The sequence below is a fragment of the Phyllostomus discolor genome, chromosome 11 (genome assembly GCF_004126475.2).
Source record: "Phyllostomus discolor isolate MPI-MPIP mPhyDis1 chromosome 11, mPhyDis1.pri.v3, whole genome shotgun sequence".
NCBI lineage: Eukaryota > Metazoa > Chordata > Mammalia > Chiroptera > Phyllostomidae > Phyllostomus > Phyllostomus discolor.
This window is the reverse complement of record NC_040913.2, coordinates 73,249,459-73,321,547: the sequence shown is the minus strand read 5'-3', so window position 1 is coordinate 73,321,547 and position 72,089 is coordinate 73,249,459.

The window sequence follows — 72,089 nt, the reverse complement described above, 5'->3', positions numbered from 1 at the left end:
AGTGGAATTCACTGTCCTGCAAGTGGGATCAGCCTGGGCGGAGTCCTGCAGTGGGAAGAGGCACATGCAGCAGCAGGCCCTGGCTCCCCAGAGAAGGCAGAAACTGGGGCGAGGCGGGTGTAACGAAAGTCGGACTTTCCTTCCTAATTTTTCACTACAAGCACCTCACCCATGACCCACAGGTAGCCAGGATCTGGGAATCTCATGTGTCTCCATCCCCCTTCCCCACTGATGTGCGTGGCTCCTGAATACAGTGCAAAAGTGTAAGCCATGGGGGAAGCCACACTTCCCTTGTTGTGGCGGCCACACCCCTGAGTCTGCACCCAGGCATGAATCTTTCGTCACTCAGTCCTGCTGCACCACACCACACCTGTCTGTCCCTCAGCACCATCCACCTTGGGGCACAGACAGGAGGAGGCCCTGAAGAAAGAGAAGCTCCGGTTACAAAATCAAATTCTGACCTGAGGATAAATCCCCTGGGCAGCCCTCCTTTAGTGGTGAGAGGAGGAAAATTTGTGGGGGGAAAAAAAAGAAAGAAAGAAAGAAAATGAGCTGTCATCCTTGTGAAGGTCATAAATTGGGTTTTCTAGACAAGTAACAGAATCCCCGGGAGAGCAGGCCCTGTGACATCCCCTCCACCTGTGTCTGGTGAGTCATGGTTCTTCTCTTTGGGGGGGAGGAGGCACACAGGTAGGAGTTTAGCAGGCCAACTCCAGGGCCACACAGCACAGCTCCCGCCATGCCCCAGGGCACCTGTCCTGTCCTCCAGGGCCAGCACTTACAGGGGTGTGTCCAGGCTCCAAGTCTCTTCCCTCCCACTCTGGGCCCAGCCCACCTATAGCAGCAGGATTTGGGCAAGTCTTTACCAAGGACACGGGAGACCAAGAAGGCTTATCTTCTCTGCTCTTTCATTTAGCAAGAAAACAGTGGCAAAAGAGGAATGAGAGGAGCTGGGGGTCAATGCTGAGACAGCAAAACCACTGCTATAGAAACCAGACTCCAGTGCACAATAAATTCTAGAGAAAATGCCAACCATCAGGGCCCGTGGGAACAGAGAGAAGAAAGCAGCTCTGAAAGGGACTTAAAGTGGGACTGTTCCACCACACCGTGCACACACCCCCACCACCGATTCCAGTTTTTGCTTTTTCTTTGAGCTTTATCAAGGTCTGGATCCTTTAGCAATTGGAGGTCCTTGTTTGACGGGGCCCAAAGAGCTGCTGCAGCTCCCCCCCAAAATACTTCATGACTTTAAGAAGTGGCGTCTTTCTAATCTGGGTTGGAAAAGGTAGAAGAAACCTTGAAAATGACCATGAGGTCCTTAATCAGAAAATAAAGGGTTTGATCCAAAAGGCGATACTGTGAGTCAGTCTTGACTGGCCACACGAGCCCTTATCCAGAGTCATGAGCACACCAGGCAGGATGTTTCTAGAGAGCAAAAACTTGGAGGTAAATGGTCAGCATTTCCAAACATCACCATAAATTCACCTTCAGTCTGTCTCATGTGGAAACTGTCAACTTACCTTCAACAGAGTATGATGTTTCCACGTGCTCTTGGATGCAAGGGTACTCAGACAACTCAACTGAAGGAAGCACTGTATTCAAAACAATAAATGAGTATTTAAATGGTTTACAGAGGGCATATCTTGTGTTTTGACTTACACAGATTTCCTAACAAGTATATAATGAAATTTTACAAACCCCGTGCAAACGATGATCAATGGGTCAAACCCAGCCCACGGTGACTTTTTGTACTGCTGTGAACTAAAAATAGCTTTTATGTTTTTTTTAGTGATTGAAAAAAATCAAGAGAAGAATAATATTTTGTGACACACGAAAAGTATGTGGGGTTCGCACATCAGTGCTCATAAATAAGGGGGCACTGGAGCACAGCACGCTGCTTCACGCACGTATTGTCCGTGGCTACTGTGGCACTACCATGCGGGCCTGGGCAGTTGTGACAGAGACCCTATGCCCCACAGAGACTAAGATATTTGCTATCTGGCCATTTACAGAAAAGGTTTGCTGCCCATTCCTATAAACACACTTTAGGAGTTGCCTGCTTAACAGAAGCCTGTTAATATGTACACTTTCTCCAAGGTGAACAACTCTAGTTCATTTTGGCTATTGAGTTCTTTTAAAATAAGGTACCTCTGTATTTGTGATTCACTTCCCACCCACAGTAGCTGCACAGAGTTTGCCAACACCTCATTGGGAAAGAAAGTTGGGGTGCAGAATCACCCATGTCCAGAATACGAGTGTGCCCTCTTAGCAATGAACATCGGCCTGGTGTCCCAGGCAGGCAGTGGAGAGGCTGGTCATCACGAGGGAAGCACTGACATGCATGATCAATGCCTGCCTCCTTGAAGGGAAGGAGGAGGAGCCCCTGAGATCCTCTCTTGGAAACTCAGCACGGAAGAGTGGAAAGGACATCAGCTTTGACGTCCAGCACATCTAAGTTTAAATGCTGCCTCGGTGGGTGACTGACTGTTTGACAATAAGGAACTTGATCTTTCTGAGCCTCAGCATCCTCTGCTGCACGATGAAGGCCGTGCCTGTTTCATGGAGCCGCCGCGCTGTGGCATCGCGAGATGATGTGTTGACTGGAGCACCTAGAAATGCGTCATGGTGGTCTCACTCTCTCGGGTGGATAATGGTGCTCTGCCACTTAGTAGTCATGTGACCTGGGGCAAGTCACCCCACCGGCCATGGTGAAATGGACACAGTACTAGACCTATTCTCCAGGTCTCATGTGAGGATTCAGTGAAGCACTCAGAACAGCGGTGAGCCCAGGGAGAGGGTGCAGTAAATGTCTCTTGTAACTGAGACCTGGGGATACCAGGTGATACTTCAATAAAGTGCTTTGCCCTGGTCAGCAAGAATACACTGGCCATGAGTGGGGACTTTCAGCCCCTACCCCAGTACATCAAAACAAACTCTTCTTTGTCAAAGGTACACTGCCAAGCTTGGCTTCTCAGGGTCTCCTTCTGGAGGTCAGATAATATTCTCAAGACCTCCTAGAGCTGATAGTTGTGTGATGGGCAGAACCAACAGAACTTCCCATCCTCCCTGCTCCTTGGACCCTAGGATTTGAAGAATAAGGTCTAGGCAACTGGAAACTAGAAATTTATGAGCTCTTTAACTCACCTCCTGCCTGCCTGTGACCTTAGCTAACAGTGAATCATACACTATGGTGGGCTCTAAGCCATCAAGATCGGCTGCACTTTCCTGTACACTAATCAGTCTCCTAAGCCTTTGCTTTTGCTGTGCCCTTCACCAGAAATGTCATTTCTCCCACTTCCATACCTGAAACAGATGCTACTCACCTTTCTGTCCCAGCTCAGATGGTACCCTTAGAAACCTCCCCACTACCCTTTATAAGGGGTCTTGTCCTCTCTTTGATCAGACTTCCATTATCTTATGGTTTTCACATCACATGGTAGTTCAGGGAGTTTGTGTCTGTGCCCTTTCCTCCACTCAATGCATCCTGAGGGCAAGACCAATCTACTCTTTCTTAGCATTCTCGGCACCTACCATAATGCTCATGTGCAATAAGGATGCACCAAATGTTTAATGGCTAAATGAATAGGTGAATGAACAAAATGCATATCAGCAAGCAACTGGGAAGAGTATGGAGACAAAGTTTTAAAATTCAGAGTGGCAATGGTGACAGAAGGAGACTTGACTTTGGGGTGGTGAACACATAATACAATATACAGATGATGTCTTATAGAAGTGCCCACATAAATGCTATATAATTTTATTAACCAATGTCACCCCAATAAATTCAATAAAATGACAGAGAGAGAGAGAGAAAGGGAGAGAGAGAGGAAGGAAGGGAGGGAGGAAGGAAGGAAGGAAGGAAGGAAGGAAGGAAGGAAGGAAGGAAGGAAGGAAGGAAGGGAGAAAGGGAGGAAGGAAGGAAGGAAGGAAGGGAGAGAGGGAGGGAGGGAGGGAGGAAGGAAGGAAGGGGGAAGGAAGGCAGGAAGGGGGGAAGGAAGGAAGGGAGGAAGGGAGACAGGGTCAGCATCTCTTGGGTGCCACAACCCAATGTGGTTTTCAGGTGTTTCCTCAAAACTTTAGACGGGCATGCTGGCTGTTTGGGCAACCCTCCAGGTCCGCACTCTCAGCTGACCAAGTCACCGGGTCTGATGCACTTCCAGCTTAGACCTGGGGCAGTCCCGCATAATCTGTTCGTGTAAATGATCTGTCATCTTGACCAGCAAGGTTAGAGCAAGGTACATGTTTCAAAAAAGAATATGAAGAGCCGCGGAGCAGCACGGAGAGTCCAAATGCAACCGTTTTATATGGAAGGTCAAGTTCACCTTGTGTCAGGCACTCAGGCTAACAGTCACCGATTAAAGGAGACAATGCCATAAATTCTGCTGGCTTTTTAACTCCTGGTAAGTCCCCAGCTCCCCCCCACCCCCACCCCAATCCCTAGACTTCCGAAAGCATGGACTCCTTTGCAATTTCTTCTTTTGCCACAGAGCCCACGCTGTTCAGCGCAGTTTTTGTTTCTGCCCAGAGCTTCCTTTCATTTCCAGAACACAGCCTGGGTCCACCCCTATGTGACTATTTTCCCCTGCATTTCCTATTTTGAAGATAACTTGAGAGAAAACTGACATGGGTGCAGTCTGCCGCTGAGCCAGAAGGGGGAGGCTGAATGAAGTACTAGATTCCTGCAAGTCTATTTTACAAAGTACATAATGGGGTGAAGGGGGTGGGGGAGAGGGGGTGGGTGGAAATGCCGAGAGGAAGCCAAGGAGGGGTAGCGAAATCAAAATAATAATCGTAAAATAATAATTGCAGCCATCATTTCAGTGTGCTCGATGCTTTACATATGTAGGTGCATTTCATCCTCACAACCACCCCAGGAGGTAGGTATTAATATCCCCATTTTTCAGATGAGGAAATCAAAATGCCAAAAAGAAACCCTTCAAACTTTCAATTTGTACACTAATTTTAAGGCGTTGGATTGCTGGGCTATAACCAAGTCATTTCATAAGTAAATACTGGCAGTTTGATTTTTTTCTTTTTTTTAATTTTTAATGTTCACTATTCCAGGCCCCAGGTCAGTAACCGAATATGTGGGAAGTCTTTAAAAATACCAATGAGAGCATTTGAAATAGCACAGCTGAAAACCACTACTTTCCACACTGGGCTTCATTCAGAGTTCAAGGTTGTACATTTTTCTCCCACACAAATTCAACAGAACAAGAAACCACAAGAATTGAATGTTTTCCAAGTCTGAACAGGGAAATATGAACTTCAGAAAAAAAAAAGCCATGAGGAGAAATTTATTTGAAAGCACTTCTCCGAAAAACTTTGCACCTCGGTTTCCTGGCTTCAAGGCCCTTGAGTCGGTTTAGATATTTAACATACACCAAATCACCAGTGGCAGTCAATAAATACCCAACAATACGAATATTGTGGTCAATTTCCTGATGGGTCTAATACTAGTTATAACTTTGCAGATGAATCACTTCTGTTTTATCCAACGTCCATACCACGAGCAGCTCCGTATCAGCCTGCCCTGGCCATGAACTCCATCAATATCGCCCACCAGGCTAAACTTTCTTAGAATGTACTGAAGTGCAGTCATTTTTCTGTCCAGTGCGTCTCTGCTACCAGATTGCATATGCCCCAAAGTGTGCGCTACAGAGGTTTCCACATAGTAAGGATTTATTAAGTGTTGCTGAAGGAATAAAGAAATGAACTTCAGCAGACTGTATATCTCTACGTTTAGGTTTCCTTTCAGTGTGAGCGCTTGGGGTTTTGAGCAGAGGAAGGAATCAGGTTTTGTTTTTGTTTTGTGCTTTTTTTAAATCTTTTATCCCCCATTATATTTCAATTGAATTTGTCAAGAGGCTCCGAGTTTTATTTTCCCAACATGAATCACTGATGATCTAACTAATTACGCATCCATCCTGCCCTACTGAGTGAGGTCATGGGAGAATGGACGGGTTCAGTCGACCTCCTCTGGATGGTAGCGTCACGGCCCCCACTTAAGAACTTGAGTTCAATGCCAAAATTGCCAGTTTCGGTTAGAATCAGACTTAAATGTATCTGATTATACACAGAGGCACACAAATGCAATATGTCATCTTTAATGGTTCAGAACAAAGCCTAAAAAAATAGTGTCCTAGCACAGATGAATTTTATAACCTTTGATATATGGCTTTCATTATTAACAATAATTTCTGTAACTGCATCCAAATTCGGGAAGACATCCGATGAATATTAATTTTATTTTTGATTTATTTTCTGCTCCCGGTGGCTCCCTCTAGGGCAGACCTGCATTCCCAGCGTCCCTTTTGCCCTGAAATCTTACATCCTCCAGAGTGAAATTCTCATGGTCCTGGGGACAGCCTGATTCCGGGAATACTGCACGCCGGGCTCTGCTATTTTGCTGGAAAAAGAGGATTTTTTTCCCCATTGCCTTTTCTTACTACTTTATATTTTACAAAGATTTCCCCCTCACACACCCTTTGTCATTATATTAAAATCTAATTGCGAGACAACTCTCTTCACCTAAGTCATCAACAAAGCCCAATTATTTCTAATGCATGCAGAAGGGGGAAAAAGTGCCAAACAATAAAAAGGCATGCAGTAACCTAAGCCTTTTTCACAGTCAGGCTTCAAGTTCACATGTGAATTTATGCCAGTTTTGACATTAGCCGAAAAAATTAACAGTTCTCAAAAATGAAACTCTCACAAAAGGGGTTTTGTGTTTCAAGCAGAATAAATTATAGTGTGATGTTATTAAAACACTTAGTTGTTAAGTTGCCAAGAAAATCCAGTATATTCACACAGACTCGAGGACCTGTCTCCATGCAAAGTAATTAAATTAGATTTATGGGCTGCATTACATCAGTGTTTGATAGTTCATTTTTCCTTTCTTCATATTTTGCCCTGCTTTATTAGAGCATGTGACAGATGGTAAAAATAGTGTGAAGTTTCTTGGCCCTGTGCTAAATCCCCTTTCGGTAGTATATCTCTCTTCTGTCAGTTCTCCCCAGCGATGATAAATTAACCTCTCTCTTTGTATCCCAAGTGTGGCAGTAAAGCTCTCTTTGACACAGCACTATCACTTTATCTTAATCTGTGCTGTTTCCGTGGAGAGAGGGAGATGATGCAATCGCCACCATGAGTTTAAAGAGAAGATTTATCGTGTCAGAAAAAGGGAGGATGATTAATATAATATGCATCATTATATTTTTCATTTTGTCTCATTTGTCGCCTTCTCCTGATCCAAGGCAAGGAGCTCGCTGGGGTGGGCCATCCTCTGGACAGCCTGTCACCTCAGGCTCTGCTTGGAGGGCTGAGCCTGCCGGCTAGCAGGTGGAGGGTGGACAATCCTCCTTGCTACCCAGCCTCCACCAGGCCGCCATGGAAAGGGCGGCTTTTTCTCGAAGGCGAGTGGAGCCAGCTCCCTGCCTTTCCCAAAGACAGGCAGTGCCACCTGGGTCTGCTTGGTGCAAGACTCCCCTTGGGAAAGAGAACATAACTAGGGTCTCGGGGCATTATTTGAGGTGGATCAAGTCAGAGCATCATCTGACTGCCCAGGAGTGGAGCCATCCAGCCCCCGTGACACACTGATGGCAGGACTAGAAGAAGCAGTGCCATATATGTTTCTACAGGAAGGGACTACCATTCCCTTACCTACAATAAAGTCTATTCTCCTTAAGCTATTCCTTGGCTATGAATTGCTTCGGTCTGGAAATTGGCTTTATTTATCATCTCTGTAAGAATGCATTAGCATGACTATGTGACAGGCACTGTGTCTTACACTGAATGGATGCAAATGTGAACAAAGGGCCTATCTCTGCCCTCAGGGAGCTCACAGTCTAGCCAGTGGGCAGCCTTGGCCAAGCGCAGTGCCCATCTCTCCCTCCCACGTCCTGCCAGCACTGAGGGTGCCGGAGGAGGGATCCTGGACCCCACTGAAGGCGGGCCCCCAAATCAGGGGAAGCCGATTCATCACAGGTCAGATGAGCATAATTAGAGGCATAATGGGAAAGTATTTAAAATAGAAATCCTGGTATGTCTCCACCAAAGTGAATAATCCTTTTTACAAAGTGAGTGATCACAGCTCAATTTCTCTGCTTCGGAAATCTGGATTTTTCAATATTTGCTTGGGTAGCCCTCTAGAATCCCAGCCAACTGAAATATTTTCACTGGTTTTCCACAAAGACTCAGGAAGAAGAACCAAATGGCAGGAGGTCTGTCTTCGCTAATCTATCTCACCTGGAGAGTCAACCCTTTTCCTCCTTCTATAAGTCTCCCCTCCTCCCACCAGGAGGGGCAGCAGCCCCCAGGTTCTCACTTACACTCTGTGACACCACACGCCCATCACAATTGATTATGTCAGGCCTAGGCCAGTAGGGTTCTCTCTCTCCCTGGAATTTGGAATCGAGGCAGCGTAACCATCAGTAGGCTGGAGATGAAATGAGAGAACTTGAGATGCTGGTGACAGCTACCACAGGCCCTGAGAACGGAAAACCAGAATAGCAGAGCATATCCGTACACAGAGTAGAGACAAGGACACAGTAAGAGCCTCCTGGATTCTGACGGGGCTTGCCAACACCCACTGAGTCTTTGAGTCCCATGAAATACCCTCGTAGCCTTAGAATAAATTCCCCTTTTGCCTTTTTTTTTATTGCCAAGGTGGTTGGGTACCATTTGGGGAGGTTGAGCAAAAGAGTGGCAAACTCAAAGCTCTCTTTTGATGGGAAGTACAAACAAGTGAAGGGATTTGTACAGTTAAATTACAGTGGTACCTCTGTACTCATCGGCTTCAGAACATGTCAAAACTGGTACTCGTCGCATTTTGATGACAAAAATATTTCAGCACTCAGTGCTGGCTTGCCACTCACTACTTGTCACACTTGCTAGAACTTGCGTGAGTCACAAGGCCACCCCACAAGAGAAAATGCTTCATCAATCACCGCTTGCTCGCCACACGTCAGAATGAATTAACAACAAATACCAAGGTACCACTGGATTATCATTTCAGAGTAAACTTCCTAACAAGTTAAGCTAACAATGAAATGGACACCTTACAAAGCAAGGAGTTCTCCATTATTCAAACAAAAGTTGAATTTCACTTCTTTGTGAAGGAAATCCTGACTAGAAGATAAGATGCTTGGACATATTCTAATTTATTAAAAGAGGGGGAAGTACGCCCTGGCTGGTGTGACTCAGCTGATTGGAGCATTATTCATAACCGAAGGGTTGCAGGTTCAATTCCCAGTCAGGGCACACATGTAAGTTGAGGGCTTGATCCTCAGTCTGGGTACATACGATCCCCAGTCCGAGTGCATACATCAGGCAACCAATGGATGTTTCTCTCTTGTACTGATGTTTCTCTCTCTCCCTGACTTTCTCCCTCTCTCTCTAACAGCAATGAAAAAGAAATGCTCTTATGTGAGGATACAAAATAATAACAGTAAAAGAAGAAGGGAGACTACCAAAGTTAATCAACAAAAGGACAATAAAGAAAATATAAAGGTACCAAATGTGTTATCCAAATGGGCCTCTTTCTTTCTTTTTTTTTTTATTTTTCAATTTTGTTTTGTATGGATTTCAGTTGTACAGCTTAGTGGATACAGTCATATATGAGGTCTGTCCAGAAAAAAAAACAGCCATTGTTAATGCAACAAGAATGGCTTACACTAACTACATCGATGAACCCTGGCAGCCAAGGAGAGTGGACCGGAATGTGCATGCATGAACAATGACACCTTCACTGTACTAGTCAGTGGGGGAGGTAGATGCCACTGAGTGAGTGTGTGTACTGTGTGACCGTCCCATTCAAAATGACTGAGCGAGTAGAGCAATGAATCTGCTTCAAATTTTGTGTTAAGCTTGAACATTCCTCTGAGGAAACTATTTAGATGATGCAGAAGGCTTTCGGGGATGATGGAATGAGAGCAACGCAAATAAAAGTGTGGCACAAACACTTCCAAGATGGTCAAGAATCTGTTGGAAGTGATCCATGTTCCGGGAGACCTGCAACGAGCAGAAAACCTGAGGATAGTGAACCTGTACGGACTGCAGTCAGCAAAGACCAGTGGCTGACAGTGTGAGAACTAGAATCTGACTTGGGGATTCCAAAAACTACTGTGTCTGAGATTTGGGAGCAGGATCTTGGCATGAAATGGGTCGTGGCAAAACTCATTCCACAGTTTCTGCTACCAGAGCAGAAGGAACATTGTGCTGCAGTTGCTAATGACCTGATTCAAAGCTCTACCAATGAACCAGATTTCCTCTAGAAGGTCGTAACCAGAGATGAATGGTGGGTCTACAGCTGTGATCTGGAAACAAAGGCCCAGTTGTCCCAATGGAAGTTGCCTGGTTCTCCATGACCAAAGCAGATGCGGCAAAGTAGAAGCAAAATTAAGACCGTGTTAACTGTGTTTTTTGATTGGAAAGGCATTGTCTACCACAAGTACACTCCTCCAGGCCAAAAATTAATAAGGAGTACTAGCTCAACGTTCTTCATCTGTGGAAAGGTGCTATATGATGAAAATGTCCTCAGCTATGGGCAACTGGTGATTGGCAGCTTCATCACAACAGTGTGCCCGCTCATGCATCACATCTTGTGCGGAGTTTTTGGTGAAACATCAAATCACCCAGATAACTCAGCCCTCCTACAGCCTAGATTTGGCTCCCTGAGACTTCTGGCATTCCCAAAACTCAAATCACCTTTGAAAGGCAAGAGATTTCAGACCATTGATAAGATTCAGGAAAATACAATGGGGCAGCTGATGGTGTAAGGTCCCATGGAGCCTACTTTGAAGGGGACTGAGGCATTATTGTCCCATGGACAATGTTCCCTGTATCTTGTGTCTTCAATAAATGTATCTATTTTTATAGTGCATGGCTGGATACTTTCTGGACAGGCCTCATACTATTTCCAGTACCTCACTGGTATCAGATGTAGTATCGCAATATTATTAACTATATTCCCTACACTTTACTTATATCTCTGTGACTATTTCCTAACTCCCAACCTGTAGTTCTTAATCTCTTTGGAGATTTATCTGAAGAAACTGAAAACACTAATAAGCCCCTTTCCGCAGGAGGAAAAACAATGTCAAAAAACAAGTTAGGGAATGAGAAGGAGTAAAATATATTAATATGCCCAAGTTCCAACTGTGGCAAGCTGGAATCTTCCTCTGTAAAGTCCCAGGAAACTCCATTTTATTCTTAAGATAAATTCCCCTTTCTTCTTGAAGTAGATCAGACTGTTTTCTGTTCCTTGCAACCAAAAGGGTCTTAACACACCTAGCCCTTTCGCACAAGTCCCTTTCAGACTAACTGCTCCTGTCCCCCCAGTCAGGCCCTGCTCATTTCTGCACTTTGACAGTTGCCCAGGTTGACTCCTTCCCCGGAAATGCCGTCCCTTTCCCCCTATCTAGCCCACTCTCAACTTAAGTGCCTCTTCCACCACGAAAACCTCTCCAGGCTGCATTGATGGTCTCCCTTGAGTTTCTCCTTCTGGTCTATGCCACAAAATTTAGCAATTTTATTTTGTAGCGTCTGTTATGCTGCTAATCTTGTCTCCCCAAAGAGGCGGTGAGCATCCTGAAGGTAGCAACATAGCTTCCAAGCCCTAATTGTATCTCTTTCAGTGCCAGTACTTGGAGCACCTTTCCCCAGCTGGACTCCTGACTGTCTGGCAGGTCGGGGAGAGGGGACTGGAGAATGGGAGGGCCTTGCTTTAGACAGAACTGCAGTGTCTCTGGTCTGGTCCTCCTCCCCAGCACCTGGGAGGTTCTTCTCCCCCATCTCCCACAGGACTTGTGACCTCGCTTGCAGCAGGACCAGGCAGTAAAACATGGCCCCGGGCTAGGGAAATGTGATACCAGGTCCACGAGAACCAAATTCACTGCTGCCAGAGAAAGTGGAGTCCACTAGCAGAGATAACAGGGTGATGTGTAGAAAGCCAAACTTTGGATGAACTAAGCATCATTTCAACTTAATTTTGGAAATCTAAATATATGGAATGCATTAGCTGATTTTATTTTTGGCAGCAGACTTAACTATTCTAATCGTGTTTTGCTCCAGCGAATTTTAAAATTAGTTTGCATTTCCTAAGTACACATCAGCTGGGTGAGGACTGGGAGAGGGAAAAGGAGGGGGCTAGGAGAAAGCAAGTTTGGGATTAAAACTTTCCTGGCAAAGGCTCCCTTAAGTGGATAATCCACATGCAGACACTTGAAAACTGAGTAGTGTTGAGTCCTTGGCCTAAAATAAGCTGGTTACTGTAGTGCAAAAAGGCACCACCCAAAGAAAATTATAAATAAGGAGCAAAGTTGGGGGGAGGGGAAGGTTATTTATTTACTGCCTGCATACCCTCTGAAGAAGAGAAGCTACACAAACAAAATTTCTGTGTGATAGAAAGTTTTCTCTACTTGTCTGCAGTTGACTCATCTGCCATTCTCTACTAACACGGTAGTCATAGTAAATGACAAGGAAACCCATGTTTCTTTTGAGGGTTCAGTGTGCTTTGCGGGCATAATTCCTCTACCCTTCACCAGATTGGGAGGTGAGGGTCAACCAGGGTGTCCACTGCTTAGGGTGTTCACGTTGACATGCATCCAGTCTGTTCCTAAAGTCCTCCCTCATCCTCAAGGATAGAGTGACAGCGACTACCATTTGTGAGACAGCTGCTGTGCACCAGCAAATTTACCTGTTATGTTTGACATCTCCACCCCCACCCTGCAGATTTAGTTGAATAAGTATCTTCAATCTACAGGCCAGGGAACTGAGTCCCAGAGAGATGAAGTAACTTAGATGTGGCCACACAGCCAGAAAGTAGTTGAGCTGAGGCTGGACTCTAATGTCCTATCCCCTGCACTCTTCACAGTGCTACGACTCAACAAATGCAGACGCTTCCTGGGACCTAACACAGGGCAGATGGAGGCTTGCATGGGGCAGCTCTGGCCTTGAGGCTGAGAGCAGCCACTGTCATGGCTCTATAGCCAGTGAGGAGAGTGCAAGCTAGTCCCTTCTGGCCTTGATCTCCATTAGTCTCTGCCATTACAGACAGGCTTTCGGAATCTGGGGATGGACTGTAGTTAGAAGCTGGAGGCCTAAGAGAAGACCATCAAAGAGGTGTCCAATTGAGACAATTGAGTAAGGACAGAGGAGGCTATTGAGAAACTATGTATCATTAAACCAGCATTAAATTAAGGACTTTTAAAAAAAGTTTTGTCAGTCAGGGTTCTCCAGAGAAACAGAGCCAATAGAAGATATGTGTTTGTGTGTATGTGTGTGTGAAATCTGTGTATATGTGTGTGGAGATATATATTGAGGTCTATCCAGAAAGTGTCCAGCCATGTAATATGAAAAATAGAGACATTTATTGAAGAAGATACAAGATACAAGACACATTGTACATAAGACAATGATACCTCAGTCCCCTTCAAAGTAGGCACCTTAGGACCTCACCCAGTCCTCCAGTCTTTGTGGATTGCAACCTATACATGTTCCACATTCTCAGGTGTTCTGCTTGGTGCAGGCCTTCCTGAATGCAGATCACTTTCAACAGATTCTCGACCATCTTTGAAGCATTTGTGCCACACTTTTATTTGTGCCACACCCATTGCATCATCCCTGAAAATCTTGTGAATCATCAGAATGATTTCTACTGAGGAATGTTCAAGTTTAATGCAAAATTTAATGCAGACTCATTGCTCTACTCACTCGGTCATTTTGATCGCAGCAACCACACAGTACACATGCTCAGTCAATGGCACCTAACCACCCCCACTGACTAGTACAGTGAAGTCGTCATTGTTCACACATGCACATTCCAGTCCCCTCTCCTTGGCTGTCAGGTTACATCGATGTTGCATAAACCATTCTGTTATATTAGCAATGGCTGGGCTTTTTCTGAACAAACACTATATATATATATACACACACACACACACACACACACACACACATTTTATATGAAATATATGTATTATGTATATTATATACGTAAATATATATATATGAAATAAAGAGGTACATTTTAAGGAACTGGTTTTGGGGGCTGGCAAGTCTGAAACCTGTGGCGAGGGCAGGCCAGCAGGCTGGAAAGCCAGGCAGCAGTTGAGGGTGCAGTCTTACACAGAACATCTTCCAGGGAAACCTTAGTGTTTGCTCTTCAGCTTCTCAACTGATTGGACAACGCTCACCCACATGACCAATAGTGTTCTCCTTTATTTACATAAGGTGGACTGGTTATAGCTGATAATCACATCCGAAAAGTACCTCCACAGCAATACCTAGGTCTGTGCTTGAATAAATCACAGGGCACTATAACTTGGCCTCATTGACAAAAAGTGAACCATCGTGGCAGGATTCCCTAACGCAACTGTTTCCACTCTTCTGTGTCCTCTTCCAACAATAATATATATTTTACATAGTTGTAAAATGTTATATTACAAAAACGTATTACCTTTATTTTACACGTAATACATGTTCATTATACAATAGGAAATTTGTATACATAAAAATTTGTTGCTTTAATTTCTTATGTAATTTGTGTGCTGTTTTTCATGTTTATGAGACTGTGTCCTCCATCGAATTATGGGCACCATAATAACAGGGGGCCATGTCCCATTCGTCTTTTTATGCCTGTCGTTAATTATGATGCCTGGCACATACTAGGTGCTCAATATAGATTGGCTGAAAGGCTGGGTTTTGTTACACAGTAATAGTATTTATTGTTTGTGCTAACTACATAATAGTCAAAATAAAACACTGAAGTTCTCCTAGCTCATCACCTATTATGAAACATTGATTATCTTAAGTTTTTTTTAATTTTCCTGTGACAACTTTTACTGCCAAGAACTTCTTTATACACATACATTTTTCTTTCATTTCAATAACTCAAGAAAACCCATTTTCACAAGTTCTCCTTTAGAGTATCTTAGCCTTAACTAATCACACTTATTAATGTGATTTAGAGGAAAGCATGGGTCAAGGTGATCATTTGAAAGATCCATTGAATTTAAAACAATAGCCTCATAATAACAATGAGTAATTATGAAGCTCATAACAAAACTTCCCTGAAAAAAATAGGCTTTGTTGCCCTTACTGGTGTGGCTCAGTTGGTTGGGTGTCATCCCGCAAAGCAGAAGGTCATCAGTTCGAGTCCTGGTCAGGGCACATGCCTGCGTTGCAAGGCACATCCAAGAGGCAACCAATTGATGTTTCTCTCTCATAACAATGTTTCCCTCTTTTTCTCCCTCTCTCTAAAAATAAATAAATGAAGTCTTTTTTTTAAAAAAGCTTTGTTCATTATGCATAGCAGTTTTTTGCCTTAGCTCTCTGCAAACTACATTTCCCAGGTTCCTTTGGCAGTGGGCTTTCTGTTAGGTTTTGCCAGACTGGCAAGAAAATCAGGATGTGAGAGGAGAGGAAAAGTCTTTCGTTCTCCCTCTCTGATAGTGTTTCTTCCATTATTCCAGTTTCTGAAGTGGTGACCCACCCTCTGTGGTCTTAGGATCCGAACACCCCGCCACCACCCTGGTGTCCTCCAGCCTTACACAACCTCTGAATTAATGTCATCTAATCTCTGCTCACCTTAAACTCTCTGTTTTGGCTCTTTGACTTTCCAAAATCTTTGTAGTCTATGCCCTGTGTCAAATACCCTCCATTTGAAACACTTGGGCTGGTTCCTGTTTTCCTGACTAGACCCTGCCTGAAACAATAAAGACGGAGTTCTCTGTGGCTGGTTCTCCAGCTGGTTTTGCTCACTTTTGTCTCCAAACTCTTGACTTTAAAAGTCAATCTGGGTTCACTCTTCCAAAATATCTCAACTTAACTAGGTTAATCATGTTTTTTATTTAACTTTCTACATTGTGTAATGTATTGACATCTTAAAAAACTTGCTGGCCAGGGACAGATGGCCCTTGCAGGACTCGTCCTGTCCTGGAGATAGCAAAGGACTCCCCAGGAGCACAAGTCTCAGACACAAACCAATCAAGCCTGCAATTGCAGCCAGTCCTTCCTATGGCTTCCTTCCTTCCGAGCCTCACTCTCATGTTCTCTATATACAGATACACAGAAATGCTTGTCTATAGCAAACCTTTAAAAAGTTCCATTGAGGTCTTCATGAAGAAGATGTGAAAAGGTTGTTACAATAATGGAACTCCCACTTTGTAGTAAAAACCAAACATTGCACAGAGTACCAAATATATTGATATACCACTGACTACAAAGATTATAGGAGTATCAGATTTCAGTTCTTCTTTTCCTGAAGATCACCCTTCCCCACCTAAGGAAGTGGTTATGATCCAGGCAAAATTTTCTTCTGCTCCTACTCCCTGTTTTCAGGCTAGAACATCAGCCCTTTCTTTGAAGACCAAGGTTATAAATCTCAGGCTTGACCCACTGTGAGCAAGACAGTCTTTAAGAATAGAAACAGAACTTAAAGGGAAGTTCATAGAAACCCAAGAGGCTGAGCATTAGCTCAGCGAGGCCCCACAGGAACCGGAACAGAGAACTAAGAGGCACTGTGAACTGAGCGTTCTCTTCCCCCCACCCCCAGCCCCTCACCCTCTTCCTCCTTCCTTATGCTGCATGTGCTGCTTTCCGAGGTGGCTTCCTCTCCCCTCCCACCGCCTGGGCTCTCTTTAACTTAATTGGGCACATGACCCAGCTTCCATTTGGCACAACTTTCATTTGCCATCACCAGTCTCTCAGTGTCATTGTCCCTTGATTTCTGTGGGTGGTTGACTTTCTCCTTCGCTCAACAAAATGCTGACTGTGAGCTGCGTGATGATAAAACTATCCTTCTTAAACCTGAAGCCTGCATTTTCTCTATGAGTAAAAGTATTCTCAATACTGGGTAATGGGAGGAAGGCTTTAAAGCCCTTTTAAACCAGAAGAGAATTTCGTTCCTACCTTCCTAATGACAGTTTGCTTCAAGTCCAAACTTAAATGGGTCCCGATTGGCATAATCTGCTCCACCCCCACCCTTCCCCACCCTCAGCTTCTCTAAGGCTCCGGCTCTCTCTCCTGGGCCTACCCACCGTGGGCTCACCCACCCTTGCCTTCCTTCATCCTCTTCTGTTTGCACATCTACATGGGCCGTGCCCTCTACCTGGAACCCTCACCCTCCCTTTTTGCCTGGCTCCACTCCCACTCATCCTTGAGATCTCAACTCAGTTGTTCCCTCCTCCAGGAAGCTTTCTGTGATCTACCCAATAAAGTGAAACTGCACCCCCACCCCCATAGGCTCTGGCAGCCTTGCACTCCATTTTAAATTTGGAGTGACTATTATGCAAATGCCTTCCTCCCTCGTTAGTGAGTGCCTGAGTCCGCAGAACATGTCTGCCTCTGTCATCATTGTACCCCGGCATCCAGCACCGGATGGCTACTCCGCAGTATCCACTCTGCTCTTCGGCAATCAGTGTTCATTTCTACGCTCTCTAATTGGTCTTTCGTAAAACAATTTGTCCTTGTTTCATGATTTTCTATTCTTGTTTCATAGATATAATGTCCTCTTTTATCTCTTTAAGGGTATTAAGCATAATTGTTTTCAGAACCTGTATTGATGGGGCTGTATTATTTATGTTTCCTTTTATGTAAGAACTTGTTTTATCATCTCTCTTTCATTTTGATGGCTTTCCTCAAATATTTGGTAATTTTTCATTTCGATGTTGGTGTTCTATGGCAGAAGATCCTCACGGGAAGCCAGAGTGGCGTCCCTCCTCTGCCGTTGTGAAGAAGGGTCACCATTTAATCATCTCATGCTTTAAAGTCCGTTACCATTTTCCTCTCACATGTTTTTACCTCAATTTATCTTCAAAAGAACTCTAGGTGGTAAATAAAACAGGTATCATCATTATCCACATTTTACAAGTAAACAAATGAAAATGCGGAGAATCAAGGAGTTAATGAAACATGAGAGCCCAGCTCATTTACTGAGTATCTGTGTGTGTCAGGCTCTGCGTTGGGCATTAATCATGGGTTATATCTGTGTCCCCACTTGTGCAGTGAGGGGGGAGAACCAGGTGATCCCCAAGATCCTTACAGCCTGGACACCTGGTTTTCAGATGATGAACTTCAGACTGAAAAGTAAAGTATCTTGTCTGACGTCATCAGGCAAATAAATGGCAGAGCAGGAACTGGAGACCAGGCCTGTCGGATTCCAAAGCCCAGATGCTTTCTGCTGTGACCCTGCTGCCTCTCCAAATGCAATGGAAAGGCCTCACCGTGCTACGCCGGGCGGAGGGCCCCAGAGGGGAAGACAACGAAGGCAGAGCAAAGAGAGGCAACAGAAGCTGAGCTGGCCCTGCAGGGAGGGGTGTGTTTTCTCCCACTTTTAAACTACAGTTTACATTCTATATTATTTTGCATCAGAGCCGGGTGTACAGCACAGTGGTTAGATAATCACACACTTCACAAAGTGCTCCCCCCACGATTTCCAGTACCCACTATGTCACTGACTATATTCCCTATGTTGTGTTTTCATCCCATGACTATTTTGTAACTACCTGTCTATACTTCTCAACCCCTTTATCTTTTTCACCGGGGGAGGGTTTTTGCAAAGCCTTTCACGGGAAGGTGCCTCAAGCCCGGAACTGCTTCCTGAACTGAGAAACGAGAGTGAGATTTACCTTTCCCTCCTAGCAAAATATTTCCTCCGTTGTGAAAAAATGTTATCAACTCGGCCCAACTCTAGTTAGCCTACATTCCGTCTTTGTCTTTTCTGTTTAAAACAAGGCCCTGCTGGGGGTCCTGGGAGCCTTCTCACCAGGAGGAATCGCCTCCCTCCCTCCCTCTTGGTCCCCTTCCCTTCCTTCCCACAGGAGGTCTCCTGGCTTCATTTCCACAGGAGACCTGGGGGAGGCAAGAGGGAAATTTCTTCGCTGGCTCTGCTCTCCCTAACCCCGGGAAAGCAATTTTCTCCTCAGCCCCGGGGCTTCCGTCCTGCTCTTCCCTTCCCCATCCTTCACGAAAGAGGCTGTGGGTGAGGGTTTTTCCATTTAATTTCATTTTTCATCATTTTTACCCCTTTTGGATGGTTCACATCTGAGGGTCTCGGTGGATTAACTGGCCAATCAGATTTCATTATGAGCCCAAGTAGTTCTTATCATTAAGCCTGTAATTTATTTCTTCTGTGTTTCATAAAATGTGAAATATTACCCTTCTCCAGGAGCTGGAGGAGAGCAGAGATGCTCCATTAAGCCCAACACTGCTCCTCCGTAAGAGGCCGTAATTATATGCGGATTTTTTTTTTCCTAACAGCTAAGTTTCTACTTGCAGATGCTAACAAAAGAAATAAGCTTTTAATCCAAACATAATTAATATGAATTACCTCCCCAGTACAACCTGGCTTTGCACCATTAAACTTAATTTTTGTTTTGCATGATAATTGTGTTATCATTACCGTTTATAGGAGAACCCAGGGACCCTCACTTTGTTTTCGGTCAAGGCCAAAGGGACTGGAAACGACTTCCCTCCCCTCTGCAACCAGAAGCCCATCACCCAGCCTCCCTGACCTGTGCATCCCAGACCCCGTGGCTTATGACGAGCCCGGGGGCCACGGGCAGCGAGATTGCCAACCCAAGACCCCCTCTGTCCAAAAGGAAAAGGAAACAACTTCCTACCTACTCAGTGGAGGATTTGCCACCCAGGAGACAGACTCTGGCCAGGGCTGTTGCCTAATTATTAGCATTGTTATCATCGTCATCATCATCATTATTATCATAATTGGAGTTATGGCTCCTAACTATAATGGGTAGCTCACAATTCCTGTGCAGTGTGCTCATGCTACCTTGCTGTTGGTTATTTCTCCCAGTGAACCGGGGATCTTGAACTCTGAATTATTTCAACAAAGTTCCAGAAAATCTTAAATTGAGCACCAAAGCCCTGGGTCTTATTTGTGTCTGTTCAAGGCCATTATCCTCCCTCACCTCAGTGTGCTCCAGTCTCCCTGTTTATTTCCCATTCCACTTTAAAAGGAAGATTCATATTTTTATAAATCTGAGAAAGAGACTAACACCATTGGAGCTAAGCACTACATTTATATATTTGCATCCTTCCATTAACCAAAGAGTTATTGAACATCTATTATGGACTATTATGAGAAATTATATGAGAATATATATATATATACACATATGGATGCTTGCGCATATATACATGTGTATGTGTATTATGGTTTGTCCATAAAGTATCCAGCCATGCACTATGAAAAATAGACATTTATTCAAAAAGATACAAGATACAACAAACATTGTACATAAGACCATGACACTTCAGTCCCTTTCAAGGTAGGCACCTTGGGACTTCACACAGTTCTCCCAGTCACCATCAGCTGCCCCATCGTATTTTCCTGAATCTCATCAATAGTCTGAAATCTCTTCCTTTCAAAGGTGATTTTAGTTTTGGGAAAAGCCAAAGTCGCAGAGTACCAAATCTGGATTCTAGGGAAGCTGAGTCACCTGGGTGATTTGATGTTTCGCAAAAAAACTCAGCATGAGATGTGGTGCATGAGTGGGCATGTGGTCATGATGAAGCTGCCAATCACCAGTTGCCCATAGTTGCAGCCTTCTGATTTCATAGGAATAGTTTCCATGGAGGTTCAAGCTGAACATGAAATTTGATGCAGATTCATTGTTCTACTCACTCAGTCATTTTGAATGTGGTGGCCACACAGTACACATGCTCTCTCAATGGCATCTACCACCCCCACTGACTAGTACAGTGAAGTTGCCATTGTTCATGCATGTGCATGCCAGTTCACGTTCCTTGGGTGCCAGGTTACATTGATTTCACACAAACTGTTCTCATTATATTAACAATGGTTGGACTTTTTCTGGACAGGATATATAAAAAATGACCTCTATCATCAAACAATCTTGTTTAGGGAGGAATAATATAGAGACCCAAATATTCTCTAAAACAAGAGGAACTAAATAATAACACAAAACAACACCAAGGGTAACCAAAGGAGCCCTGGTTGGTGTAAGCCTTAGCAGAAGAAGAGGTCGCAAAGGTGTTCCAGGAGATGTAGTGTGGGAATGAGAGGTTGGGCTAGGGTTTGAAAAACAGGCAGAATTGGTAGAGGTGACGTCATGGAGCAGAAGCCCATGGGGAAGGGCAAGCACAGGCCTGCAGGAAGGAAACACAGAACAGGGTCTAGGACAGTCAGGGATTCATAATGGCTGTTGCAAAATGTCCCTGTAAAGGAGGAGGAGGAGAGGCCAAGAGGGTCTCGTGGGGTCAGAATATGGAGAGTCCTGAATACCAGACCAGGAAGTAGGGAGACATGGAATAATTTTTAAATGGGAAGGGCGGAGGCATTAGTGGAAGTAGCATCTGCAGGTGGTCAGTCCGGGGGACCTGAAGGAGAATTAGACAAGAGAGAAGCTGAGGCTGGGAAGGCCAGGGAACCATGGCAACAGTGAGCAATGATGAGAAGCTCAACTTGGTTGGGGCATGGGAACTGCAAGGAAGAAATACCTAAAAAAGATTCCGTGGGACCTGGTAAGAGAAAGGAAAGAGAGACTGGTGTGCGGGATGCATGGTAACTCACAGTACTTAATAGAAATGATCACTGTAGGTTGCTACAGAGTACTCAAACCATAACGCACACTGCCTGGCACAGAGCAAGCACTCGTCACTCTTGGTTTTGTTAACCATTATAAGTATTAGTATTTGTCCTATTTTTATCCTGGAAATTTTATCCTGGGATTCTCCAGGGTAGCTCTGTTATATAATACACAGCTGGGCAAGGTAAGTCACTGGGAGATAAAGGAGTTACCAAAATGCAAACTTTCTTTCAGTAGCCAAAGCAACAACCACTAGTCATCAAACTCTCTCCTCAACCATATTATTATTTTTTAATCACAATGACAATAAGCAATGCCCAGGCCAGCCTCCCCAACCAGTGCCAAAACATGCAGAAGCTATGCCACTTAACGGTAGCCCATCACTCTGAACAAGTCTTCTTTTCTCTGGGGGTGTGAGAAGCGAAGAGTTAAAATACTTGTTCTTCAAGCTTCAGGATCACAAGGAACTGAAGGATATCGTTAAAGCTCCTTTATGCTGATATTGGCCCCATTGTTCTTGTTAATCCAGCCACCAACAATCTGGATAATGTATTGCTTGTGGAGAAATTTTGCTCAAGGGAAGGCCCTTCTACAAAAGGCAGACTTGTCAATGCCCCAGGAGCCATAAATATGGAACACATTTTAAATTAACGCAAAGGTTGACTTGACAAATGAGATACTTGGTCCAAAACAGGGCAAATGAAGTTCAGTAGTAATCAGTATAAAATTTGAAACCTATGGGAAGGACACAAAAACAATACCATCAGATAATTGGGTAAGAATAAAAAAGTGGAAAAGAATAAAATTTAATAGGAAGAGGCCAATCAATGCAGACTGAACAGCAAGATGAATGTGGATTGGCAGAGAACGTCTCATGCTTTGCTGTGTGGTAGGATTATGCCTGTTGTGTGCTGTGTATCTGTCAAGAACAGGAAGCAAGATGGTAGAAAGAGAAAATATGGGTGAAACAACAAAGCAAGCAATCATCCAGGAGAATCTGGAGTTGGCTCCAAATGGGCACTGCATCCCATTTGGAGTTGACCAGCTAACAGGGAACATGAAAGAGGAAGTGATATAAAAGATCAGAGAGCAGGTTTATGAAAAGTCTTGAGGTCCCAGGATTATTTGATCCAGGATGAAAAAAATCAAGGAAGCAGGACTGAGCTGGTTTAACAATAGGCTTCCAGCCACTGCGAGTCTCTTTCTCTCTGAGAATGGTGGCCAGCTGCTCCTTTCATATCATCTGAGAAAAAAGGAACAGCCACTGGGTTTTGACTGAATTGCAACAACACACACACACGCCCAGCCCAAATTCATCTCCTTGAAATTGCTGACTTTAAAACCTGTGTAGAGCAGGTTTCTTCTCCCTTGTTTCCTTCCCTTACCTTCTGCTGCCTCTCCCATCCAAGGCAGCACTGGATTCCAGATGGCAACTTGGGTCGGCTGCACTCCACTGACACCTGATACCCCACGATACCCCAGAATGCAGAGCATGGGAGTAGCCTGGAGGGGTCATTCAGTCCGTCGCTCTGCCTCTGGGCAACTCAACCCGATGGAGCAGGACTCTAAACATAGTCGATGTGGTCATAGGGGCTTCACAATCCATCTACAGTGTGATCTGGTCCAAAAATATCAGCACAGATAGGCATGCAATTATGTCTTCACACTTTTTAAAGAGAAATTTCAAACTAAAAGGCGATAGGGTGGAAGACATATTAGAAGGAGGGGACAGGATATCTCCCAGAGTCCATAGGAAGAGCTATGGAAGCCAGGCCAGCTCCTGGGCCTTTGGGGACCAAAGCTGGGGATTTGTGCTCCCCATTTTCCTCTTCTCTGTGCCTTCCCTGCCCTCTCCACATGGGTGAGGATGTGGCCAATGGACATGAAGCGCCTATGTGGTTCCAGCTTACCAACCCAAGAGGAGAGGGTGCCATCACTCTCACAGGCAGAAGTGATGTTGTGTCTGTTAAACTGGCAGCCAGGAAACATTGCCTATTGATACTGTGCCTTCACTGGTCCCTCAGCAGGAGGCAGCCCCAGATACCGATGGATCTGATCCCCGAGACAGGCTTGGAAACGTGGGTGAGTCACCTAACCTTTGTGTGGCTCAGTTTACTCATCTGTAAAATAGGGACAACATAGTGCCTACCTTGTGGAGTTGCTGAGAGGATAAGTTAGTGTGTGTAAAGTGCTGTGAACCAGCCTGGCACACCTTTAACTATTAAGTAGGTGTTTACCAATTTTTAATTGATTTTTAGTTGTGATGAACTAGGTTGATCCCAAATCCATGCTCACACTCTGAAATTGTCATCATTCTGCAATAAATACCGCTCATCAAACTCTACTTATCAGAGAGTCCCACTGGATTATATGAATGCATTATCCACTAGGCAGCAAGCACGCATTCGGAATCTTACATGTTATAAACTGTAGAAGGATGCAAGCTTGCTTAGAACGTTCATTTAATAAAATAATATATTCATGATAAATTTTTTCTGGCAAATACACAAAAAGGAGAAAGATTAAAAAATAATCTCTCATAGTCATTGCTATCCATGGCTGCTATTTGCATTTTGCCTTGGTTTTTCCAGTTCTCTCTCTGTGGTCTGATGGACATTTTAATGTAATTGTAACTATTCAGTGTGTCACCACCTCCCAAAACTCTGTTCTGCAGCACACTAATGCTTCAGGATGGTAACAGGCGTTTGTTGGATCAAGGACCCTGGGGTGAAATAAGTTCAAGAAGCAACAGATGGAACCAGAGGACTTCTCAGGACCTTCAGCGTTGACACGCACTGTGACGGGCATCTTGAAGGGCTTGTGACATCGAGCATGTCCCAAGTATATTGGACACACCGGTAGTATTCAAAAACAACAAAAACTCGGTTGGAAAAATGTCACTCTACAATTTTATATTCTGCTTCTCATAAGCATTTCCATATTTTCCCCAAACTTTCCTCATATCCTTTTAAATCACTGCATAATAATCTACTAAGAAGGTACACCATAGATTACCTGACCATTCTGCCACCGTGTGACATTCAGATTAATTTCAACTTTTCAAAAATATTTTTTAAAAAGCTGCAACAACATCTCTTTGCAGGGTAGATCGTTTTCTAAATGAAAATGTGTTTAGGATTCATTTCTTAGGACAGATTCCCAGAGGAGAATTACAGGGTCAAAGGACATTAACGTTTTAATTTCATGGTACATGGTGCCGATTTATGTTTCAACAGGTCTGTATTTATTTCCACTACCCAGCGGCGTGTGACAGTGCCCGCATGCCACACCCAGAGCAAGGCAACTGGTCAGAGGCCCCAAGTGGGGCTGCTGATGGCTGCTTTCATCAGCCTTCATTAGCACCACCTCTGGTGACAGCCTGCGCAGCTGTCAGGCTCCGCGTCAGCCCCTCTTCGCTCCTCCTCCTGTCTCCTCTCCCTCTCTCAGCCGCAGTCCCTGCGTTTCTACGCTAACAGCACAGAACGAAGCCTACACCGACACCCTCTGACACTGGGGGACATGAGAGAGGCCCTGCTCCCAGTAAAGGTGGGGGGGGGGGGGAGCAGTGCACATTTCACAACAAGCTTTCCAGAGGAAAAAGCCCAGATTTGTCAAATTTGCCACTTTCCATGGTGTAAATACTCTCACATGGCTGATTTCAAGCTAACATAATATCACTGAACTTGGAGCCGGGAAGAGATGTGCCTCACAGGCATTTATGGGCAGAAGCCCCCTACTCCAGACAGCACTCCCCAGCCACGGTGGCTGGAACACAGAATGTCTCTCCCCTCTCCTCCCTACGTGACTTCCCCTGTCTGGATTCTCCTCCACATTTGACCACACCCGCGATCCAGGACACCAGGCAGGTCGGCCCGGTGCTCACACGGTCCCTGAACTTCAGTGCTGTCTGCACGCATCCTGTACTGGAGCTTCAGCTTCATTCGCTACAGAAGTCCATGACATTCGGCTGCCAAGTATTCTAGCCCATAGATACCTTAGCCCTGGGCCATCAGCTCAGGCTGACGCTTCTGTGCAGCTGTCTCCCCTCCCCCATCCTCTCGGCTCCGGCGACAGAGTCTGAGAGTAGCTTGCCTCACGTCCCTCTCCCCTGCCAGCTCCTTGGCCAGCCCCCCTCTACTTGAGCATTAACCACGCTCCTGACCTCCTTTGCCTCCCCCGGCCCCGTTTCCCACCCAGCATTTGCTCCACGAATCTGATGACAAATTTAATTTCCACATTAACTAATCAAATTGGATGAGATTTTTAAATCACTTTCTCTCTCTGGCTGTTGCAGGAACTTCCTTCGCCAAAACCCTTTTCACCCCACCCCCACCCCACGAACATGCACGCACGCGCCGAGGTCTGAACATCCCTCAAGCTCATGAGAAAGCCCTGGTACCCCGCCAGCCCTCCACCCCCAGGCCCAGACACGGTCTAGTGTCTTCTCAGCTGAGTACAATCAGAGATCCTGAACTTCCAGGCTTGAGGCCATCAGACTTCCAAACTGAACCCTTAGTTGGAACATCTCTCTGCGTGCTACTAGGTAACCCATGGCCGTATATTCCAAAACTATAACTGGAAATCACTCAGTCGCGTTGAGAAACCCCAGCTGCCACCCAAGCCACGCCATGAGGGACAAGTGGAGTCTGCCATTCCTAACGTTAGGAGTCTCAACACATATGCCCTGCTGGATAAGGCTCCCCTCTGGCCCTTCTGCTTACTTTCTCTCCCGTAGTCCATATGGACGACCTTACCATTCCCATGTGTCAGCCTTAGCTAGGATGAATAAGCTGGGACTGCAGAAGAGGGAAAAGGTGAAAAATGTAAAAGGAAAAAAGGAAAAAAATGATATATGATAAACTGGGAAGGAACAGTAGAAGGCATTGGGCAATGACGGAATGCATTACGTTCTCCAACATTCTGCTAGGATTTCTGGACCCTAGAGCGCATGAACATGGCTTCTACCTACAAACAGAGCAATGCATGGTTTACTTTTAGGATCCCTACCAGGATCCACATTCCAGCTCAGCGCATTGTTACCCCATCCAAACACGCGTATGAAACAGTTAACAGGAACATTCCCGAGTTGACGAAGGGAGGGTGCTCAACAGTGTTACAAGGAAGCATATGGATCCCCATATTTTTTACCAAAGGCAATCTATTCTAAGATCGGACTCAATCTGGTAAATGAGTCAAGCTCAAACCCCTTCACCCTATCGCAGTGCGGGGCACTGCGGAACGCGGGAGCGGCAGGCCGGGAGTAGGCAGTGGGAAACAGAAAGCTGAGAGCATCCAAATAGAAATCTCATGTGAAGCAGAGCAAGCAGTTGGCATTGGGCTGATCACATTTGAGGAACACCCTTCCCAAGGAGTATCACTGGTAAAGATTCTTGACTTCAGTGAACCTGGAGGGATTGCATAAACAGAGTCTGAGGACTTTCTGTGGTTAGTGGCGAGGACCTTAATACAAGAAACATAGTATCCCAACCCAAACCACTGGGGGAACAAGCACAGCACAAAGCGCAGGAGGAGAAAAAAATAGCATAACCTGGAAGAAAAAAAATAGAGAGTAAATCATAATAAAAACTGTTCTCTCCTCTCCACCCCCAGCCACACATGGTTTGGTTAATTCCTTAATGAGGATGGATTGTAATTAATATCAGAACTACACAGTATAATTATTGCATATAATTATGCTGAGTTAACTGTGGAGTAAATCATATATAGTTTGCATTTTATAGTATGAGTTTCCAATTAATCTTTTTGGGGGTGGGAAGGATGCTTTATAAGGCCCTTTGATAAAGAACATCTTCAGGGATATACATACATCAGGCGGATCTTTGGACGCCTTGCTCAATACTGTGATGCTCAGAATCGCCAGCCCCAGCAGCTGCATCCCTTACAGACGGCTGCCTTAAACACACTCACCCCCACGCAGGCGCTCAGCCCAGCCCAGAGAAGGGGCAGTCACGGACTGAGCCAGAACCCGCCTCAGAATTAAGGTCACCTTGTGGTCCTCTGTTTGGTGGGGCCTCGTGTGGGCTCTGTGGGCTGTTTCCATGGGACCCTGACCCCCCACCTCTGGAGGCTACATGTCCTTAATCTGTGGCTCTCTAGTCCCACTTTCTCCACCACATCTTCTGGGACCAGAAAGCAGCTTCTGGTCCTCAAAGTGCTAACCATGGACCACTGATGGTCAGAAAGTTCAACAGCAGAAGAATTACAGGCCTCCAGCTGCTCCAAAACACGAATCATATAGAGTTCATGGAACCTGGACCTCTATATGATATAGGCTGTGTGGTGTGTGGGGGGAGGGGTGTGGGGGAGAGACAGAGACAGATCTGGTAGATGGTCTAGGGGTGAATCTGAGAGGATTCGGGGTTTGGGCTGGGGTAGGACCGGCCCAGTCGCAGGAACCATCCCCCCGGCCCCCATCTCTCCCCACCAGAGGGCCTTTGCCACTGTCCTGGGAAGAGCTGCCCTTCCTCCAGGGGTTGTTTTCATTCCTGGGACCACCCTTCCTCCTCCACCCCACATCCTGGTCCGCAGAGTGGCTGGCTGGCAGAACCCTTTCCAGAGCAGAGAGCTTTATCTCAGGTGAGGAGACGTCTTTCAAGGCAAATTGATTCACTTAGGAGAGACCTCTAACTCTTCCTTGTTGACTCGTTTCCCTGCATCCTCTTCCTCTTGGTTCTCTGAACTCCGCCCTCCTTCTCTACCCTGCAGGCTCCTCATCAGGCGGCCTTCTTGCCCCAAATTCCCCCTTCCCCTCCTGGGCTTCCTGAAGTGGCGGGTCTGGGTAGCCAAGGTTTGGAGCTCAGGGTCCCAGGCCCAAGCCCTCTGCTGCTCCTCAGTATCAAAACAGGGCACCCCCCCCACCAACCCTGTCCCCCTCTAGCTCCATCACCCTTTAGAACTACCTAAAGTTTCCACCCTTGACTTCCTTCAAGAAACACCCAGGCGAGCAGCACCCCACCTCTGGAGGACTCAAGAAGACTTAGAGGACACAGAGATGCACCCCTCTGGGCAGCCTCTAGCACCCCCACCTGGAACCCACTGGATCAACGGAAAGGGACAGAACCCCCGTGTTCCGCCCCCGCCCCAGCCTCCGGTGCTCTCAGCCAGCTTTCAAAGGCCACCCTTAGAGTAAGTGACACTAAAAACAGCAATCCCCCCCACCTTCCACCCCCGCCTGTCTGCTGATAATAATGGGCCGAGACACTTTTATTATCATTATTAATTAGCACTTTCAAGCAATGGAATTAAATCAATATGGTGGACTGAAACTAATTTTAACAAGCCATTGAGATCAATCATTGGGACTTTTATCTACATAAATGCCACTAAACTCAGCTCGTTAGTGTAACATTAGCTGGAAAGAAAAAGAAGGGAGACTGGCGGGGTTTTAATTAGAAAGACATAAACCGAGCCACAATTTTTCTTCTTTGATTTGCTTTTAATCTCGTCTGCAAAGCTTTTCTGGTGCTTCCCAGGCTGATTTTCAGTCCCAGACCACTTCAGCTGGAAGGGGAGGGGACGGAGCGAGGAGAAGCCAAGGGCAAGCCTCCGGGACGGGTCAGTGGGTGCCCTCCGGGCGCCCACCCTGAGGTGGAGCCCGTTGGGCCCTGCAGCCTCTAAATCTGAACTCCCAGACACCCGTTGTCAGAGCTGACCCTGCTCCCTTTGTACTCCCCTTTGTTTAGCATTTATTAGTTTCTGCGTTATATAAAAATTATTTATGTTCATTGATTCGTTCAACAGACGATAGATGAGCAATTAATATGTGCCAGGCACCCTGCTCAGAGCCCCAAGGGAATTAAAAAATAATAACAATAAATGAGCAAGATGTGGTCCTACTCCCCCAGGGAGCCTGCACTCTGGCCTTCTGTCCCTCCTAGACTGATGGCCCTTGCAGGACAGGGACGGTCACTTACTTACCCATGGGCCCCTCCCCATCTGGCTCTATGCTCTGTGCCTATAAGAGCCCCAGTATATGTTTGGGGTGAGAGGTGAAGAACCCCACTTCTCCACCCTCACATCACTGCTCTCTGTGCCCAGGCCACTAGCCCCTCACACTGTACCTCCCCCATTCCGTGGGCACGTAGCCCCTTTCTCAACTCCACACCTGAGATCTCATTCTCACTCACCCTAATGACACCCTCCCAGCCTTGCTGCCCGACAGGCTTTGCTCCCTTATTCTTCCAGACCCAGCTCTAAGGTCACCACGTGAGTGGAGCTGGTTACCTGGTTGTCTGGGCTCCCCCGGCTGCTCACTTCTGCTTCTGTGACCACCGCCACTTCACGATACCGTACTTTCTTCTCTGGGGTTCTGCTGCTCCTCTACGAAACTGGTGCACCTTGCAGGCCAGGACCGGACTTCAGTAGCCTTTCTATCCCCGACATCCCTGCAACTTTTGGCACAGAGCTGGCACTCGATTTAGAGCACGGGCAAGCATGGAGTCGTCTGTGTTTATAGAGATCAGAGTAAAATCCTAACTCAACACTGAGGTTCACCCACAGCTTCTCTCCTCCCGCTGTTTCCAGGCACAAATCCTCTGTAGTGGATGCATTTTGCACATGTCCTCATCGACCTTCTTGCTCACTCCTCTTGCTCTTTTCCAATGAATCCTGCCCATCCTGTGGGGCCTGTCTCAAGCCTCATCCCTTCCCTGTTTTCTCCCTGTTTGGCTTCCCACCTGGCCCTTATCAGCTACTACCTTCCGCTACTACCTTCCGCTACTAGATATATGTTAGCACCTTGACCTTCCTACTGGGCATGGAATAAAAATCTCCTCATGTGGCACTGTCTCCAGGAAACAATTCATTCCTCAGTGAAGCAGAATGCCTGGGTTCAAATCCTAACTCTACTGTATTTGTGGTATTGGGTAAGTTAATCTTTCTGTATCTTGGTTTTCTCACCTGTCAAATGGAAACCAAATACTACCTACCTGGAGTTTTTATAACAATGAAATGTGATCATTCATATAGAGTACATACTGTGCCTGGCAGAGAGTCCGTGATCAACGTTTGTTATTATGGCCATCATTGCTATAATTACTATTATCAATTTACTGTGGTCTAAGTTCACCCCCACCTAGCAACCTATTGATTATAATTTGGCTTTCCTACAAGAAAAGGACCCACTGATCTGTTGACACGAGAATTCATATGTTCATTAGATATTTCTCCTGCAAATTAATAAGTTGATAGATTTTATTAATAAAATAAGTTAATACATAGGTTTTATTTATCAGTTATGACCTGAGTTAGGGCAGGGTAAATAAATCTCTAAGTGCAGTTTACCCCTGTTTACACTAGCAATCAAATTTCTGAGGCCGAGGTCCTATATCTTAGCAACCATATCATGCATGGGACCACCAACATGGGCTCAGTCTGTGCAGCCAGCAAGGCTTCATGGGCCCCATCACACTTTAAGTGCATCGTTTTACCTCTTTAAGCAAGTTACTTAAAATATCCAAGCTTAAGTTTCCTCACCTGTAACGTAGGGAAAACATAGCATCAATAGAGCGACTGTGAGGTTTAAATGAGATCATAAATATAAAAAACTAGACCATTGCCTTACACAATAATTGTTATCTTTAAGAGTAATTAATAACTATTCTACTTAAGGGCTATTGTAGTTGTCAAAGTAGCCATAGACAAATATAAATGAGTGGCCATGGCTGTGTTCTAATAAAAAACTTTATTTACAAAACAGATGTCAGGCTGGATTTGGCTCATGGGCTGCAGGTGCCCACCCTTCTGCTATATTGCACTCATGTTGATCTTCCATAAAGGCCATAGTTCTTATCATTTTTGTTGTGTTTTTCAGAGTGTAGTTAGGTCCAGAAGTAAGGCTTGATTTCTAGTCTTCTGTGGCAGACACTGTTGATGTCCTACTGCATATTTCCTTAGTCTACTTCTGAAGTTTACCCACAGCCACTGGGGACAGTTCCCAGGAGCACTGATAGCTTCCCATCTGAGCCCACTCCTATCTGTCTTACCACCCGAAGGGTTTCTTTAGTGGCCTAGGAGCTTGCTTAGCTTCTGTGAAAAGAACAAAAATACTAGGCATTTGACACCCCAAGAGCAACCATCGTCAATGGGGAATGTGAACTAATGTATAAATATTACACTTTTCCATCCATTAGGAAGACAATCCTGAGGGACATTGTACATGGATCCACAGCAGGACCAAAAGCCAGTTGCCTATAGCAGTAATACATTGATCCGTGTATCCTCATTGGCTTTTCTCCATTGCTGGTACATTTTCCCCACTCCCTCAGTTGCTTCCTAGGATTTTTGTCTCAGGGTCTGAATTCAGGTAGCTAACCTAATATGTCTTCTGACTTCTAGTTCAGGATCTTTTTTATTTTGATTCTCTTTGTAGGAGTCTACAATGGCACTTTTACTTCTGACAATATGGCATACTAAGCATTCTGAAAATATCTTTTGACCCTACTCCTATTGAATAAAAACTGGATAAAAACAACAAACACACTTTTCAATGTAATTCTGTGTTCTCAAGAAAGTGAGGGAGGTCTCTAAGGACCACATATATACATACAAATAAGCAAAGAGTAAGCTGAAACAAACACGAGGAGAAACAGGCTGCCATGAGCTAGTGTTGGCAAAGTGGCAAGTGACAAATTTCTGCTTCCCAACAAATTTGAATACTGGGTTACCAGAGAGTGAGTATAATAAAATTATGTAATTTTTACAGAGAAGAGATAAAGTTGGGAAACTGAACAAAGTGCAAGTGAGTATCATAAAATGACAAGGAGAATTTTTAAATGAAATTTAAAATACAATCATTGAAATTAAAAACTCAAAAGAAAGACTGAACATTAGATTAGACACCCCTGAAGAATAAATTAGTGAAATGAAAGAGAACTGATGAATTGTGCAGAACCTAGCACTGAAAGATAGTAGGTGGAAAATATGAATAAAAGAGAGGTCAAGGAACATAAAGGATAGAATTAGAAGGCATGGCACATATATCATTGAAACAGAAAATAGAAGAGAGACCATATTCAAAGAAATAATGACTCAGAATTTTCCAGAATTTGTCAAAGATATAACTCTATACATAAAGAAAACACAACTATACAAGACATTATAAATAGAATGAAATGCATACTTATACACCTTGTAATGACACTACAGGACAGCAAAGACTGATTACTAAAAATACAAAAAGAAAATCAATAATTAGACTAACAACAGATTTCTCACTTGTGACAATGAAGTTCAGAGTGTAATGGAATAATATCGCCAATGTGCTCCAAAAAAATAGTTGTTAACCTTAGACAGTATAACCAGAAAATTCATATTTTAAGTTTCTTTCAGATAAAAACCAGGAAATCACTTACTGCTGAAATAACCTCACTAAGGAATTTACTTTAAGAAGTAAAATAATCCCAGAAAAAGTCTGCAATACAAAAATGGTGTAATAAAAATGACAACATGCATGTAAATCTAAGCAAATAAAACAAAAGTAATAATTTTGTGTACTTAAAACCAGAACTAAAATACATGGGAAATGAAGCATTTCAAAATCCTGTTCTTGAGGGAAGTGGGGTTGAGATATTAATATTTTACACTGTTAAGTGATCAAAATAAAATTTAAAGGCTCACTTTTAAATACAAAGTAAAGAACAAACAATCCAAAAGAAGGCAAGAAAAGGGAGGGGGTCATAAAAAATCAAGATTAATAACACAAATAACAAGGAAGAAATTTATATATATATATACATATATATACTTAAACTATTATAAAACTTAATATATGTAATAAAATTCAACCCAAATACAAGAAAATAATGCATATAAAATTCAGAATAATAATCACTCTTGGGGAATAGGCAAGTAATACATAGAAAGGCTTTAAGAGTATTGGTTATGTTCTAATTTGTAAGTGGAATTGAGGCTACACTAATTTTGTTTTGTTCATTTTAACTTATATTTACACATACACATGTATAAATGAAATACTTCATTAAAAGTTTTAATTTTTTTAAAAGGAACTACTGTGGCTCCATATCACTCCATTAACTTTAAACCCATCAGCCTAGCATGTCAAGCCCTTTCCCAGCTGGGCACAATTTCTGTCTAAGTCCTGCAGGTTTCCTTCTCTGGCAGGAATTTCCTACTGGCATCCTTTTGTGTTTCATTGCCAGTACCAGATTAATTCACATCTCCAGGACTCTCTGTCCTCCTCATCTTTTCTTCTATCTACAATGCAAATTCTACAGTTCCTGGGAGGGGGAAGAAAAAAAAACATTTTCCCTACCCAAAGACTTCCTGAGTTTACCCCAGGGCACAGGGATCTCTCAATAACGTGAAACACATCCAGGATGAGTGAACTCTGTCTGCCATGTACTCTTAGTGTTCAATGTGGGGAGAAGTCTTGTCTCTTAACTAGCCAGTGAACTCCTTGAGAGCGAAGATAGAGTTTGATATTCTCTTTTATACCTCATTGCCTCTTGGCCAGCACTGAAGTCATAAAATACACCCAATCAACATCTACTAAAGAAAGGATTGTGGGGCCAATTCTTAATTCTCATGAAACAGATTTTGTTTGAGAATCTGAAAAACTTTATGTCCCTGGTTTGCAAGTCTTCCTGGGGCATAGTTATATCCTACCACACATCCTTTTTCTACTTACACCATATTTCTATTGAAACCTGTTCAAACTGATTTCTATTCTTTTTTATCCCAACAGTCCTCATTAAGAAATGTGTGTCCAAGACTCAAGTTCATGCCTCAACAAAAACTACAAATTATTACACACCAGTGACCTTCAAAACTGGTCACAAGCAATAACTTTGTGGATGTCAAAGATACACTGAGTTAAATTAGGTGCTCAGGGTCCACAGCCCGTTCTCCACATGGTCAAAAGGATATGAAGTCTGCTAACATTCATCCCAGTGTTCTTCTCACTCCCCAGTGTGCTCATGGATGTTCTCTGAGGAGTTATGAGGTTCTTTTCTCTTCTGAAGCCACACAAGTAGGTTCTTGATAAAACAGCTAGAACTGACACAGAATATATCCATTACATCCCACTAAAACTATTTTTTAAATGACACAGAGCATCATAGGAAGAGGCTGTTATCTTCAGAGAGCAAATGAGTTGTAAAGAAAGAGGTGAATATGAACTTGAGGCAGAGGAAGATCTAGAAAATGTCTATGATGCTCCAATCTAAGAGGAAAAGTGAGAATCACCCCTTTGCTCATTCTGGATACCCTTATTAGTCGTAATGATTGGATCATCTATCAACCAATACCTTTGCAAATAGATAACTGGAAACAATGAGATGTTCATTCATCATCCATTTATTGAATCAGAAAATATTTATTGAGAGCTTCATATGTGGCAGCCATTGTCCTAGGCACTGGAGACATTCTAGTTAAGGGAGACTTGACAATAAAGTAAATAGGTCAATGTCCAACCACTATGCTATATATCTGAAACGAACATACTATTGAGTGTGAACTGTAATAGGAATTATTTAAATTTAAATCAAATAAAAATTAAATGAATACATAAATAAAGTAAATAGGTCAAACACATTTTATGTCAAATGTTGATACCAGCTATGGAGATGGACATCAGCAGCATCAGAGATCAGGATGGACATTTCAGGGTGGACACAGAAAGCTTCCCTGAGCAGGTAACATTCGAACACTAGTACCCTGCAGAAATAAGGAAAGATTAAATAAAAGAATAAAGGCAAAGTTGCCAGTTACTCTCAGATAGACTTCCAGGCCTGATTCCTTGGTCTTTTTCTTGAACCAAGAAGATAACAGTGACAGAGAGCTGGCAAGGCTGTCCTCCAAGGCGAAGAAGTCAGAGGGCCAGCAGAACCCGGTGTCAGCAAGCTGGGGTTGTAGCTAGTAAATCCTGCCTCCCAAGAAGTAAACAACTTCACAGTGTATCATAAAGATTGAATGAAACTTTAAACTGTAAACCTAAATAGCATGCCCTATATTAGAGCTGGCATCTATAAATGTTTTTTTGAATCTGACTCAGACCCTTGAAGAGCAAATAGCAGAGTAAAAACTTTCATCTCTCTGAAAGCTAGATATTTTTCATCCTATCCAGAACATTAGTCTCTCTTCCACCCACCCCACAAGTTACTTTACTCCTCTTAAATACTTGGAGATACTGATGTAATTTCACAAAACTACTGTCAATAAGTTCATGTTTGGCATCTAATATTAAAGTGCTCTCTCAAGCATTAGAGGGGTACAGAGTCAATTAAATGAGATTTAGTGTGCAATACCCAGGAGCTTCCGGTTTATTTGGGGAGACAAGACTAAGCTACTAGACAGTGTCAGCAAACAATAGGCCTGATTCCAAGGGTCAGGGAGCCAATGTGGGATTTGTGCCAAATTGCTGAGTATGTCTATTCCATTTATACATTCACGGAAAAGGAGGAAAACTGCAGGGAGGGTCCACAGGCCCACTGAGCCATCTGTGGATGGATTTATGCCAAAACTTCATTTCTCACCTGATTATCAGGAGTTCCCACTTTGACTTGTAGCAGAGTTGCACATTAGTCCTCAAGGGGGCCAGCCTCTCCTTCAGTCAAGGGGCACAGGCTCTGTGATCTGGAGTATGCCTGAACACTAGCTAGGTGAGAAGCTAAGACTCTCCACTGTGCCCAGTCAAATTAAGTTCCCAGACATCAGACCTAGAGTGTTTCTGTCATACAGAGGAAAAGACATTTAAGTAGGCTGCCCATCTATTTCTCTCCTAGGGACACAGTTATTAATTAGGCATGACCAAAGAGACCAGCAGCTCATTCGGTTTCCCTGTTTGCCCCATATGTCCATTACAGTAATTGTGTCTACTTTGTCTTCTAGCAGGAAGAGCTATTCTTTGTCCACTCATTCTCTAGAAGGCCCATGGAAACCAAGGAACACATCTAGTAGCTGTATTTCCTCATGTGTACAGAAGAAGCCACCATAATGCTTTCAAAGATGCTGATGCTCTTGTCTTGATGTCTTCCAATTTCTTTCCTTAATAAAGCAAATGTCTTCCAGGACCTCTTGGAAGATAAACCAGGAAGAAGGGTATGCAGCTTGCATATGCTAAATCCATTCCCATATTCCTATCTTATCAAGCATCTGGAGCCCATCTCTTACATCATGCTTCCACATCACAGAATATAGGCCATTGCTGAGTCAAGGTTTCAGTCAACTAACCAGTACACTAATTCTCAGAGCCATTTCTAGCATTAGACCCATCATCTCTGGTAAGCACACCTATATAATGGATTTAGTTTGATCCAGTTTTATGCTCTGTCCCCCTGTTTTAATACCCTTAGGATCCATTCCCACATGTGTTTCCCACATATGTCTGGTGACATAAATTAGTCCACTTTGCATTTATGTTGGAGAATAGCTTATTTTTTTCAGGTCTGACACAGGCAACAAAGGATGGAGGCTTGGAGGCTTCAGGAGAACAGGCGTTTCTGTGCGATGCACCTGTTCTACACGCAGTTTTTGCTGGGTCTTCAGGAAAGGAAAGCTGGTTTCATCCACCCTAGGAGAGCAGGCTGCCTCCTCTAACAAGAGAGGCTTAGGAAGATTTGGGAGTTCAAGATTCTCAATTTCAAACAAGTCAACCCAGGGAGAAACTTGGTGTGTCTGGGACTTCAAGTTGTGTGATAATTCTGCAACCCACATGACTAAATTCCAAGTCTAATTTTCATCAAGACTGGCCCTGTGCATGGTAAGAGAGTTTCCTAGAGTCTCTATAAAGCACCTGGTTGTCTGAACATTTGATGTGAGAGTTTAAACTTGTCATTGTCTATATGTGAGTTCTCCCATGCAGTTGGAATTAACTATTCCACATCAGAGTTCTTAAACTGATGCCATATTAGTCAAGTCCAGTAACTATTTGGTTCCCGAGGCTCTTGGTACAGTATTTTGTCACAACCAACCATAGGTGAAAATTTTATCATATTACTACCACCAAGCCCTGACAGTTTTGAGGGTATTTTTCCTATGACCACTTCTATTACCAAGTATTGTACCAGCCAATGTCCAATCAAGAAAGTGGATCACAGTAGGTACATCAGCAGAAAGAATTGACTGACTGCTGGAAGCCCGATAAAGCAAAAAGAAAACATCGAGCTGCCACAGAGATAACCGGAAAAAGCAGCTTCCACAACTAGGGGTGGTGGACAAAGGGAAGAGGTTAAGGTTATCAGAGCCGGAAGACTGAAGTAGAAACCTCAATAAGCTGGAACTCACATCACTAAGGAGAGGGCATACTGGCTGCTGCTGGTTCCTCAGGAGTTCATCAGAGGAACCCAAAGAGCTGGGACTTAGACCTCAGGAAAGGTCCGCTGCTATTGACCTCATCCCGTGCCTGGTGGCTCCTCTGAAGGGTCACGATGAGGCTGGTTCTAGGAGTAATGCAAGGAGCTGAAGGACAGAACAATTGCTGCCTCCAGGGAAAACATCCTTGCTGGGCGTTGCTGGTAGGTCCAACAGTAAATAAGAGAGTAGAGGTACCTGTTTTGCTCCTGCTTCCAATATCCTTCTAGGATTCCCTACTGTAGGCCTAGCAGGAAGCTACATGACAAAGGAGAAAGGTCATCTGCAGAGTCCTACCACTGGTATCACGGAACAGAAACGGCAAGGGTGTGTTCAGAAAGAAAAAGCAACAGCTCAATAACTAGTCCAAATAAATCTTGCTATAATTGACGAAAGAAAAATAAAAAACTTTTATGTTCTGACCATTAATAATATTTAGGCAGAAGTCAAAAATCTTCCTACAAAGCAACCTAGAAGCCCAGATAGCTTCATGGTCAGGTTCTGCCTGTTAGTCAAGAAAAAAATAATTCCAGTCATACACACCTCTTCCTAAGTCATTATACGAGGCCAGCACAGCTTTCATAGAGAGCTCAACAAGGCTAATACAAAAGAAAAATTGTATCTCTATTGTATGCAAGAACATAGATACAAAAATCCTAAACAAAATACTAGTAAGATGAAGTTATCGATATACCAAAAAGGATAATAAATCTTACCCTATTGGATATATTTCAAACATGCAAAATTGTCTAAATATTAGAAAATCAATTAGCATAATTTAACACCTTAGCATATTAAAGAAAATATGATTCAAACATCTCAATAAATGGAGAAAAAAGTGCTTGATAAAATTTATGTCCATTCATAAATTTTTTAAATATTCTTGGTGCCAAAAAATGGAAATAATTTGCTTAATGTGGTAGTTTATCTATTAAAAATTTATAGATAATATAATGCAAAACTTAAGGGTTCAACTTTGAAAGCTTTCCCTTTTTGGACAAAATAAAAGATTCTTTTATACTATTTCTTTTAAACATTGTATTAACCCATCCAGTAAGGCGAATCACAGAAATAAATTAAATAGTGATTATGCTATATACTAGAAACCAACACAAAATAATACTGAAAGTAAACTGTAATTGAAAAATAAAAATAGAATAAAATAAACAAAACAGATGGTTAATGGACAAGAAGAAACAATGCTGTCATTACACACAGATAATATGATGTATATATTTTAAAAATCTAGAAGATTCTACAGATGAATTTTTAGAATTAATAAAAATTTTTGGTGTTCTATATATAAAGTCTATATACAAAAATCAATTGTAGAAATAACTCTAAGACAGAGTAGTTTATATATGTATTGAGTTAATACTCCCACAAATAACATTTATAAAATATTTTTAGAACCAACTATTTGACATTTTGAGGACAAACAAAAGCAGTCAGAAACTGGTGAAGAGTCAAACTTGGAAATAAGAAATGGTCCTGGGCCTGCTCTTTCCCAAGAATACCCAATTGTCTGTACAACATTAGACATCTGGACATCAAAAGAAGGCTTCTCCCTCACTGGCTTAAGAAATCAGTGAATGGGCTCCCAGAGTCACTAATTATTAAGAGGGGAATTCTGAAAGAGTGGGGCATGAGGAAAACCTCCAAATCTACAAATAATTTCACCCAAATCCTTGACCAGCTCCTGCACTGCACATATATGGAAAAGATTCTAAGGAGACCAATGGGAAGCAATAGCTGTATAGCTGAAAGAATTGAGCAAGAATTTCATCTGTTGCTTACTCCAGTGGAAAGAGTTTGGAGTTTGAACCCAGCCAAGTTAACTACTTGCTAGAACAAAAATAAACATTCTTCAAAGGAAGATAAGAGAATCCAGAGTCTGTTATCATCAACTTACATTAACAACACCTAATGTACAATAAAAAATTACTAGGTATGAAGGGGAATGTAAACAGAAAAATGTGACATAGAATCAAGGAAAAAGTGTCTATATAAACCAACCTGTAGATGATATAGATGTCAGCAGACAAGAACTTAAAGAAACCATTATAAATATATTCCAAGACTTTAAGGAACTAATGTCCCAATGAACAAACAGATAAGAATCTCAGCAGAGAAATAGAAACTTTAGAAAAGACCAAATAAAAATGTGGAATTAGAAATTGCAATCTCAGGAGAGCCTTAACAGCATATTACAGACGGTAAGAGATAGGACCAGTGAGGTTACTGACACATCATCAGAAAGTATTCAATCTGAATGAAAAAGAAAAAAATGTTTTTGAGAAAGAAACAGAACTTTAATGACCTAAAAGCCCACTGACCTAAAGGACAATATCAAGAGGTCTAAAATACATGTAATCTGAATCCCAGAAGAACGGGAGAAAAAGACTAGGATAGAATAAATACTTAAAGAAATACGGTCAAAATTTTTCCAAATTCACGTGAAAACATGTAGTCTTTTACATCTAGGGAGGTCAGCAAATCCTAGTAAGGATCATTACAATAAAAACCACACAAGTAAATTGTAGTAAAGATGTTGAAAGCTAATGATAAATAGATAATCTTGAAAGCAATAAGAGGAAAATCATATATTGCATACAGAGAATGAACAATAGGAAAAATGGTTAAAGTTGCCCACAATAAACAATGAAAGCCAGAAGAAACAGAGGGAAAAAAACCTATCATCCTAGAATGATATAGCAAAATAAAATATTTTTCCAAAATGATGGTGAAATACACACATTTTTAGAACAACAACAAAAAAACCTGAAGGAAATAGCCAGCGATACAACTGAACTATAAGAAATGCAAAAAGTTCTCAAACTGGAGGGAAACAATACCAGTTGGAAATTTAGATTTACTGGAATAATACAAAGCACTCAAGATGGTTAATAGTACATAAAAGACTGTATGTTCATTTCTTTTAATTTTTTAAAGGCATATAACTATTTTTTTAATTATGACACTATATTGTGGGATTTTTAACATACATAAATATATGAGTATAAAGCATTAATAACCCAAAGACTCAAAACTATAGTCTTATAGATTCTTAAATTTTATGCAAAGTAATAAAATAATAATTCTGAAAATCTGAAAAGTTGAGGATGCATATTGAATCTTTAGAAAATTTCTAAAAAGTAATGATACAAATGAGCTAGATTAAGCTTACAAAAGAATAAAGGTTGAAAGGTCTCATGGAACATTCACCAAAATAGACCATTCACAAGGCCATAAATGAAGCCTAAATACATTCAGGTCTATCACAAAAATGTGAATACACTCATTGGATTGTGATTTAATACAATAATTTTGTACTATATACATATATTGTATATATATGTGTGTATGTATTTACAAACCTGTTTTTTTATTTGATAAAGCAAATGGGTAAAAATGTAAATAATTAGTGACTCTGGTTTAAAGCTGTATGGCAGTTCCTTGTATTATTTTTACAACTTATCTGTAAGTTTAAAACAGGAAATGAAATGTTTTAAAAGGTACAATTTATAGCAAAGTACTGAAGTCTTTATGAAGAGAATTATAAAAATTTATTGTAAGACATCAAAGAAAATCTAAATAGTTATACAATATTCATTAAGCATGACTCAATATTGTAAAAGTTTAAATACTCCCATTTTTTTTTGTAAATTTGGTGCTATTTAAATCAAACTTTCAACAGAATTTTTTTTAGAACCTGACAAGTTGATTCTAAAATTCATATGAAATGCAAAAAGCCAAGATTAAGTAAAGCGCTCTAGAAGAAGAAGTGGGTGGACCTGCTCTTCCAGACAGCAAGACTTATTAAAAGTCTACAGCAATGAAGATTATGATATTGATACAGAATAAACCTCTACATAAACAGACGCTTGTTATATGAGAGATGTCATTGAAGATCAATGAGAAATGAAAGGCATGATCTGAGTAATTACATATCCACTTGGAAAAAATTAAATTGGATCTCTAATTCAAACCATACACAAAAGCCAGTTTAGGATGGATTGAAGACCTACCTAACAAAAGCAAAACAATAGAGATTTTAAACAGGCTATAGGGCCAAGAGTCCCAAACTATTTACTGAGTTGCCTTAGGACACTGCCTCAGACTCGGAGTGGTGTCATGGGACACTGTACATTTGTGAGGGAAACACAGGGATACTTGACACCTGTCAGACACTGCACAGGTAGATCAAGCTACAGTCCCTTAAATAACATCACATCTTTGTGAAGCTAGGGTTTTAGCAGTTGTTGTAATTTAAAGCAAAAACCACCCCAAAATCAATATGAAACAGGAAAACTTATTCCCAGGTTTGAGACATTTTGCAGTACTAACAGGTATATACATCCCTGAGTAAGTAATTACAATTTAAAAATAAAATGTACATTTTTTCTTTTTATGTGTATTACCTTCTCAAATGACCACAAAGTAGTTAGAACATAAATGCTTGAGTTGTTTGGACCTCACTATCTAATAAATGGAAGTGTTGGGTATTTCTTTTGATCTAAGTATACCATGAACAATAACTGAGACATTAAGGGCAACAGGAATTGAGAAAATTGAGAACCTTTGATAGAGAATATACAGGGCTGGGCAAAAGTAGGTTTACAGTTGTTCATATGGCAAATAATACAATAATTAATGAATAATAACACAAAAATGTAGTCTGTGTTTTGCATGCTCACAATTATAAACCTTATATTTCCCCACCCTGCATATGCCACCTCAGAGTAGGAAACAATTTCTTAAACAGAAGACATAAAGCATTAATCATAAAGGAAATAAAACATAAATTCAAATTTCTTAATATTGAGAACTTGTATTCATCAAAAAATACCACAAAGATACTAAAAAGCAAGTCATCGGGTAGGAGAAGATATAAATGATGAATAACACTAACAAAGAACACTATCCAGAATAAATAAAAAATCACTACAAATCAATAAGATAAAGATAACTTTATAGAAAAATGGGGAAAAGGCTTAGGCAAATTAGAAAATAGGAAATCCATATGGAAAATAAATTTATGAAAAATGCTCCTTCACACTAGAAATGAGCAAAATACAACTGAAAGCATGAGAAAATAAAAGTCTAAAACTTCTAGAAAAAAAACAAAAGGAAAATTTTTCTGATTTGAGGTAAACCAACAAGTTTTTAGACTAGAACAAAAAGCTCAATTAATGAAAAATTTTTGACAAATTAGACTAGGTCAAAATTAAAAACTTCTCTTCAAAATATACACAAGAAAATAAAAATTCAAGCCATAGACTTGGAGAAAGTATTTGCAAAATGAGTATTTGTTAAAGAATCTGTTCAGAATACATAAAGAATTCTTTGTTAAGAAAACAACCAAATTTTAAAATAGGTAAAGGATTTAAACAGACATTTTATCCAAGTCAACATAAAAATTGCCAATGAACATATGAAAATATGCCCAACATCATTAGTCACCAGAAAAAATGTAAACTAATACACAAGAAGTCATTAATATACTAGAATAGCTAAAATTAAAAAGATGGAATATAGCAAGTGTTGGCAGGGATGTGAGGCAACCAGAACTCACGTAAGATTGATGGTATGTAAAGTGTAAAATGGTAAAACTGTGGAAAACTGTTTGGTGGTTTCTTATAAAGTCAAAATGATACATACTCCATGAATCAGCAATGCCCTTCTTACATATTTACCCAAGAGAAATAAAAATATAAATCCACAAAGACGTATTCAGTTTGTCTTGGAAGCTTTAGTCACAACTGCCAAAAACTAGAATATTCCAAATGTCCATTGGGCGAGAATGGATAAGCTGTGACATAGTCTACAACCAAATACTACTCAGAGAGTATTTTCTGGATAATTTTATTTACCAAGCGTCTGGAAATGACAAACCCATTGCGACAGAAAACACTAGTGATAGAGGTGTGGGGTTGACTGCACAGGGGCATGAAGGAACTTTGCGGGTGACGGAAACACTCTCCTTTGACTGCGGTGGTAACTACATGTGGGGGTGAATGCATGAGGGTTTACAGTTGTCGAAAGTCATCAAACCGTACACTTCAAAAGAAGGAAACACACTGTGTATAAATTGTACCCAAGTAGACTTCATTTTTTGAAATTTTAACTGAAGAAAAAGAAACACAATGAGGTGTCATTAAATACTGGCCAGACTGGAAAACTTTTCAGAGTCTGTCAATAGCAAATGTTGTCAAGGATGAGGCGCAGCAGGAGCTTCCCGGGAAGCAGACTGTGCAGTGGATCCTGGTGTGGGAGACATTTACTAGGGATCAGCCTCTAATAAAGGGAAGGGCAAGAAAGCAGGAAGAGAGCTAAGGTGCAAGCTTCACGAAGTCTCGATGGGTGCTCCAGGGGATTGCCCATTACAGCTGTCCCACAGTAGTCCAGAAGGGCCATGCCTTTGTTCCCCCACCCCCCAATCATCAGAGCCAGCTCCCCGGGAAGGGCATGTCCTAAGGCAAAGGCAGCTTTGAGTAGAGACAGACCCTGAATTTGTTGAGCTGGACAGTGAGTCTTTCTGGAGCAAGGATCTACAGGGTCCGGCAGAAGTAAGGCCATGTGGTTGGTAGGGTACAAGAATGTCCCGCACAAGATGGACAGCAATTTGAACATTTCACCTAAAATGTCATATGGTGAGCTTGAGTGTGATAGTGTTATGTTATAGAATTACATGCTTATGGTTTTGTAATAAAAGATTTTGTAATAAGAAGGGGCGTTACTTGTGCCAAACCCTGCATATGGCACACCTTCCAGTCCACCACAGGAACATTCAAACTCTACTGATTGTGTTGGGACTTAACCCAATCACTCTGGACTCCAGCTTGGTACTGTTGACGATGTGCATGATATATAATCCGGCATGCTACTTCTGAGTATGTGTCCTGGTGAAACGCACACCAGTGTGTCCTGGGATAAACAGCCATCCCAGCACTGCTTGTAATGGCCCCAGAATGGAAACAACTCAAAAATTCATCAGTGATAGAACACACAAGTAAACCATGGTATTGTCATACAGTGGAATAACCAATAAATTATTATATGTCAATAAAATGATATTAATATATACACATACAGGTATGCAATGTTATACAGATCAATAAAAATGAACAAGCTATAACAATAAGATTCCCATAGGTGAGTCTCATTCACATAATGTTAAGTAAAAAAAAAAAAGAAGGCACACAAGAATATATTCAGTATGACTTCCTCCATGTAATGATTTCAGACTGGCAAAACTAAACCCTATGGTTTGGGAATGGAATTATCCATCTATGAAGAAAAGCAATGAAATGACTGTCACAGAAGTCAGGACAGCGGTTGCTCTGGACGGAGGGGAGTTCTGATGAGGGCAGTAGTACCAGGGAAAGTCTTCGAGGCTTTAGTGAACATCTGTGGGTGTTCACTTTATACTTACTAATCATGCTGGACCTACATGTTCAGGGTACACTTCTTTGTACATGTTATATTTCACAACAAAGCAACGGAAAATGGCATCAACATAATGGTTAAAGGAACTGGGTAAGTTCAGCCTGAAAAAAAGAAAAGAAAAGAAAAAGCTCAGGAGTTACAGAATAGTCATCAATTATCTCAAAAGCTGTCCGACAGGGCCCAGTTAGGACCTTTGAAAGAAGAAATTTTCTAATGATTCAAACACATGAAATGGGCCTCCGGGCTCAGCTGTTCCCTGGGCCTCTGTGGTCCAAGGCCAAGGCTAAGTGACGTGGGACGGAGGAGAAGCAGGGTGGCTTCGACCTCTCTGCCAGTTCCGAGGCCCCGTACAAAGAACTAGTCCTTGACACGGAAGTAGGAAGAACACCGGCTGATGGGAGGCAGGAAGCCATTCCACATAAAGGAACAAAGAGTGAAAGAGCACATGTTTATTTTTAAAATAAATGTCAGTGAATGGATCCTTGCCTGGTGAGCTCATTTAGTTTGCCATTTCTACTTGGGGAAATGCCTGTTGCTTTTACACAGGCAGAATCTGGTTTCCAGCTGAACCTGTTCCGCCCCTGGCCTTCTAGGCTCTAGGTCCCAGCCACCTCGAGTCCATCAGAGACCGTGCAAGGCCTTGTCATCCAAATACCTCCCAGGTGGATCACCACCCACAAAGAGGAGGAGCAGGGAGATGCAAGGCAAGGTATACCACCAAGACTACCACTATTGATAATGGTAATGACCACTGGCCATATGTTTTGCATACATTTTCTCACTTAAAGAATCCAGCTCTGTTTATGCCTTCAACCCATACGGCCATATTCACCACAACTTAGAAGACCAATCCACCCACATTTACCACAGCGATCAGGAATGGTCTGGCAGAAGGCGAACACACTTCAGTTTGGACAATGTTTAGGGTGGAGGGATCTGGTTCTTATTCTGGACTAAGAGGGGCAGCCACCTGCCACCCACGGCCACCCCCTCTCATGTCCTTGGCTGCCGTCTCCCTTGTTTGTAAATGATAACTTTCCACACTGCCCACCCTATGATAACTAACGTTAATAGAGCACCTCCTGCAGGTGACACACAGAACTAGACACTCCTCGTAAGTATTTCATCCTAACACAGTTTCACTGATGAGCAAACCAAAGTTCAGAGTAGTTAAATAACCTACACAAGGCCACACAGCTCACTGGGAGCAGAAGGATATGCAAACAACCTCATACATATCCCAGTGCTTTACTGTATAATGAGTTCCTCCCACGCCAGCCATCCATTTCTACTCCCAGCCCTTTCCACATGGGGAAACTGGCTTCCCATTCCCCCCAACAAAGGCCTACCTGACCTTGTCTTGCCCGTTTATGGTCATCACCCTACCTGATTTCCTTAACAAAAAACAAGAGATTTTCTCCATCCTACTTGGTAACAAATATTTCTTACCAGATGAAAAAAATGTAATTGACTCCATCTCTCTCTACTCCCTCTTCTACTTAATTTTTTTGAAACCCTCCTTGGTAACAGAGCAGGAGTCTCTTTTCCACAGAGGGACACCCCGAATTTTTGCAGATTTGCTTAGGAAGAGCTGATGGAGCTCGGTGTCTACAGGAGATCGGTGGCCATTCTGACTGATCAGAGTGAAAGAAGCCCATAAAAACTCGGCAAGTTTGATGACTTAGAAGAAAACTGTTTCTGTGACTGTGCATGTGCATGAGTTCACAGCTCCTAGGAACCCCCTGTGAGTGCAAGGAAGGGTCCGAGGTGAGTGTGCAAACTCACAGCGCTGCCCATCGGGCTTTCTCAGGCCAGCAACACAATCCTACTGCTCTCCGCGACTCCCCCAGTGAAGCACAGGTTCATATTTGCAGAGATTGCCACAACCCCAGCCAAACCCTGAATCACGGGTGACTCACTTGTCAGCCGATTTCTCTGCAGAAAGCTCTTAGCAGTTAATTTCTGGCTAATTTATTATCCTTCAGCTTAGCCCTACAGCGCCATTAGCTAGGAGCCTGCCACGACTGAGTGAAATATTGTCTAATTTATTATCTTATTACTCCTCTGGAACAGGATCAATTAATTACCCATTAAAGTATTTCAGCTGGGGAGATTTATTGGGGGCCCTCTGCCTTTTAACAGATGATTAGTTATACATGTTTGTTTGCTTGAAGAGCGGAGACTAGCAAATGAATAGAGGCGCTGGAGAAGAGGAGAGAGGCGAGGAGAGAGGGAGCCGGTGCAGCAGGAGGCAGCTAATGGCTCTCCTCTGACTCCGTGAAAATGGAGCAGTCAATGACAAGAATTATCGACTCATTCACTTGCGGTTTTGAGATAACCATATGTACAGGGGAAAGGGAGGAGGGGGGAGAAAAACCCTCACTCAACTGCTTTTTCCATTCAATAAATTCGCTTCAGAATATATTGGATTGGGGTTTGATGGCTATTTCGTGTTTTGCAGAGTGCTGACACTGGTATGATTCAGTAATTATTGTTTCTTTTAAGTTATTGCTGTAATTTTGCTCTCTAAGATCCCAATCAATTTCTGCCTCTCAAGGGCACGCTTGAAAAGCGATATTTGAAAACAGCCCTCTGATAGATTGTGCTGCTAGACAGTGGCTGAGACAAATAGCCTAATCTGGCACAAATTAGCTTGGCTTCCACAGATAGTTTTATACAGCAATGTAAATTATATTGTCAGGCCTAGTCACTTTCCTGCTTAGAGTGCAGCTAACAAGGAACCGTGGAGACATTATCGGTGCTGCCGTGCACTCCCAGGGCCGCTGCAAAGCCATTTGTAAAGGGAGAGAGAGAGAAAGAGAGAGAGACTTTAGGTAACAAAAGCAAGGTAGGTGAGCAGAAGTGACCCAGAACAAGCATGCAGCTCTGAGTTCTCCTGGCTGGGACTGAACTAAACCCTCGAAAGGGGGGCTATTGAGTGTGTGATGGGCTGGTCCAATCCATGGGAGAGATGGGGGACAGAGTGACAGGCTCTGTTCCCAGAGCTGAGAGCAGGAGAGGCAGTGCTCTGTTGGGAGGCAGCAGCAGAGAGCAAGGGACCTGAACCCCAGCCTCCTTTCTGCCTGGAGAAATGGTTTGTGCTGGTCTGGGTGTGGGGGAGGGACCCGGAGATGTGCTGAGCTGTGCAAAGGGAAAGACGTGCTGAGCAGAGCTGGAGGGAAATGTGCTGAGCAGAACGCCAGCCAGGCTGCACTGGCTGTCCTGAGAAGGTGCGGCAGGATGCACTGGCCAGCTCCGGCCAGGCTCCCTGTGGAGCCGCGAGGCCCTGAGACATGAGCACTCCATCCCCAGAATCCTGTGGGAGGCAGGCTTTTGCTCAGCTAGGAAAGAAGCCTGATTAAAGGTGCGCTTTCTGTTCCAGGCCTTGGAGCAGTCTGACCCCTTGCCCAATATAGGTCTCTGGCTGGTCTTCAGGAACCTCCAGGATCTGGCCCCACTCGCCTTAGCCACCACAACCCCCACACTCTTCACCATGACCCTTCACCCCAGACAGAGTTGACCCTTCACCATCCCCAATAGTAGACTCCTCCTTCCCCTTCTTTCTCTCACCTAGCACACCTTGTCCCGTTGCACCAGAGCAATCTCTGGTTCTCTCTGCCTCTTTGCAACCCACGTTCTCTCCAAGTTCCACCTCTGCTGGGCCTGGCCGTGGGTGGCATGCCGCCTAGCTGTCACTGAACATCGGCCAAATGGAATTCCAAGTTCTCGGAGGCCTGACTCTGAGCACCTTGTGTGCTGGCACAGGAGCAGGCCCAGCTCCGAGGGCAGTCAGCACTGGGACTAACCCTGGGAACTCCCTGCGCCCAGGGACACAGAGCCTCTCTGGGGTTTGTCGGGGCAGCCTTGTGAGTTCTGGAGAGGAAGCGTCAGTGGGAGCTGACCAGGGCAGTGCCAGAGTCTGGCAGACAAGGGCAAGTGTCGAGAAGCCACATCTACACACCACACAGGCCTCAGCCTGAATGGGCTACAGGGGAGGCTGCTATTTCTTACTCTCCCGAGCTCCCGGGCTGAGGCTACAGTGCTTCATGGCCAAAGGCCATGCGTCCTGGTCAAATGACACTTCTCAAGAGCAATGAGGACAACTCACTTACAGCTCCCGGGAGAAAACAACTTCTCCCCCAAGCATCCTGAGCCTCCTTGCCTGAAAATGGACAAGACTTTGCTGCTTTTAAAGACAGACTGGCTTCGAGTTTAATTTAGTCTCACCTGCCCGTCCAGTTCCTGTCTGATCTTTCTAGGCTGCTCTAAGCCAAACGTTTTTCCCTTCTTGCTTTGAACTGACTTACTCTTCAGTCACTCTAGGGGGCACGGAGCCTGGTGTTGCCAACTGCTTGGTTTATTGGAAAATGAGAGGCACGTGCACAGATGACAGCAATGTGACATACGCAGGAATGACGCTGACTCTTTTTGTTCAATCTGATAAAAAAATATTGTTGTTAGGCAAAGGGGCACTTTTATTTTTTTAAGATTTTATTTATTTATTTTTAGAGAGAGGGGAAGGGAAGGAGAAAGAGAGAGAGAGAGAGAGAAACATCAATGTGTGGTTGCCTCTTATGTGGCCCCCACTGGGGACCTGGCCTGCAACCCAAGCATGTGCCCTGACTAAGAATCGAACCAGTGACCCTTTGGTTCACAGCTCAGTCACTGAGCTATGCCAGCCAGGGCAGCACTTTTATTTTTTTGAACACTACCATGCAACAGACAGTGCACCAGATACTTTATGCAACTCCTGTTTTCTAAATTAATTAAGGTAATGCTGTAAAAATAAAAATAAACCCAAAAATGTTTAATAGCTCCAACACTATAAAAGTTTATTTCTCACTTATGCTAAGTCTAGAATGGGACCCCAAATGAGTGGGAGAGTGCTCCTCCAAGCAATGACTGAGGGGCCACCATCTTCAACTCGTGGCTTCCAAGTTCCTTGTGCTCTCCTGCATTAAGTCTAAAAGGGAAAGCATGTGGAATTTGTCCATGGGAGGTATTTTTATTGGCCAGGCCTAAAGCAGACCGCGTCATCTCTGCTCACATTGGATGGACAAGCACTAGTGAGAGATACACTCCCAGATGCAATGGCTTGTCCTGAGCTGGGCAGCTCCCAGCAACAACTCCTCTGCACTGTAGGAGAGACTCACCATCTAAGCATTGTTATCCCATTCCACACATAAGGAAACTGAGGTGTATAATGTCCAAAGTCACATAACTGGTAAATGGAGAACTAAAATTTAAACCCCCGTCTGTCCTACACTAAAGCCTATGCTTATTCCAGTCCACCAAATTAAGCCATATGGGAAAACAAAATTGAATCAGAAAAATAAGCTTCAGATAAAATAATCAGTCATGTTCCCCAAGATTCAAGTTGAAGAGTTGGTTTTGGAACACCTAGCTCTAAGGGCTTTTAGTCTGACATGTATGCCCCCGAGCCACACTGGCCCTGGAACTCGGGAAGCAGAGCTAGATTCATCTCCTTGAAGAGCAATGGCAGAAATTATCACCCACTTTTGTAAATGATGAAACCAAGGCTCAGAGAGATCAAGTGATTTGCTTAATAACATCACACAGCAGGCAGGACTAGAACCCAGTCTACTCACCACAAGTCAAGGGGTTTTTCATACCGAAGCTGGAAGTAAAATAAAAGATCATCATAGTCTCCTTGTCAAAGCCAGCTTACAGCACCTGTTGCCTGAACCTACATATATGGGCGATTTGAGAATCCCACCCTCCCTTTCCCTAAATGGTCCAAAATGAAGAAATTGAAGACTTCACCAATGTGGCCATCAGGAGAGTCTCCATACACTCAGGGGTAGGAGGACAAAACTCCTCGAAGGCACTGACTGCATCCTATTTCATCTCCATGATCAAGGCCTAGTACAGTACCTGAAAAGCTAACAGCCATGCAATAAATACCTATTAGATGCATATACAAATGGATAAATAAGTGCATCCTTCATTTTCTTTTCAAGAACTAGTAACCATGATAACTTTCAGGAGAATAGAAAATAAGTCTCTTCTCTCTAACTATTGACTTTTGAACTATAACTTATTGTATTATTAAATTTGTGCTTTCTCTAGTAAGTGTCATATATATATTCTTAACTTTTCACAATCTACTTTAGAATTAATTTTGCATCTTTTCATGCAAAATGCAAAAATTTTGCAGCTGTATAGGTCAATGTACCGTCTCTCCCCATCTTTATGCCAAAGTCATTGTGCATATTACATCTACTCTGTTTTAAATCCTACAACACAATGTTAGAATTTATGCTTCAAATGTCATGGGTATTTTAAAGTAATTAAGAAAGAAAAATTATATTTTTATTTACTCCAGATATTTACCTTTTTTAATGCCCTTTGTGGCTTTCTAAAGATCTGCTTTTCCATCTGGTAGCATTTCCATTCATTCTAGAAAACTTTCTTTAGCATTCACTGTAGTGTGGGTCTGCTGGCAATGAACCTTTTCTTCTGGCTAAAAATGTATTTATCCTGCCTTCATTCTTGGAAGATACTTTCCCTGGACATAAGTTTTGGGTGGACAGGTTGTTTTTTTTTAATAAATTCAAAGATGACCTTTCCTTATTTTCTTGCCTCCATCAAATTGCTGCTCTCCTATAATATATATAAGGGATCCTTTATCTCTCACTGCTCTTCAAATTTTCTTTTTCTTCTTTCATTTTTCATAATCTGACTATGATATTCTGAGGCATGATTTCTTCATATTTATTTTGTTTGGAGTTTGCTGAAATAATGCATAAATTTGCCTATCAAATTTGGAAAATATTTGCTCATTATTTCTTCAAATATTTTTTCTGCACCATTTTCTCTCTTGTTTTGTAACTCTAGCAGGAGTTCGACATTTACTATTACTTCACATGTGCCTGAAGTTTTGGGGGATTTTGTTTGCTTGTTTTTTTTCCTTTCTATTCTTAGCATAGGCTAATTCATATTGCTCTGTCTTCAAGTTCACTGGCTCTTTCTTGCTCCTCTCCATTCTGCTTTTGAGTCCATTCATGAATTTTTACTTCAGACATTTTATTTTTTTATTTCTATTTGGTCCTTTTAAACAGTTTCTATTTCTCCACTATTTTATTTTTTAATTTATTTCAAGCATATTTTCTCTGATGTTAATGAGTATGGTTATAATAACTACTTTAAAATCCTTATTTACTAATTCCAACATTTGGGTCACATAGGGGTCATTCTTCAATGATTATGTTCTCTCTTGAAAATAAGTCACATTTTTCCAGCTATATATTTCTGTGCTGAGTAGTTTTGGATTATCTTCTGGTTATTGTAAATGTTTTTGTGGATACTCTGGATTATGTTATACTCTGCTGAAGAATATTAAGTTTTTGTTGCTGTTATTGGTTGTACTCAAACTTAAAATTCTGTCTCTTGGGTGGCAGCTCAAATCTCAGTTCATTTTTTCTATTTTTAGCTGAGCTGTTTGGATTCTACGCCATGCATACCTGAACCAGAGATGTGGGTGGAGTTTATACTTTGCAGCTGTAGTTACCCAAAATTCTTTCATCTAATTTCTTAGGCTAGAAAAACTGCAGGTTTTATACAGGAGCCTTAGCAGCCCCATGTAGCTAAGGGCCATAATAATTCATGGGAAACACCCCATATTATTTCCTTCTTCCAAGTGTCCATTATGCCTTCATGTGACTGTTCTTTTAATTTTGTTCAGAGTTTATAGTTTGCTTGTTTAGAGAGCGTTAGTCTGAGAGGCACCCACTTGGTCATCCCAGAAGTGGAATTCTCCTAAAGTATTTTGAGAGGGGGGAAAGTCAGTTATTTCAGACAAACCACCTCTCATAGTTCCTTGGTCTCTGCATTTTACAAAAATTTCCAAAAATTTCAAAGATAAAAGAAATGTGTTTGTGGTGGCAGTATGGAAGGGACTGAACCCAACTATAAATCCGGACATTATTGGATCTTTAACTTGCACCATTATAGCATACCTGTACGTCAACACGCATTTATTAGGCATCCACTATGTGCCAAACAGGGAATTTTCAGGCAGGGCTCTTGATGGATAGTACATGTTGAAGCTCCTCCAACTTTGATCAATATAAATATATAGGTTTTCCTGTACTACTTGAGGCATAATTAATAATAATAGTTACTATTTTGAGTGCCAAATGTATGTCATGCACTGACTCTAATCACAAGAATTCTCTGTTTTATATGAGCAGTGGATGAAGTGAAAAGTAATCAGGGGTCAGAGTCAGATGGCCTCAGTTTGAACCTTAACTTTGATACTAGCTAAATGGCTATATCTTATGCAAAATTGGTCAACATCTATGAGCCTTAACCTACCTATAAACTGAGCAAAGTTGTCAGTTGGTCTCTGCATTTTACAAAAATTTCCAAAAATTTCAAAGATAAAAGAAATGTGTTTGTGGTGGCAGTATGGAAGGGACCGAACCCAACTATAAATCCGGACATGAAATAACAGGAATAGAACAATAATCCTGGCTCATAGAAGCTTTTACTTTTCATAGATGAAAATTCTTACTGTTAGAAAATTTAAATAACTTGCTCACAATCAAGAAGTTAGTTTGCCACCTAATAAGCATCGTAACTAGATTTCCACCACTATGTCTATGCACTTTCTTTACAGATGGCTGCATTATCTCCATTGTAACTACCAATTATTGAGTACCTATCATACCCAAGAACTATAATAGGTACATACCTACACATAACCCTGAAAGTAAACAAAAGATAAAAAATACAAAATCCTCAGATCAGGTAAATGTTTTTACTTGTGGAATCATCAGAATTATAGGTTTTTAAGATAATTCTGACTAGCGGAGAGTTAATGTCTTCCCTTGGGGGAAGCCCCGTTCCCTGGTGGAGTTGCTATCTACCCCAAAATGTCGAAGAAAGACACACTGGCGCTTTTCTGAAGAGAGAGAGAGAGGTTCCACAAATGGTTACCTGTACCCGTTTTATTCAAGAATACATTTAGAGCCCTGACTGGCAGAGCTAAGTTGGTTTGGCATCATCCCACAAAGCAAAAGCTCACCAGTTCAATTCCCAGTCAGGGCATGTGCCTGGGCTGCAGGCCTGGTCCCTGGTCAGGGCGCATGCAAGAGGCAACTGATTGATGTTTCTCTCTCTCTTTTCTCTTCCTCCCTCCCTTCCCCTCTCTCTAAAAATAAATAAATAAAATAAAATAAATACATTGTGATGGCTCAGATGGGTGGGGAGAGAATGAAGTTTGGACAGAGGAGTAAGGCCCCCTCGAGTCAATGACAGAATCAACAGTCCTCTGCCCTTTTCTGTGCTTTGGAGAGTTTCAGGTTGGGTATTATTTGCACATTTTATACCTTGCATTTTGATCAAATTCTGCGCCATAATAAAACTCCTTTTGTCAAGCCTGTCATTAGTGGGTTCAAGATTCTTGAGGAGCACATACAGACCTCCCACACCCACATAATTAAAGTGATTACTGAATTCACTTAAAAGCAATTATCTAGTCTGTTGGCCGGATTCTACTCCTCTCCTATATAGCATAACATATTTTATTGTTTCTGTTTATTATCCCGTAACTGTGGGCTTACATGTTGGCATTAAATCTTAATCACATTATCAGACTTATTGGTACATCTATCATGCATTTATTTGCCCAAGAAATAATTATAAAATGTCTGTTTATGTCACACCCAGAAGCCAGAGATATGCATAGCTGTGTTTCACGATCTCTATCAAAGCCTAATGCAGTGAATGCACAGGTTCCCTGGCTCTGAGATCAGAGACTTGGACTCTAACTCTGCCTCCTTTACTTACTTCATGAAAGACATTATTGAAGTCATTTAATTTCACAGAATCTCAATTTATACACCTATCATGTGGGGATCATTTCCTGACATCTCCAACTAACAGGGTCTTACAAAGTCCAAGTAAAGTTACGTAAGCAAAAGCATTACAATTTTAAATAGTATATAAATGTAAGTTCTCATTATGATATTAAGTATTAGGTATTATTTATATGTATTGCTTTTTTCCTTCACTGTACATTCCTAAATGATTTTCAAAGAAAAGCTGCCATTGTTATCATTGTAATAGGTAAGTGTCACGTCATTATGCTAAGGCTTTGCATAGAGCCACAGAGAATGAAGGGCTAAAAGAATTAGTTGAAGATAGCGTGTTTTCTCCAAATGCTTTTGTTTGTTTCATTCATCAAATAAAGGGAGCCCAGCCTTCTTGGAACTTACAACATAGTCACAAATATAAATACCAGCTATTAAATTATTGCTTTGGTAAGTGTTAGTAAAGAAGAATTTTGAGATGCCGTAGGAGCACAGAACAAGCACAGGGCCCTAGCAGACAGGGGCAAGACCCCACTGAGAAAATCATCCCAACGCTGAGATCTAAAGGAGAAACTGTAGTTAGCCAAGCAGGGAGGGAAGCACAATGCTCCAAAAAAAGAAAGCAGTATGTTTAAAAGACCAGAATCAAAGGATAGCACCACCGATTTTAGGAGCTGGAATAAAACCAATATATCAGGATGGGAGAGAACCCAAGTCACAGAGCCGTGAGGTCAGTCTGGTGACCCTGGCAGAGGTCACATTATGCAGGGTCTTTGGGAGCACATTACAAATCTGGACTCATGAAAAGCCACTGGAGGGTTTCAAGCAGGAGTAATATGGTCATTTTTTTTCCATTTTTAGAGTAGCTTTGACAATAGAATGGGAAATAGATGTGAATGGGGCAGGAGTAAGTGTGGGCAGGCCAGTAAGAACCAATGGCGGTGATCCACAGAAGAGAAAATGGTGTCTTATACAAAGCTGGTGGCAATGAGAGAGAGAGAAGTGTCTGGATCTAAAATATGTAAGAGGTATAATGGCTCGAGTTACAGAAAGATCCGTTGTGCAGCAGCCAGGGAAAAAGAGAACTCAAGAATGACTCCCGGTTTTTAGTTTGAGCAACTGGGTATGATGATGATACTTACCACAAGAAGGAAATGTACAAGGAGCAGGTTTGAGAGTCAAGATAATGGCACAAGTTTTGGAGATGTTAAGTCTGAGGTGCCTGTGGCAGAGACTTGTAACTGTAGTCCCAATATTCATTCTGAGGAGCTGGGGATAAGGGGACGTACAAAGAACCTCGATCTGCCTAGTCAGTTAGATGAACGTTGTCCTTGTGCCTTGGGTCATTTTAATACATTTGCTTAATTTCTTATCATTCTATGGTGGGTTGATAAAGCCCAGAGCCTTCCATTTTACATTTTCAAAATAAGATCTGACTACAAGGCTCCCCAGCTAGTACCACATTCCCCAGCTTAGCTTGCAACTAGGTATGGCTCCATGGATTGGGTGTGTAAGTGCCATGTACCACTACTGGCTCACCTTCTGAGAAGGGAGCTGGTTGCCCTCAGCTTCCTCTTCCCCCTTTGTACATGTTGGAACACAGTTTATTTGAGACATCTTTCATCTTATGGAAGAGGACAGTACCCTAGATAGAGAAGTAACAATGTAGAGAAAAACCTAAGCCTCTTCCTGGACAACTTCATGAAACAGACCTCCTGGAATGCCTAGAAACTCTGGACTATGGTATGAAAGAGAAATCCACTTCAATCTTATTCGAGCTACTGTATTTTGTACTCTCTTTGTTACAGCATAGTAGCCAAGTGGAGCTGTCTGGTAGCAAGCTGGACAGAGTCTCAGGAGAGTTGGAGAGTCTTCAAAACATAAGAGGCTATTGAAGCTGTGACAAAAAGATAAAATAGTCTGAGCAAGAGAGAAAATGGAGTGAGACAGCAGAGGCTTGATCAAAACCCTAAGGACCCCAACGAAGGGTGAAGTACCTAAATCCAGGATGACGAAGCAAACTGGGAAGTGACCAGAAAGGTGTGAAGACCCCAGGGGACTGTGATGTTCTGAAAGGGAGCAGGCAATCCTGGAGAAGGAGCATGCAATATAAACGTCTGTTTGATTTAGTGTCTTGGAGTTCATTGACGACCTTGGGGAGAAGTGTCAAGGGCACGGAGGAGGGTAGAAGCCATACCCAAGTGAGGCAACAGAAGTGATGAGTATACCGTGTTTGTTCAGAAAGTGTGGCTGGAGATAAAAAAAAAAAAGGTAGCTAATCTAGAGATGGCAGAGGTAGCATTTTTTAAATGGAAGAGATTTGGAGATATATAAATGCTAACAAGAAAGAAAAGCGTGAATGTAAACCATAGGTCTAGGTGACAAGAAGGTGAGAATGAATGGGATGATCTGGAGCAAAGTGGAGGAACTGACCCCAGAGAGAGAAAAAAATGTGTGTATGGTTTCCATTTTAACAGAAGGGAACGAGTTTATGCAACCACACATCTGTCCCACTAATCTGAGTCCAGGTTCACAGCCCCTTTTTATCATCACACTAGACAAGCCAGTTACCAGAGCAGTCAAGTGCAACTAATAAGAGTTTTTTTAATAAATATGTATAATAATGGTCTCATTTTTGTAGAGTTTGGAAGCTAACCTAATTAGTGGATATGGGATGCTGAAACTGTCTACATTTTAAATGCACTAATATGAATGTACAAAACACACATAGATTCCAATTTGAAAGTTAGAATGAAGAGCCCCTTGAAGGCAGGAATTGTATACAGTTTTCACTGTAGTCCCCAGAACTTAGTGGGTGCTCAGTGAATATTTCAGGATTCAGTTAAGTTAAAATTAGACTTTATAAAACAATTGAGTTTTCTTTACCGAAGGATTCACCACTGGGTAACTTCAAAGAGCCAGTAACCCTGATGCATTTAAAATTTGAACAGAAACTTACCTTCAAACTCTGGCTATAAGTACAGTTCACATTTTGAATCATGATCCTAGGTTTAGCCACTCCAGTATCTATCAAGTAAAAGCAAGAACCCAAAGCCTCCTGAATCAGTGAGAAGAGGCATATAGCCGTTGCAGGCGACAACAGTAGCAGAAAAATTTCTGAAACTTGGAGAGGCTGCGGGTGGGCGAAGGAGCTACAAAGATCTCTAACCTGACTAGCCAGTTGGATAACCTTTGTCTCTGTGCCTTGGAACATTTTAATATATTTACTAAATGTCTTATCACTCTATCTCGGATTGACAAAGTCCAGGGCCCAGCTATTTATCTTGCCCCTGGGGTGAGTTTCTCTTTGAGGCCAAGAAGCAGTTATGGGAAAGGAGCAGGCAGCTGAGCACGCTCTGGCGCCAGTTTTCACCCGGGCTCTAAAATTCACCCTACCATGTCCTTGGTTTCTGAATTATTAGTCTGTTCACCCTCCGTGCCCTCTGTCAGGAGATGTGACTAAGACACACTGACAGTTCCTGGAGAGCTGTGTTTCTCTTTTCTGGGTCACTGCAAGTAACCCTCAAGAACACAGCGCGGACGATTTGGTTGATGAGATCCCCAGCCTTCTGCCTTTATCTGCCTTCAGGAGAACAGACAAGGGACTGGGAGTTCAGAAGCGTCAGACCCGAGAGAGAGCCAATCTGGCCCGATTCCTTCATTTTGCAGATGAGCAGACTGTGACCTAGCATGGGAACGCAACTGGCCCGGGGTCACGCAGCCGGTTAGGAGCAGCCTGGCCCTGGGATCAGATCTCGTGGGTCCTGGTCCCAGGGTCCCTGGTAGGGACCTCCAAATGAAGACATGATTCCCTTTTCAAACATCTGGTCCTAACCATTTCTATCTTTTTTACACGGGTCAGGGAGGAGATGAATGTCCACATCTCTGCCCATGTGCTTTATTTTTTTCAAGGACACTTAAAAACTCACCTTACTTATCAGCATCTTCATACTACCCTTGTGAACCTATGCTCTAAAATCCTCATTCCCAGATATCTAATCTTCCTGGGTTCCCTACTTCATTTTGCAAATTCATCCTCTCAAAGCAAGGACTCTAGGTCCTTCAGAGCCACCCAGTCTGCAGCCACCCCTTGGAGACAGGGAGCAAAGATAACCCTTGGAAGAAAGACTCACACCTCCAGGGCCCCTTTTCTGTCTTCAAAGCATTTGCACACATATGTGTATACAGGCATAAACACACACACACATGCAAACACACACATACATATGTGGCAGTCCAGCAAGCCAAAATGAGGGGGCGGGAAAAGGCCCAGGCAGGAGAGGAGAAAATGTCCCCTTTATATCTGTAGGCTGCCTCCAGCAAAAGCATTCCTAAATACGATAGGTTAAATATATTGCTGCCATTACACTCTACAAGAAACACATTCCATAAAAATGAAGGTGCTGTAAATTATACAAATATGATGCTAACAAGCCAGGAAACGCGCCGCTAATGAGGTCAGCTCCAGAACTCCCGCAGCGCTGCAAATCACGTGCCAGTCCCGCATGTGAGGTACGGGAACAGAGTCGGGTCAGCATTTTCCGAGTGTGTTTGTAGCCTGCTGTTCAGTGCATGGTTACGCAGGTAGATAAAAAGCCTCTACGTCTCCCCGCAAGCTCCCCCCAACTTTGTTTATGTGTCAAATATCCAAGTCACCAGATGAGCATGCTCTGCATTAATGTACCTGACTATTACGCCTATTGTTCTCCTGCTCAGAGTAGAGAATTAGTCACTCAGATGTGTAAATATTGGTTACAGTTTTGAAGCATGCAAGCTTTGTGTTTCTATCAGCCCCGTTCCTGGAGGAATTATGCATGCTGTTGGCACCGAGTTTTGTACACACTGTATTTGCTAAAGCTCTAAAAATCAAATAAACATGTTCTCAGCTCCTGAATTATTAGTCCATTCACCATCTTTCCCCGTTAGGGGGGGAAACAATAAACACGCCGAAATGTGGCATTTAGGAACTGCAACAAGATTTCTGCTTGGCATTTACAAGTTGGAGAACAATCAAAACACCCTTCCTATGCCTTTGTCACACAGCCTTCAGCACAGAATGCCAAGATGTCTTCGAAATCACTCCTGACCTCTCGGCGATCAAGACCTTCACCTGGGGCGAATGTGGACCCTCCACTTGCAGACGTGTCAGATGTGGGGACTGGTGCCCTCAGAGACCCAGACATGAGGACAGACAGACATGGGGTCCAGAATCTGGCATCGAAGAAACCCATACCACTCAAATTTGGAAAGCAGAGCTCCATCTCTTAAGAGCAACCCAGGTTTCCCCTCTGGGAGTTCCGGGCTCTCTATTTCCTGCTCTCAGTTAGAGTGAGTAGGACCCCAAGACGGAGCTTACAGGGGATGGCTCAGAATGGTTACATTCACCCAGTCTGTCAAAGATCCTCAAAGTAGCAACCATTTGGAAGAAGAAAGTGCCGCCAATTTTAGAGGCCAATCCCATAGTTTCTTGGCACATTCCTTTTTCCTACCAGGATCCAGGGCAATTAAGGTTTAAAGCCATTGAGGGTGAGTGAGTAGCAAAGTGAGAAGTTCAATGTGAGATGCACAAAAGAATGTAAGTGAACATTTATCAGGTATATATGATCACAAAAATATCTTCTACATCCCCCAAAGCCAAAAGAGGTATTTATGGAACAGCTTCAGTTCAGAGCCAACAGCAGGGGTAGGAGGAAGTTTTGTTCAGAACTGCTTGGCCTAGCCCCGGTCTCAGACACCTGTTTATACTCCATCGCAAAGGTTTTATTGAATCTGTTCCCCCCAGTCTAGGGGCCCTGCGGTGGATCTATTTGTATACACATATCACAGGTTTTGGAAATAACTTCAGCACATAAATGCCATTATTTCCAACAGAGTTGGTGTAAACCATATTTACTACTCAAACGCTCAGCTAAAAATCGAGCTGCAAGGAAACAGCAGCAGCAGCAGCAGCGACAACAACAACAAAGAAATCAGTGACAGCTACAAACCACAACCACAGATCAAACCAATTCGTAAAGTGGCCTTGATGTGGGAAGCTCAAAGCAAAGACATAGCGAGATGGCAGGCGGGTGGTGGCGCTCAACACACTTGAAAGCAAATTGAATTAATAATTCCCTGCTCAGAATTAAACACAGGCTGCTTGTGGGGAGCACACAGGGCTGCAGAGAGGAGAGGGGAAGGTATAGAGGTAGGGAGACACAGTGAGAAACACGAGTGTATCTCCCCGCCATGAAAACTTCAGCAGTCTCTATGGTCACAGACAAGGGTCCACATGGACAGCCCTGGAGCCGTTGCTGACATTCAGCAGCTTCCTGGTCTCCAGCATCGTCCAAACAAGAGGAAGCATCCAAAGGACAGCATCCCCACAAGTCAAGACTCTCCCCTGCCGTGGAGGTGTGAACTACCTTGCTTCCTACTCCAATCAAGAAAGATAAAGCCACAACACCAGAGCCACGCTTTCATTCATTCATTTCTCTGACAAGCACTCCCTGAGTACCTACTGTGGGTTTAGCACTGGAAAGGATAGAAGTATATGTAAGGCATTATGGTCTATAGGGGAATAGGAAGTGTTAAATTAAAATTATAGTTAAATAGGAAAATGATCATAGTTTTTCAGGGGATGGGGGAAACAGCAGCAGTGTATAATTGACATCCAAGGGACAGAGTGATGCAGGTACTGATGGCTGATTGAGGCCCAAGTGACAAGACAACACTATAAGCTGGAGTGACCCAACAATGCTGCACGGAGGAGGGGGGCTTTAAAGGTAGACAAGACTGAACTAGGCAGAATAGAGAGGGAAGCAGAATCAATGCAGCAGAACTGTGTGAGGTGAAGACCAGGAGGTGGGAACACACTCGGCAGGTTTGGAAAGTCTAAAGTGACCGTTCTGACTGATACGCAGATTTGTAGAGGGGAATAGAAATGGGTGTGGTTGGAAAGATTGTCTGTTTCTGTGGGAAACTTACCAAGCTAATGTCAGAGATTTGGTCACAGATTGAAATTTACCTGTAATGAACACAAGGCAGCCTTCAATAGAAGGAAAACCCATTTCCCTATAATCTGCATAAATTTACATCTAGGGAGAGTATGTAGATGCAACACCAGACACAAGACTGCATGTGGAAAAGAGCGGGTTCATCTCTCTGCACCCTGTGTGTGCCCACACGCTGATATGTCTGCACTGGGTCTTTTATGCCCTCTCCCCCCTGGAAACCACTGAACTGGTGTGTTGTACTTACAAACAGCCCTGCTTCCTCGCAGACAAAATCTGTGTTCGGGGAGGTGGGGGGGGCGGCACCGTGGGAGAAGAAGACAGAGGTATGGTTCTTCTAGGCCAGCAGAAGGTACTTGAACTCTGCGGGAAGGTCGGCTGTTTGTAATGGCGATGAGTCGAGAATCGCCATAACCCAGAGCAGACAAAGTGTGAAATATGCATTTTTCTCTTTCATTTTGCACCATTTATACGAGACCTCTGTGTGGAAGCGGCAAGCAAAGCCCTCGGCTCCAGCCCCGCGGGGTTGGCAGATTTATTACTAAATAAAAAAAAGAAAACAGTTCAGCTGTCTAGCCAGGTAGAAGGGATTATCTCTATTTGAAAGAAACCAGACCCGAAAAATGACTTGCTGTGGCGAAGAAGAGAAGGGCCCCTGCTCTGCCCAAAGCTGTGTGACCTCCAGCTGCAGCCAGAATCACGAAGTCTCACGATGGTTCTTGATCCCAGCTCCAGCCTGGCTATGGGACAGTCGCTCTCACAAGGGCCCTCCAGGCTCTCTCTGCTCTCTGTGGCAAGTCCTGGTGAAATGCTGGCCTGGTGCAGACCAGCCGCAGAGGTGACTGGCTCGGGCGCAGGAGGCAGCCCCCAGCTGGGGCACATGGGGAACCGGGGTCTCAAGCAGCAACTTGCCAACAGAGTTCCAGGCTCCTGGACAAGCAAGCACCACATCCAGAACACTTGTGTGAGGAACTCTGCCTTGACCCTTCCCCACCCAGGGCTCAGCCCAGGACCAGCCCAGCCTGGGGCCAAAACCCTAATCCCATTCACAAACAGTAAGGCTGTGAGAGTACCCAAAATGGATCTTTCGAATTTAAAAAATACCCTTCCACTCCCATTACCTCATTTGACCAATTTTCCATTTTAACAGACTTCACTGAGCTCTTGCTGTGTGCTGGGCCCTGGGCACCTGTGAACATGGTACCCCTGCCCTCACCACGGCACTCAGGCCACCAGGCCGCCTCTCCCGGCCCCCACTCACACAGGTACTGTGTTTATGCCCAGGGAGAGCTGAGGAAACTGGGGCTCAGGGAAATCCAGCGTGGGCCCGAGGCCACAGAGCCAGCAGAGGAAGCCCACTCATCAGAACCCACACCCTGCAGGCTCCACATCTTGGGGTGCTCCGGTCCTCCCCTCCCCTCTCCTGCCATCCCCACAACGCGCCTGCCTCTCAGTTCTCTCCTCCAGTGAGCGGTGAGGCTTCTTGCTTTTATCAAAGGCCACACTGACCCAGAGGACAAGATTTCCTTCGGATCAATCACCCTTGGGCTCCCTGCTACCTGAGCCTATTGTCTTGTTCCCCGCTGCTTGCTCACCTGGGCCATGAAGGATCTTGGCTCTTCCTACCTCTGACTACACTTTCTAGTGCCCTGACCCCTGCCTGCCCCTAGAAACCAAAACTCGGAAGTCCCCTGACAGAGCTTCTTTGCCAAGCTCACTGGGAAGGAGACCCGCCCTCACCTCGCCTCTCAGCAGCCCAGCCCCCAGCACCTGCCTCTCCGGCGTGATCCTGTCATCCCCAGCGACCTGCCCCCTGGGCCTCAGTCTTTGCCTCCCTGTCTCACACCCCACCCCTCACTCTGGTCCTCCAGAAAGTGGAAGGTTAGTGCTTGCGACGTGCTGTGAGGAGGAAAAGAGCCAAGCACTCTCCATGCCCAGGAAGAAAGCAATTTTAATTGAAAAGTGAAATCACAGATTACATGCAAATCTTTGTTGGCAAATTTCAATTACCACCACATTAAATGCATAGCTCAGCTAAGCATCTTCGGGACTCTCCACGTAATGTTTCCCCAGGATCTGTCCACAGCCATCAGGAGCAGCATGATCGGGGCCCTCCTGCTGAATGAGCTCCTGGAAGACTAGAGGGAGCTCAGGCTCAAGCTGCCCGGGGCCCCGCATCCGGGCCTTAAACAAGCTTATCTGAGCTGGGAAGTGGCCAAATAGGGCAGGAAAAGAGAGGCGTTCTGACTGATTTTACCCATTCAGCTTCCTGTCTTGCAAAAAAGCAGGCATCAGCAAATGAAAAATTGGGAAATATTCGTGACAACAATATTAAAAATTACCCAAAAGAATGACAATGTTTCTCCCTGTCATTTTATAAATGAGAGCCCTAAGGCTCAGAGCACCCCTCGATCAAGCCGAGGAGACCAGCTGCGGAGCTGAGACAAGAACACGGGTTACATCACACCCCGGGCAGGATGCCTTCCCCCGGAACAGGGTCCGCGCTCTGCTGGGGCCTGGGATGATAAAGCGGCCTCCACACTGCGGTTTATTATTTCATTCTCACGTTCCACTTTGTATTGGTGGATGTGTCAGGTACTTTGCTCACTGTCACATTGCATTCCGTGCATTCAACACACAGGTACTGACTGAGCGCTCCGGGAACACCAGGCACCAGGCTGGGCACTGGGACGCCAAAACCAGAAAGCCAGCACTCTGGCCTTCCTCACCACGGTCCTCCCCCACCCCCGTGAGAGAGAACACCACCACCACCATGCTTGAGACCAGTTTTAAAACAGCCTCTCCAACCAGATTGTAAGTCTTAAAAAAGAACTGAGATCCTCAATCTATGCATCTCTACCTATAGGTCCAGCGGGCATTAGAACCTTCCTTCATGTATATTAAGGAACATAATCCATATTGGGAAAAGACTCTAATATCACAGTAGTTGTTGCTCAGAGGAAGTGGGGATATCCATGTGACGCTTGACCCTGAATTGCAAGGAGGCGTCTTTCACCCAAACAGGAAGTTTCCTATCATCGTAAGATTATTTCCATGTTGGCCAACACGCAAATGACTAGAAGAAGCCAAAGAGGATTCAGTTAAGCATTGGTCATGCCCATCACAGCATCTGCCCTGCCCTAGGGCACCCCTGCTCTTGCCTGGTGTTTGACCTTCTGATACCTGGGGGCAGAGAGCCCTAGGAGGGTGTGATTTCCAGGCCTTTCCCCAGAGCGGGAAGCCAAACCATCCTGTGAGCTGGAACAGCCACCATATCCAGGGCCCCCATCCTGAGTCTGATGAGAAAAACCAGGAAGAGTGTGACAGGCTGGGGCTGGTGGGGAGAACGTCCCCCTCCATCGGGCCTGGGGCCCCGGCGAGCGCGTCTCTCTCTCCTGCTCCGCCTCTGCGGAGCATGTGGGTTCTTGTGGCCTTATCTGCCAGATGGCTCCCGGAGGGGATGATTTATGAGGTGCAGAAAGCTCGCTGATAAATTTTACTGCAAGTCCCCGGCAGAAGACTGGGGGTAGCAACAGCCCAGCACAGGCAGCTCTAATGGAAAGTGCCGTCACCAAAGAGCAAAGCATTATTTATGACTGTCTGTAATGCTGTTCGGGGGAAATTCATCATCGCCTCCCTGCTCCGTGCGTTCGGGGACAGCGGCACTGGGGGCGGGGGAGCACGGGACAGGTGGGGAACAGTGAGAGCTTCTCTGGGAATCTGCCAGCGAAGAGCAAGGCCGTATTTTCCCTGGGTGACCCAGCTCCCCTTGTCAAGCGCTGACCTACAAGTCCCCTCAATGTCCCTGCCCCCCACACCGTCCCTGACAACCACCCCCTCTACTGCCAAAACAGGGAGAAGAGAGAATGAGAATGGTGTTTTCTTGTTCTCTGTGTAGAGTGCAGATTCTTACCCATCTGCACAGTTGAGGGCCGGCTTTTCCAGAAGCAGAGGTCTAGACCAAATGGCCACTCCAGTCCCCACCAAGCTCACAGCAAGAAAGGGGGTGTTCTCCCACTTTACAAAAATGGGTTGTAGCGGGCAGCAACCCCAAAGTGCTAAAGAAACTGAGACACGGGAGCCAGAGAAAAGCCACTCGCCTAGCTGCGGTCACTCAGTGGCCAGAGCCAAGGAGCTCATGAGGCTGGAGTGCCTCCTGGGTCCTGAAGCGTTCTTCCCTCTGACACACAGCATGGCCCCATGGTGGGGTCCCTTCATCCAGGTGGCCTGTGCACTCAGCCGAATGGAAACATTTGGTGTGACCCTATCCTAGCCAACCTTTTCCCACCGTATCAACAAGGGAGACCACAATCCCTATACTTCTTTAGGTATATATAGAGTATAATAGCCATAGATTACCATCTGTTTTGCATTTGAATTACTGATGCCTACGTCTGTCTCTGTTATCAAATTAAGTGCTCCTTGAGGCCAGGGTCTGTACCCTATTCATTTTTATATCTATCTCAGCAACAAGCAGAGCTTCTAGCATGTAACAGCCTTAATAAATGCTTGATAATGACATCACACTGGTAGGTGTAAAATATACTGGGATTGTGGCCCCACGTGTCCTTACGCATCTGTCATCATGCTGGTATTCGGAGCACTGCAAAGTAGCTTGCCCCCATCCATGCGTTCATCGGCCTGGTATAACAGAAAGAGCACTGGTTTAAGAGTCAGGAGGGATGGGTTATAGCGGGCAGCAACCCCCAACATTCTGTGATTACAAAACACGGGCCAAGTCAGATTTCCCCACTCGCACAATGATCAAACTCGGGCAGCTCAGCTTACCGCTGCAAGCCTTGGCGTGCTGGGGCGTGAGGGAATAGTAACGTCTGCCCCACCTAACTTACGGGGCTTCAGTGAGAACCTGAGTGTGGTGGGCAGCGGGAGGTCTGAGTTCCAGGAAGGGAGAACAACCTGTACCACATGGTTCTGTAGGCCAAGATCTATGCTCAGGTGCTTTGCATGTGCTAGTTCATTTAAATACCTTCACAATGGTTCTGTGGGGTCAGTTTTATTATTATAGTCAGAGTATAAATTTGAATACATGCTGTCAGCTCCTTCACTAACTGGTTGGGTGACCTTTTCCTTCTTGGGGCCTTTTCTCTCCTCTGGGAAGTAAAGGAGTTGTATTAGATGGTCCACAAGGTCCCTTCAGCTTTAAATCGCTGGGAAGCATGTAGGCATGCTGTCACCCAGGTAGGCGGGACAGTTCTAGCCTGTTGGAGGTGTGCAGTGTGAACGGGTGATCAGCACTTCCCAGGAGAATAAGCTATGCATTAAGGGGGTTACTTAAGTTTTTACTTAAAGTTCTGGGATTTAAATTCACCCCAGTAGGAAAGAGCAAATTTTACGGCACCAGAGCCCACGGCAACTGTCTCCTGCAGAGAGAAGAGTCCGACAACGTCAGGCCCAGGAAGGCGGTGGGCCACAGAGGCCAGGGGCGGGGAGAAGCCTCAGCAGTCGGGCCTCCGGGGTTGGCCTCCCTCTGCCCATGCCGAACTGGTGAGGACATGGACGATGACGCCACTGATAAGCCCCATCAGTCCCTTTGCCAGCTCCATGGCTGACGTTTTTTCCCAACTTGTGACATTTTACATCAAGAAGAGAACCTTATGGCTTTTAGTCCAACAGATTTGCATGGAAACTGAGGACCAGGGTGGTAAAATGACTTGTCCGAGATAACAGTGCTACCTGGACACCAAACCTCTTGACCCCGATCAGTGCTCTTCCATGCACTGAGTGACCAGGCAGTCGCATGGGCATTAGGCAGGTCCTCTCTGAGTGCAATTCCCAGGAAACACTGAGGGAAGCACACCCAGGCTGTCCCCTGGAAGCATGTGCAAGGGTCACATGGGTGGTTCGGTGTTTTTTTTTAAATAACAACAGTAAAGAATAGCCCTATAACTTTTCAAAAATATTAATTTGGGGCATAAGGATAACCCTAATACAGTTTAACAAACAAAGCAGATGAATTAAAGACCTAGTACTAAAGCTCACAAACTTTGACCAGGCCAGTGAGAATACCAGCGTCGAAGAGACCACTATTGCCATGTTTAGTAAAAGCCCTTTCCAATTCTGGCTTGAGGTTTACAACGTGAATGATGGCTCTTAGTCTGGGTCCTAGCAATATCACAGAACAGGATATTTCTTGGAAACCACAGTTGGAATACACTGAATAAGAATCAAAGATTTGGAGTCAGACAGCCTTAAGTTCACGAATCAAATCCATATCCTGTGGTACTCAAAGCAAGTTCAGTAGCTTTTCTGAGGCTTGGTTTCCCACTCCGGGGACAGTAATAACTTCTTCATAGGACCTTGAGAGCTCGTTTGGAGGTTCTAGCAGGGGAGCACAGCTACTCCTATGTCCTTGACCGAAGACTGGTCTTCTCCTCTAGTTGGGAATGTCGTCCTCTTCACTGAGTGCACAGCTTCGGGAGGGATGCACATGGACTGGGGAGGGAGGAAGGGACACCTGCCCAGCCAGCCAGACCAGCGGAATCAACCCTGGCGATCAGCGGGGTGACAGGTGTCGCAGCCAGATCACCCTCACATCCCCTATCATTTGTGTCTCTGGCTCCCAAACATAGGTCTGTGGGCTGGTCTTGGGTATACCACTGAAGAGTCACACAGACTGTTTAGTAGACATGCTGGTTTCTAGGCCCCACGACCAGAAAATCTGATTTAGCCTCTAAAATGAGGCCTAAAAATCTGCATTGTAACCAAGCCAGAGATTCAAAGGTATAACCATGTTAAGAGCCATTGTCTAAGCCAATGGTTATTTTTCTATACATATTGTATTATATTTTCTGTCTCTTTGAATCTAATTTACACCAACAAATCTCTGGGAGATTGGGGAAAAAAGAATGGGAATATCTTTATGGCCTCATAACCCCCATCAGCAGCTTCCATTTATATTTTGAGATTCTCACTACACTAGATGTTACAAAATTCCTCCCCACTTTCAGACAGTCTTTGGGTTTCATAAAAATGCACTTAGTATTTAAGGTAACAGTCAAGTTTTAAGGCTTTAAAACAGAAATGGCAAATAGGATTCATCAGCTGTAATGCAGCTGACTAACTGACGGGGGCTTCCTGGAGCCCCAGTGCACTGTGGGGGAAGCCCAGCTCAGGGAGTGGGCGCGCCGGGTTCACTTAGTGATGTCTGGCATGGACACAGTCCGGGAAAGCCACGGCGATGTCACTTCCTTCCAGCTCCACTCCACAGTGCATTGCCACCAAGGAGGAAAGCTATTCAAACTGATGAAACAGTGACATTTGCATGTCAAGTTTCCATTCATACTTCATTAGAAAGCTTGTATTTCATTATTTTTTTGTTTTTGTTTGTTTTTTTTTACTAAATTGAAGGTAGATTCAGGAATCTGTGTGTGCCTAATCAATAAAGTAGGAAACAATCTGAACGAAGACCAGAAAGTTCTAAGAGAGGCTGGACCCTGTGGGAAAGGGCACACCGAGCAGCACTGCCCTCCTCCCATCCAGAATTCGAGAAGCTGCTCTCTGTCCTTTCTCCCTGTGGGTGTGTCCTCGAGGAGGGAGCACAATGGGAATAGAGGGACTGCTCTTGGCATCGCTTTCCCCTAACCCTGCCTTCCCTCGAACTGTCCCTTCCATCCTAAATGTGCCCCCCACTCTCTATTGTGTGCAACCCTACCATTCATTTAAGGTGCAAACCAAGGCCTACCTCTAAACAAAAGACTTGACAAAAATCTCACATTCCCAATTGGAATTATTCTCCTATAATATTTAATGTCTTCATAAAAGCACTCCTGACCGGCTGCCTTGTTATCCTAGTTACTTGCATGCTTGTCTCGCTCTGCCCCCTAGCCTGTGAGCTCCTGGAGAGTGGGGACAGAGTCGTATTCATGGTTCTAACCTCACGTCTCCCAGCATAGTGAGCTGCCCTTGTAAGTACAGACACCTCTAACTTACGGTGGTTCGACCTAAGGTTTGCTTACTTTATGACGGTGTGAAAGTGATGTGCACTCAGTGAAATGGGCTAGGTTGCGCTGTGGTGATGGTCAGTAAGTTAGGTGCATCAAAGGTATTTTCAATTTACCATGTGTTTGTTGGGATGTAACCCCGTCATAAGTTGAAGAGCATCTATACTTAATGGAATTAAACTGAAAAGGCTTTGTTTTGTTTTATAAAACTAGGTAAGAAAGTAAGGTACATGGTAAATTACACGAGGGAAAGTCTTCTTTGTGTTTTAATCTCTTCCTGATGCATTTGTGTGCAAGGAAGTAAGAAGGTGTCCTAACCATTCATCCTCCAAGACTCTCTCTCCCTCTGCTTCTTTAAACACAGAAGGAGCATTAGAGTTGGGTGGACCCTGACTGGGAGCATGTTCAAGTGGAGCTGGTTTCTGGGAAGATTCTTACCACCCTGTGGCGTGTTTAGGCTCTGCCATGAAGCACCACCAGCAGGGATTAGCAGAACAGGGAAGGACACACTTTCTGAAGACAGCATGTGCCTGGAGATGTGGTCAGCAGCAGAGCAGGCAGGGGGCCCAGGCATCCAGCCCCAGCAGCAGCCTCCCCGAGCCCTGAGGAATCAGAGCAGCTGGGCTTTTGTGCACAGCTATATTGGCTGCCATCAGCCCAAGCCCAGTGTTCCTCTGCTTCCCAGAAATATCTGTTGAGCAGGTTGGGGAAGAGGGAGGCAGCACAGAGTCTGAGGTTTCCCAACAAATCAGTGTTGAGTCTGTGACATCAGCAGCCACTTCAGAGCCTGGGTTTGCATGCTAGCCTTCCAAAGTCATTTGTGTCCTCCTGGGCAACGTGCCTGCAACAACTGGAGAGGGAGTGGGGTGGGGTGTTCCTTGGCAACAATGCCAGGGCCAGCCAGTGGGGCTTCCCACAGCACAACCCAGTAAATGAAAGGAAACAAAGCTCCCACACATCATTTGGCCCTTTCCCTGAAAGTCGCTTCTTGTAAAATCACAGACTCACGAAGCTCCTAAGTGTCTACATGATCATACATTCCAAGCTCTTCATTCTACAGATCAGGAAACTGAGACCCAGACACGCTAATGCTCAAGGGCGTCCATCTGGCTAGTGAGGGAGGCGAAGCCCATGCTTCCTGTTCTCTGGTCCAGCATTATTTCTACCATAAGCTTTGAATTACCCTAATTACTGATTACTAGCTTTCATTCAACACAGGTAACAAAATACATGATTTCTAGCAAGACTCTGATTAAAATGATAAACCTATCCAAATATAGTTCTTTGTTTTCCCTTTCAGGTCTCAAAATCATCCTGGACAGACAGCTTAGGTTTTGCGAGGACAGAAAATTAAATAGAGAATTGGAACCAATATATACTGCCCACCTACATCTCATTCATCATGCTAGGCACATCTATGTAAGCTATATTGAATTCTCACAAAAATCCAGAAAGGAGGCATTAGTAGCCCCTTTTATATTCACAATGAAACAAAGAATCAAAAATGTTAAGGACTGGCCCCAAAAGCAGAGTTATCAATGGCAGAAACAAGATTTAAAACCCTGGTTCCCATGTCAGTCTTTCCACAGTTCCATGGTGGGCTGAGGGCTCTTGGGGTTCTCCAGTAGCCATTGTCCCATATACCAAATGAGAGCCATAACAAGGCAACAGGGCAAGTCAGGAGCAGGTAGCCATGGCCACTCCCAAGGATCCTGTCCCCACTCCACAGCCCCCCAAGGTGAGTACCCTCTTCCCATCCTGAGCCAAGTCCCCTGAGTATCCAGCCTCTGGGTGATGGCCTGAAGTGTTCCACCTCTGCTCTGGGGACAGGCAGAGGAACATACAGAAAAGGGGCACAGAGGGCTTCCTCCTGACCACACCCCCAGGGGGTTTGCTCACAGAGGCACAGAGAAGAGGGGTCTATCCCCAGCATTTAGTTCTAATGGGGTCCCC